The sequence below is a fragment of the Lissotriton helveticus genome, chromosome 4_1 (assembly GCF_964261635.1).
Source record: "Lissotriton helveticus chromosome 4_1, aLisHel1.1, whole genome shotgun sequence".
Lineage (NCBI taxonomy): Eukaryota > Metazoa > Chordata > Amphibia > Caudata > Salamandridae > Lissotriton > Lissotriton helveticus.
In genome coordinates, this window is record NC_136063.1 from 1338530961 (window position 1) to 1338603049 (window position 72089).

The window sequence follows — 72089 nt, forward strand, 5'->3', positions numbered from 1 at the left end:
AGAGGGTGGCAGTGATGAACCAGAGGGTGACAGTGATGAACCTGAGGGTGGCAGTGGTGAACCAGAGGGTGGTGTGATGAACCAGAGGGTGGCAGTGATGAACCAGAGGGTGACATTAATGAACTGGAGGGTGACAGTGGTGAACCAGAGGGTTGCAGTGGTGAACCAGAGGGTGGCAGTGATGAACCAGTGGGTGGCAGTGGTAAACCAGAGGGTGGCAGAGATGAACCAGAGGGTGACAGTGGTGAACTAGAGGGTGGCATTGGTGAACCAGAGGGTGGCAGTGATGAAACAGAGGGTGGCAGTGCTGAACCAGAGGGTGGCAGTGATGAACCAGAGGGTGGCAGTGGTAAACCAGAGGGTGGCAGTGATGAACCAGAGGGGGGAGTGATGAACCAGAGGATGGCGCTGCTAAACTGCCTGGAAGACCTGTGGGTGTGAGCCCCCACGCTTCGGAGCTGGCCAGGGGTTGGGAGCCCCTGCACTACTGAACTGCCTCGGGGCCCAGTGGGTGTGAGCCCCCGTGCTGCTGAACTGCCCCGGAGCCCTCTCAGTGTAAAAATCATTTGTGCTCAATTGCCTGGGAGCCCTCTGGGTGTGAGCACACATTGTGCTAAGTGCCCCCCTGCCCCAGTACATATATACCCATACCGCTCAGCACCATTATGCTCTTGTACCATGAAGTCTGGTGCCTGGATGATCCTGATCCATCTAGGTGGTACCACCGTCTTGTGCAGTCAAAATGTAAAGTCATAAGTTGCTACACAGCACCAATAAACACGTGTCCCCCCTGGCACCGGTATGCGCATGTACCAGGCGTGCAGCACCCGCATGCCACTGCACCCTACTGTCCAGCACCAGCATATGCCTGTACGGGGCAGTTTAGTATGAGATGGGACATTGTCCAGCAGCAGCAGCTGCATGCGCCTGAACCCACTGAGCAGGATCAGAATGGCTTTGTACCAACACGCTCAGCAGAGCTATCTTGGACATCTGAAGGATTCTGGGGTCCTGTGCCAAACGTATTTTTGCATCCATGAGTTTCCCGAGCGCCATCCTCGTGTAGCTCCTGTGACCAGGAGGCTGCTTTCTCCTCATCTGCTGCTCTGCTGCTCTGCTCGGTCTCTGACCCTTTATAAACAAGATACATGTGAACTCGCATAGAAGCCCCGCCCATTTGGCCCTGTCCACCCCACACTAGCGGTATGAAACGTCTTCCCGCCCGTCCCCACTATTATGGCCAGCTCACTCAAGGGATCTCGGCGCCTTGTGGCGCGCTGGCAAAGTTACAGGTACACGTGGTCACATATTTTTGCAAATGGCAATAAAAAACACGAGTTCGCTGGAAAATTCGTGAACTCGCAGATTTTGCCATTTCGCGCGAATTCGCAGACCGCGAATTCAGAAATTTCGCCCACACTTAGTTTTAACAAACGGCTTCCATATATGGGGTTGGCTATGCCATTGGGTACTCATTTATCAGCAATAACAAAACGACGAATTTGGGACCACGAGTTTGTTGATGTTTTAAAGTTATTACATAGGGAAGTGCAGGCAAGGGAAGGGTCGAAAGAGGAAGAGTGGGAATTGGCGAGGCGCCCAAGGGTTCCTCCTAGCATCGAAAATTGGTCATCGGCCTTCCTCATTTTTGCGAGTATATATGCTGAAAGATATCCTGACAGGGCAGTTGCTCTTTTTAAATATATGGACATAGTGAGGAAGGCCCAGATGCAATTTGGGGGGTATTCATGGCTTAATTATGACGAAGAGTTCAGAGCCAGGGTGAGCCTATGCAATGAGAAACCCTGGCGGGAGGTTGACACGGAGTTGTGGCTGCAATGGATGTCGTCAGCACATCCACCGGCGACAACCCACACGGCAAGTGGCCTGCCCATCACTTATCGGCTCTTTCTGCCGCGTCCTGCCCAACAAGGGGCAGGTGGAACAGGTAGAGGTCAAGCGGCTGGATGAGGAGCATGCTGGAACTTCAATCGGGGATTCTGTAATAGACCAGCGTGTCATTTCCAACGTGAATGTTCGCAATGTGGGGGACGACATGCCATTATCCAATGTTTTGCAGCGGGATCAGGGGCAGGCGGACAAAGAACACAAGAGCAGGGCTTTAGTGCCAGAGGACGGGGTGCGGCATTCCCTCTTATGGCAAAAAGCTCATAGCTCAGTTAAGTTGGAGGCATTGGCTACCTGGTTAGAAAGCTATCCTGACAGCCAAGCGGCAAGTAAATTGATTTGGGGATTTAAAGAAGGGTTCAAGATAAGTTACCAGGGTCCCCGAGTTAGGCGTTGGGCAGATAATCTCAGATCAGCTAAGGAATTACCACAGATTGTACGAGCAAAGTTGGTGGAAGAGGTAGCTTTCGGTAGAACAGTGGGCCCCTTTTTGCATTGTCCTTTGCCTAACTTGATTGTCTCTCCATTGGGGGTCATTCCAAAAAGGACACCTGGGGATTTCAGAATGATTCAACACTTGTCTTTGCCGGAAGGCAACTCAATCAATGATTTCATTTCTCAAAAGGATACGGCGGTGTCTTACATGTCTGTTGATGAGGCATTAGGAATGATACATTTCCTGGGCGAAGGCACAGAGTTGGCCAAATGTGATATAAAGTAGGCGTTTAGGCTTTTACCAATTCATCCGACGGACTTTGAACTTTTGGGCATGTTTTTCGAGGGAGCCTATTACGTAGATAGAGTGCTCCCCATGGGCTGTGCGGTGTCATGTGCACTATTTGAGACCTTCAGCACGTTTTTGCATTGGGGTTTTTCTCAAGTTAGCACGTCAGCTATGGCCTGTCATTATTTGGATGATTTTTTGTTCATGGGGCAAGCCAGGACACTGCAATGCCAGTGGGCATTGGTTATATTTCAGAAGCTGGCTCAGGAATTTGGTGTGCCGTTGGCGCCTGAAAAAACAGTGGGTCCCAGCTCTCAGAAAGTCTTTTTGGGCATTGGTATTGATACCAGCACGATGATGGCTCGCCTAGCACAGGATAAGTTGCAGGAGATAAATGATTGTGTTGTGGGGGCAATGGACAAGGTAAAACTGGAGCTATGCCAGGTGCAGCATTTATTTGGATATCTCAATTTTGTGTGTAGAGTCATTAGAGCTGGGCGCACATTTTGTAGATCATTAGACATGGCGATGTCTTGAGCTAGGTTGCCACATCATAGAGTGCACATTTCTAGGCAGGTAAAAGAGGACCTGAAGGTTTGGCTCACGTTCTTACAAGATTTCAATGGAGTCCCTTTACATTTCATAGAGGAACCACTGGTGTGGCAGGTGCAAATATATTCTGAAGCGGCTGGTTCCAATGGTTTTGGAGTCTTTTGGGAAGGCGCTGGTGTGCGGAAAGCTGGCCGGAGAACTGGTTGAAGCAAGGGCGGAGTATTGCTTTTCTCGAACTTTTTCCCTTTATTGTGGCACTGATAGTGTGGGGCAATGAATTTTGGAATAGGTCAGTTCTTTCTAACGTTGACAACATGACGGTGGTAAACTTGATCAATCATCAGAAAGCTAGGGATGTGAAAGTTTTAAGTTTGCTTCGTGCGTTCATGTTGTTAAGCTTGAGGTTTAACATTGTCTTTCAAGCAAAGCATATACCAGGAGTGAATAATTGTATCGCTGATGCACTTTCACGTTTTCATTGGCAGCAGAAATATGCAAGATATAATCCCTCTGATATTAGATTTTGTACTGTTCTTGGCTAACAAAGGTTTGTCCTACTCCACAATAGGGGGGAAACTGTTGGGGGTGTCTTTTTATGGTCAGTTATTTTGGGGTTTTGACCCGGTAGACAATATACTAGTTAAGAAAATGTTGAAGGGTTTAAGCAGGGAAAAGGCCATGGTGTTGCAGTCCCGTGCCCCTATCACTTTTCAACTCTTGCTAAGAATTTTACTTCAGTTGCCTGTTTTTTGTTACAGTGAAGCAGAAGTGGCTAGCTTCAGATTATGCATGATCTGGTTGTTTTTTTGAGTATTTCAGATCTCCGAAGTTTTGGGTTAGAGGGAAAAGGCGGGCCTTTGTTACGAGGAGGTTTTCTTGATGGGTAACACAATTAGGATCTGGTTAAGAAGGTCCAAAACGGATCAGTTGGGGAGAGGTGTTTGGGTTTTTCTTAACAGTAGTGGTATAAAAAATTGCTACCCAGTATTAGAGTGGGCTCACTTCAATTCAGTGTCCAATTCTAAAGAAGGTGCCATATTTGTGCATGGATCAGGTCATAAGATTACCATTTCCCAGTTGCTAACTGTTTTAAGGAAAGCATTGCTTTTGCTTGGGGAAAACCCTACAGCTTTTGCGACTCATTCCTTTAGAATTAGGGCAGCCACGGAGGCAGCAAGATTGGGGATGGGCTGGGAAGCTATTATGAGAATAGGAAGATGGAAATCCAGTTGCTGTGCTTGCTATGTGCGCAAATAATGCTAGTGAGCTGTTGTTTTGTTGCTAATTGTTTTTTCCTATTTAGGTGACATTCGCACTAATTGCCTTGGGAAAAAGCAGGTGTGGATAGTGGGACATTCTTTTGTCAAGTGGGCAGCCCTCTTTGCAGAGCAGCAGATTTATGGACGAGCCCTTGGCTTACCCAGTGCAAAACATGAATTGAGGTGGTGCGGCAAAGGGAGGAATGAGGTGGGACGATCTATTTCCGACCATTGACAAAATGAGGTATGACAGAAGGCCACCAGAACTTTTGGTAATACACCTCGGCGAGAACGATTTAGAGTCCCTTTCGGGTTTAAAATTGATTAAGCGAATGCAGCTAGATTTGGCAGTGATAAAGAAGAACTGGTTGGGCACCCGCATTGCATGGCCGAAATTTATTTACAGGCAGCAGTGGAGGCATGCACGAGATCAGTCGGCAATGGACAAAGCTTGCAGAAAGCTCAACAGGGTGATTAAAGTTTTTTGTTCAGCAATGGGTATCAGTTACATATCACATGAGAATATCACTAGCAAAGAAGGCCACTTATTCAGGAATGATGGTGTGCACCTCTCACAATTGGGCCTTGCCTACTATTTATTGGAGCTGCGTGATTTCTTAGCTAAGGAGCTTAATGTAAATCTATGGTGCAATTTGCAACACATATAACCACGCTCATATTTGTTTCAGAGGAAGGGTGGGAACCAGGAAAACTCGTTGGTTTTCCTGAGTGGCGATTTTTGGGGGTGGGTAAGTCTGGAGCGGGCTTTCCCATCCTTTTGGATACAAGCTGAAGGAAAGGTCATAAAACAAGGTTTTTGGAAAAAGGTACAAAATATATATATAAATTGATGGTTTTGGTCAGAAAGTTAAACATTTAAGTAAGAAGTGAATGGTTTTGTCCCACTCTACCAAATTGTGGATACATAATGGAAATAAAGAGTATTTCTAGTTTCAGAGAGTTTACCTGATCTAAATAAAGTGGCCTTTTTTGCTACAGTTATATTGTTTGTGGTCTGTTTATTTTGGGCGATGGGGGCCCCAGGGGGAGCGTAGTGTGAGCAGTCTCCCCGCTGGGTTTTTCGCCCAAATAGAACAGGTCCGGGGTAGTGATTGGCGGAAGGGGCTGGTAGCAGGCCCGCGCTGTCAACGTTCTAAACTGCGCATTAGGCACAAGATATATTGTGAGGAGCTTGGCAGGGAGGTGGGAGGTGTTTTTAATGTGGCAAAATCCCCCCTCCCATCCCCCCCCCCCAAAAAAGCTTGTATGCCACTATTAGACAGGTTACTCTGAGAGATAGGCCTGAGGGGCGATTTTTGGGGGTGGGTAAGTCTGGACCGGGCTTACCCATCCTTTTGGATACAAGCTGAATGAAAGGTAATAAAATAAGGTTTTTGTAAAAAGGTACAAAATATATATATATATATTGATGGTTTTGGTCAGAAAGTTCAACATTTAAGTAAGAAGTGAAAGGTTTTGGCCCACTTTACTAAATTATGTATACATAATGGAAATAAAGAGTATTACTAGTTTCAGAGAGTTTACCTGATCTAAATAAAGTGGCCTTTTTGCTACAATTATAATGTTTGTGGTCTGTTTCTTTTGGGCGATGTAAGTAAGAAGCTACAACTAACAGAATGCCTTTGGCTATCACACAAAAGTCCAAGACTGAAAACAGTGTACATATGGACCTGTAGAGAGGTGGCTACCTTAGTCATTAGATGTGAACTGCATGCGAGGGCTACCAAGGATACCATTCAAGTAGAAAACACTGCACAAATGTAGGATTGATAATGATACTAGATATCACTGTCAATTATCAATACACTGAGAAGAGTATGGTACATGGCTGTGCTTGCTAACGTTGTTAATTTCTGTAGACTGTCATGTGGCTAGGTTTGAAGCTAGAAAAAACACTGACATTTTACTTTTCTGCCTTTTTTTAAAGTTGCCTTTTTTCTCCACACTATGACTTTTGACACACATTTGCTTAGGTTACAGTGAGGGATTTGTTTCTGTAAATCCACATTATTTGCAAACCCACTTCATAAGTACACTATCAAGACACCTTGAACATTCGGTACAAGGCCTGAACATACATTGTACAAATGTTGTTGTCTATTAATTTGTCTATAAGGTGACGGTGCTATTACAGAGACAATAAACACTGTCAGCTTAGCTGAAGCCCTGGCACAGAAGCATGAATGCTAGATTTATAAATACACTCGTATTTCCACACTCTAAGTAGAGGAGCACTCTGTTGTCATTGCGAGGTCATCACTACCGTTAGCGTTTCAGCACAGCTGATTACTGTTTACCCTCTGCGAGGATGCATGTCCAACTTGTGACCTTGACGGGGGCCTACATACCTTGCCTTCAGGTCATGGCGATTTAGATCATCGAGTATAGAATTCTTTGCTGAACAACCGCCCTATGCAATAGGTTAAGAAACATATAGTAGGAGTATACCAATTACAGTACTCATCTGGCATCATATATACACTGTTTTAGTACAATGGTGGAATCATTCACTCTTTTCACTGTCCTTATATTGCTCATCACTTCAACTGCTTCTGTCTAATCATTGCAGCGCATACATATTATACAAGAATTGCAATGGTTTAATAGAAAATTTAAAATGCCCCTGTGTATTTCTTGTATATCTCTCTGATTGAGCACGAGTGACTGAGGAAAAGGTTCTAGATCTATTACCAGGATTCCTTGGGCGTCAGAGTTGTCACATTCTCAGGTTGCCCAAACCATTTGTTACCTTGCCAGGTATAGGGGTGCTTATGGTGGAACTGTGAGCTCGCAAGACTATAGTCCAACATATCCTAAGCAGCCGCGGCCCATGGAGGGAGTTCGGTGGGGCAGGGAGGCCGTGCGGGGGAGGGGCAGGGTGGACAGTTGTAAACAACGGAATATGGATAATTGCAGGTAAGTAAACATTTTAATAAATAAAACGAATTTCGTAGCGCACCATGCATTGCAAAATGCGATTCAGCACGCGCTACGAAATTCGTTTTATTTTTTAAATTGTTTACTTACATGCAATTGTCCATATTCCGGTGTTTACCACTGTCCACCTTACCCCTACCCCGCACCGCCTCCCTGCCCCACCAAACTCCCTCCACGGGCCGCGGCTGATCCTAAGGGGAAGCAAATCAGTCTGGCACCCTCCTAACGTTTATATTACTCAACAAATTAACAGTGTTTCTGTGAAGTAGAAGAAAACAAGCCTAAAATAACATATGAAAATAAACCAGAAAGCACCAAAACTGGAACCAAAACAGTAAAAACAGGCAATGCATAATAATAACATTTAGAAGTAAAATGAGCACAATAACAAAGCCCACACCCTGACGATCACATGCTGGCTGTCTTTGTTAAGCTATGCATAGCATTTACTAACCTAGTGAGTCCACACATTTTTAGGAACCTTCTCTGTTACAGGATTAATACTACTGCTAACATTATGTTTGCAATATAATTAACAATGGTCCTGTGGGACTTGTTTACACTATTAAAATATGTATCAAATCACAGGCACTGGAATTAATCCCAAATGCATAAAAAGTCATACGTTGATTCACGCAAAGAGTATATATCTCTTGAGCCTCCATTTTTGGTTTGCAATTACGTATTTCTTAAACCATATTTTTACAGGTGCAATAAACAAAAGAACATTAGTCCAGATGACGCAGTGGTTAGAGAAGTGAGAACAAATATACAGAAGTTTAATAAAACACTGTCCAAAATTCTTGTCTGAAATGTAATTTTAGATGATGTGGAGCCTATTATAAATTGCACAGGTTATTCCAGTATAATCATAGTTCTACCAAGGGGGGGAAGGAAATTGTAGACGTTTTGACCCAATAGTGACTTTGAAGATAAAATGTGGATATATTTATTTACTTGTCTATTTTAATCAAAATGTTGTATTATTCTGTTTCACATGATGTTATAAAATGAGTGGGTGACAACTGTAGAAATAATTGTAATTTGTAGTACCGGCAATATCTGGTTTAAGTGTAATGTGAAGTCTTTTCTCCAAGTTTAAGGTAGTATTCCATAACACTTGGGCTATTTCTTCCAAGTCTGATTTTATCTCTATTGTTTGATGAACAATTGAAATGGAGTGGCTTAACACCTGTATATCACATGAGAAAGGTCACAATCTGAGACACAATGACATTGTGACAGCCATGAATACATTATGAGAAAATACAATTTTATGTTGATGGCAGTTTCAGTCCTTGCTCAATATTCATATGCTGCAACTGACTTCCCTACACCTGCAACTAGACCTGCCTGAGCCAAGCTGCACTTTGCTGCAGTGAGTCCCTGGTCTTAAGATGCACCTCCCCAGATCCTAGACCATTGGTTGGCATCAGAATGTGCTCCTCTGTAAGAAGAGGTGAAAATCCTGAAGTTTGGGCTCTTCGTGACTGTGAATAGGCATGTTAGTGCCAAGACACTAGCAACTGTCAATGTGAAGGTTCATTGAAAACTGCTCTTCATGCTGGGGTAACCACTGTGATGACCTGCAAGTGAGAACCGCCCTTCACACTACATCAACGCGAAGCTACAGGAACGACCATCCACAACGCTCAACCGATTCTACCCGCTACAGTGATGAGCATCCATGACTCTCTATCTGCTCCTTGCAGCCTCCTCTACCAGAAACTGAACTCTTTGTGCTCGACGCAGAAGGTAACTCTTCAGCAGGACTAACCTGGTACCAGTATCCGACCCACACTTCATCGCAGTCGGCCTGAATGTGTGACTTTCACCCAATCTAGTGGGCCCAAAATGCAAGTGGTGCTTTTGTTTTTAGGTGCCATTTTCACAAACAAACCTGGCAATTGAATACCTCTGGTTCCACTGATTGTATTTTTGTTGTTCTGGGATTTTTCTTGTGTTGTGATTTCACTTTGGTACTGTCTGGGTGCTGCCTTATTGTTTTTTACATTGCCTATAACTTACCCCTGACTGCTTTTGTGCCAAACTACCAAGGGTTAAACATTGTAATTGTTGCTTGAGTAAGGCTTTCACCCCCTCAACTAATAGCACAATTTCTTACAGCACTGCCAAACAACTATTTACTATGGGCACATGCTGACATATCCACTGGTAGATTGTCTATGACACCTGGTTCTGAAATATTCTTTCCCTATCAAGGCTTTAAACTGTCTGGGGACACAAAGGATGGTAAAGGCCTGGTGTCAAATTCCTTTGTGTGTGTAGGAGGCAACGTCCTTTGAAATGTAAGTGGGGCTGGGTACAGCCTATTCCTGCATCCTGTCAGGATGGCCCATTCTGTCCACAGTTTAGCCTACTTTGTGTAACTGCCTGGACACAACATACAAACACCAGCAGCGGAGCCATTCACAGCATTGTCACCCAGTACATTGGCAAAAGTCAAAAATGATTGGGAGAAGAAGCTGCCAACTTTCTAAAAGTGGGATTTTAATAACTCTGACTTAAAATCTGACTTTGCCGTTAAAGAGGATTTTAAATTACAATTCATTCAAGTGTAAACAGTATATTTCTATCAACTCCCAATCTCAGGGGCCTATTACGATTGCGGTTTTTCCGCATCCTCCGGGCTGGCGGAAGCCACCGCCGGCCCGAAGGATGCGGAAAAACCGCAGCGGACCCACCAAAGACCCACCGCCACATTAGGATGGCTGATGGGTCCTGGTTTCCGGCCACAGCTTTTCTGCCGCGGTTGGCTTACAACCGCGGCAGAAAAGCTCTAATATGGTGGCGGTGTCTCTCAGACACTGCCAGCCATATTAGGATGGGCTTTAAAAAATGCTTTTCTGCGGTGGGTTTTCCGCCGCAGAAAAGCATGTGGAACTTCACTGCGGGGGCCCGTTGCGGGCCCCCTGGGTGAAGGGGGGTGGAGGGTGCACATGGGGGGTACCTATGGTACCCCCCTGCATTTGTATGCAGAAATCGGCAGGCACCGCACGGTGCCTACCGCTTTCTGCATACAAATGCAATGTATGCATTTTTACCATTGCGGCGGGTGCAGTTTGAAGCCGCACCCGACGCAATGGTAAAAATAGAGGATGTGACTGCCAGGGTGGCGGTCACATCCTAATTGGACAGGAGGGAACTCCGCAGGCCATGCGGAGGTTCCCTCCTCCTCTATGGTCGCGGACAGACTCAAGTCCGTCCGCGATCATAATGGGCCCCTAAGTTAGCACAAATGAAATAAGGAAACATAGTGATAGTCAATGGGAAAGATTGTCCTTACAGCAATGAAAATCAACTTTTAGGAGTGTTTCACTATCAAGACATGTAAAACAAAACCTCACATGTCCTACTTTTTAAACCATTCAGCTTGCCCTATGAGCATTTAGGGCCAACCTTCCAGTAACTTACAAGAACTGAAAAAAAGGTTTAGGCCTGGCAAAGGGATTATTTTGCCTGGTTGAAATGGCAGTTTAAAACCACAGTACAATCTGCCATGGCACGCATGAGACGGGTTTTAAAGTGCTACTTAAGTAGGTGGCACAATAAGTGCCTGGTCACACTAGCAGCATTTAATTTTACAGGCCCTAGGTACCTGTAGTACCTTAAACTAGAGACTTACAAGTAAATTAAATGTGCCAATCAGGTGTAGGCCTATTTTACCATGTTTAAGGAAAAGATAACAAGCACTTTAGCACTGGTTAGCAGTGGTAAAGTGCACAAATCCCTAAAAGCCAACAAAAACAAGTTTAGAAAAACAAGACGGGTGACGGCAACATGTTTGCGAAGACCTTGTAGAGAAGACCATGTTCATTAAGTACCAGAGAAAGATTCTATGTAGTGAGGATGTTTGTAAATTGTGGATGTTATTTTTCAGAAATTCGCTGTAAATTTTCAGGATTGGAGATTGTTGAATAATGTAGTAGTATCACAGTTAGAAGTGGTTTATCTCTCATTGGTATTGTAACCCTGGCTCTAAAGTTGTGTTTCACTACACATGCTTTCAAAAATGTCATTTATCAAACCACGCAAGGCCTCCTTGTGTTGCCCTGAGTGGCTTCATGAATCTCGAGTAAAGAAATGCAGCGCAATTTGCTGCGTTGCCTTACACTGCACCAGGGAGACATTCCATGGGTGTTGCATGGATTTTTCCATGCAATATCCATGGATTTTGGCTCATTACCAGATGTACCAGAAGCGGTCGACCTGGGAATGCGCCAAAAATCTACGCATCCCCAGGTGAGGAGTACCGAGGAGAATTATTTCATTTCTCCTCGTTTTTTCCACTTTCTATGTGTGCTGCAGAAGAGGAAAATCCTCAGGGGCACCTTCCTGCACAAAAACAATCCACCTCACAACGCAGGCACCCTTGTACCATGGTTCAAGGGTGCAAGGGTACCTGCTTTGGCTCTAGGCAGCCAAAACGGCGCCAGTGCTGGGGAAAAAGGAGGAATTCACCATATTCTTTTAAACACGGTGCATTCTTGCCCTTTCCTTGTCACGCAGTGCAGCGCAGCAAGGTGATTTGCTGCGCTGCGCTGCATTGCGTGACAAACTCATAATTATGCCCCAAAGTTTAAAAAATGGAATTGGTGGACAGGAAAGGATGGTATGCAGTTGAATGGAAAGGAAAACATGAGGGAACACAGCGAGGCAAGAGCAGAATTGAGTAAGAGTAATAAGTCCTAATCAAAATGGCTGCATGCATGCATCGTGTGTCATGCTGTTTCACGACATTTTTTTACAAGAAATATGTCTTCCCGCCATTTTTCTATACTAGATGGAGGGAGCTGTAATTACGCATAATTTTGAAAAATTCTCAAAATGTTGCACAACCCTTAAATAAAGAGAACATGAGTGTTTGTGATCTTTTCCTGGAGCATGAACTACGATGCTGTTTTGTTTATGTGGGGATAGAGAGTTATTCGATGCCGGGGGCGTGAGCGTCTTTGTGCTATATCAAACCTTTATCCTCAGACCATTATGACGTGATGACATCTCCGATTACGATATCTTCATATTTGACAATAAAGAGCACACATGGTATATTAACCATGTATGTGCCTGCAACAATATCACCTGCTACTTGAAAGACCAATAATGTAGTTAAGCACGAAATACTGAACTACGTTCCGGAGAATATACAAATGAAAACGGAGGGCTTGACATTCAGGGCAAAACAATCTTGGTGCCACTGCATCAATGCGTGTCAAAATAAATCACACCTGTGACACCAGTGAGACCACATATTCCCTGCACGGCTGCAAAAACCCAGATCTTCTTAGCAACAGCATTTGTGGCGAAATGCTGATAAAACATTAGCATATTTTCTAAGTGTAAATTCTTTGGAATACTATGCAGCTCATTCGGTTTGGTGTCTCCCCAAGGCCTCTCTAAGGATAAATATACGCATTTTTCAGGTGTCCACGGCCGCATTTAAATAGTCGAGAATAACGGTAATCACAAGTCAAATGTACTTAGGTACACATCCAATATAATGTAAAATATGCACCTCAGTGAATCTCCAGAATGAGGAAAAAGCCAAAAATAAGCGATGTCAGTAACAGTAGTTATCTAGCACTTATGCTGAACACGCAATTCTAAATTCACTCCAACAACATTAGGGAGATTTGGGGCAATTTTTTTAATGGGCAATAAATAGTGTGCGGCAGATTGGTGGACAGCTTAAAAGCTTGAGTACTTAATTTCTCTTCTTAATATTTCATTTTCCAAGCAATCTGGCTCTTGCATCTAGATGAAAAAATCGAAAATGAAAATGTCCAATACAAATTTGTCGGTTGTTTAATATATTTCATTTGAAAGGAGAATATATACTTTGCAGTGTTTTATACATTGTCCCAGTTGAAATCTTTATTGAAGTTCAGTTCTTATCAAGTCACTAAAATAATGCGACAGGATAGCTCAGATTTAGAGTGCGTTAGAAATTGGGCTTCTGGTTGTTAAAGGTATGCAGAAAAATATTCAGCAAAAGGAGGACGTAAGCAGGACATTTTTTGGGGGAAAGACCAATGACAGGTCTCACAGAGAGCAGGAAAGATTTAACATCACTGTGAAGAATTAGGTTGTTGTAAAAAAAATAAAAAATGGCAAGCCCTGCTCAAGCAACAGTTGCAGTCCATGTCAGGGTGAACCACTAAAGTCACTAAATTAACCTATGCCTAACACTCTGGTAGCTTGGCACAACAACTGTCAAGCCTAATTTGCAGGAAATGTGTATTCAATTTATGCAGATCACAAACAGTAATACAGTGAAAACCCAAAGCAAAAAAATCCCACACTAATTTAGAAAAATAGAGTAAAGTGGAAAACATTATTTGATGCTAAAATGACAAAAAAATCAGTAGAACCAGAGATATTACATGTTAAATATCTAGAGAAAAACTGTGACAAAATGCACAAAGCGCCAACTGCTGTTACCTGATCACGCTGGACCTGGACAAAGTCTTAAGTTCAGGCCAACTGTAATGGAGCATGGGTCAGGTCCTGGGGCCAAGTTGGTCCCTCTGAACAAAGTACTTTAAATCTTGGCTGCAGAGCATTGCGAGGACCAGCCTCTAGGATGCATCATGCAATGGCGATTCTGAGGAACTACTGACTGTGATGCAAGATCTTATGTCAGGAATGCTTTGCGCAATGGCAGTTCTGAAGTAGAGCTACCATGTGATGTGTCAAGATGTGCCGCGCTGCACCGCGCAGCACCACACTGCACTTCTCTGCGTCAGTTCTACTTGGACTAGACAGAGAACCATCAGGCCCAATGGAATGAGAACGCCCAGCAGGCAGAGTCCAGGTGCAAGGTTCAAGATAGAAGGAGCCTTTTCTGTTCCTGAGGCTCTGATCAGGAGACAAGTCAACAAGACTTTGGAGTCACTATGGGGGTCGTGGGTTCCAGATGCATGCCCAGTCCTTCTCACTCAGGAAGCAGGGCAACAGGGCAGCCATGTGACAGTCTTTCTTGTAGCATAGCAACACGGCAGTCCTTCTTCTGAGTCTTCCACAGTTCCAGATGAGTACTGAAGAGTGGCTCTGAGATTCCTATTTTCATACCAGGTGCCTTCTTTGGAGTTGGAGATGATTCTACAGATTCCCTTTGAAATGCTTGGAATTTCCTGCCTTCCTGCCCTTGGTCCAGCCTGACTTCATGAACAATGGACTTGTGCAAATTTCTTTGATTTAAGGCAGGGCACATCCTATTGACTTGCAAGTGGTGGTTTGCCAAGCTCTGATCCCCCTTGCTGCCAGTGATGGTCCATTCAGGCACACCTAATCCCTCTATTGTGTGGCTGTCTGTGAGGAATATACATAATACAACTGCCAAATACAACCAGTAGTGTGACCCAGAAACAGGCTGTAGGCACCAACTAGGGTAGGAAAATGCCAATTTCTTTAAAGTTTAATTTTCAAAATTGTAATTTATAATCCAGCTTTACCATTAAAGTGTGTTTAAAATGTTAATTTCACAAGTACCAAACATGGATTTCCTACCTTTTCCCAATCAAAGTTATTACTAAATGTAATAAGGCAACCCAATATGATTCTGGGGCAGAGGTATGCCTCCCAGTGGTGAAAAACAGATTTCATAGTTTTTTACTAAGATGATATGTAAAACTTAAAAGTATATGCCTAACCTTTTAATTACAATGCACTCTTCCGCATGGGGCTTTCTAAGGCCAACCGTAGGGGTGACTTATATGTAATAAATGGGGAGATTAAAACTTGGCTAGGGGGTATTTTGCCAGGTCAATTCATCAGTTTAAATTTGCCAACAGATTGCAATGACAGGCCTGAGACCTGTTGGGCCCGATTCACAAGTGTAAACTTAGCCTTTAGTCTAAGTTTACTACTTTTGTAATAAGAAAGGCACTTGCTAGTAGAATCTTTACAACTGCGGGGTTCTGAAATCTGGGAGGAGAAAGTGAGAAATACACAGCTGACACAAGTATATTCACCTACAATCAACTAATGACACCTGAAACTCATAATCTACACCGGAATCTCCGCACTCAGGGCAGAGAAAGTGAGAACTACATGTCTGACTAACTAGTAAGTACATTCACCTGCAACCAATGATTTATACTTTGAAAGTCATTAATGCAAACTAGTTAAAAGCAGCCCACAGCCAAGATTCCGTTCCATCCATCCTCATTTGACAACCTGACTGGTCCCTTTATCACATGCATACTCCTTGGCCTGCGAGCCTGCCTCCATGGAAACCTCCAACCATGATGTTGGCCGTCTTGAGGAGGAAGCAACATTTTATAGAGGAGTGGACTGAGACCATGGTCAGATATCTAGTCCAAAACTGCAAAAAGTTAAATGGGCTACCCCCTTATTTAACAAGTGCTACACAGAAGGCACCCTTATGACAGCAGTTTGCAAATATACTCACTGCATTTGGGAGGATGTCTGGCCCGTCTGTGTGTGTGGGTGACATCAAGAAAAAGTGTCAGGATGAGAGAAGGTGGGTGAAGGAAAAGTTCACTAGGATATAGGTGGCAAGAGCTCTTCCTGATGGACAAACACAAACCCTGTTATGTCTCACCCCACATGAGAAGGACATTCTCTCCACTATCCACCCCCACTTGCTGCATGGGCTGTCTGTTACACACAACTGTAATGTGGTGCCAGGTAATACATCAAGCACAAAGAACCAGTCAATATGTGAACATTTTTTCCCATTAGCAATTGTAACTATAAAAAGTACTCCATGTTTGTACTATAACTCATAGTGTGTTGTACTCTTATGTTTTTATTTTCTCAATTATACCACAAGTCCCTGAATCCTAAGTAAATCACATTCAAAGTTCCATTATCATCTTGAGTCAAAGTTGTTACTCCTCTACATGTGACTCATGAATTTTCACTTGTTTGTGTTTCCATCATACCTGCATTACATATTGTTATATATGTTCATATATGTATATAAGCACCAATCGTTGTATTGGTGTGTTATCTGCTATATTTATTTTCAACTCACAACCAGAGTGAATATTTCCACTAAGGCCAAAGTCCCTGCAACTGCATGAAGTCAACATCAACAGCAAGGTCAACCACACCCACCTGCAAGAACTGGTAATTAAGTATGCTAAGAGGAAGTGTGTTCCTTGTTTTAGGCTGGAAATGTACAATATTCACCCTGCGCACGAGAGAGACTGTCAGATTCTCATACACTCCTAAAGTTTCTTACTCACCTGTTATTAAATATACAAAACTGCTCACCGAACCACTGATACATTATCTCATATAGTCTCAATATTTTATAAAAATATTTCATACTATCTTTTTCCAAATTAAATGTAATTCACATTCCTGAACATTGAGTTCATTTATCAAATATCTTTCTTTTACTCTTATCAAATAAATACTACTCTCAGGAAATGTAAAACCTAAGCATAAAAATGGTACACCACTCTCAAACAAAGCAATCATTAGTGGCCTCCTCTTCAATGGTGCACCCTCTGATTGTGCTGAAGGCAGCAAATATAAACATATCTTTCATTTTTCTATTTTGTAACTCCACTTCTGAATGTTTAGTATATCTCAACCCTTTCATACACTTTTATAGAGAAGGTCAACATTGTAGTCTATTTGTGCATGTTTGTGAACTGATCGTGATCGTCACGAGGAATTTGTGAAACAAACAGGAGTTTAAAACCATATTTGGCTTGATATTTTTATGACTTTAAGACTACAGCACACTTTAGTAAAAAGCCCTCACTATAAAATGGAGTTCTTTGACAACAATCACTGTAAAGACCCTGAATGTCTTAAAATAGACAACTCTCTCCCTAACACCATTCCCCCAATCAGTGGCAGTTGGTGACATTCAAAGAGGGTGGGGCGCACAGTCAAGTTCACAAACACACACACACACATTTACAGTTATAAACACAGCCACACAGAAACACACAATCAATCACATAGCGAGTCAGGAAGGAAAAAAAATAAAACTTTTTCTTACCTTGCAGCACATATTCATGCTCTACAGTTCGTGGCTCCAACTCCTCTGAGCAGGGCACAGGAGCCTGCTATCCAACCCAGCTGTCTAAGACAGCTGGGTTGGAATGTTTGAACTGCGCATGTCTGTTAGGCCGTGACAAGATAGCTGGCCAAACTGACATGCGCACTTCAAAGTGAAGTGGCCACTCGTCCTTGCTGCCAATCAGCAGCAATGAAGCACTGACCCCACCTTGCTGTCTCCGTTCGGCTGAAAGCTGGAAAAGTAACATGGTATTAAAACCATTTTTTTATCATTTAATTTTTCCAGCTTTTTGCGAGCTGTGTGGGCGGTGGACACTCCTCTGTTCGTATGGAGGCACCGCTACTGTTCTCAATACTCTCTTACACTGTCTCCATAGCAACCCACTAGAACCAGTTGTTCAGAAGGGATGTATGACATTACAACGCATGCTTTTACCACGCATGCCTTTACAACGCGGTTTTTACAACGCAAACCTTTACAACGCATAGCCCTTTTGGGTGCTGGATAGTGAATAGTTTAATTTACTATTCCAACTCCAGTCCCCGTGGACACTAGGGAAGGTGTTGGATAGTAAATTAAACTTATTCCCTATCCTAGAGAGCCCCCCAGCGCAATGCGTTGTAATGGTTTGCATTGTAAAAGTTGCGTCGAAAGGCACTGCGTGGTAAAAGTTGCGTTGTAAAGGATATTTCCCGTTCAGAAGCTAACAGTATATTCTAGAAGAGGCACACTAGATAGAAAATAGCTGCAGCAGGTGCAGTTTACAGTATAGAACTAAACATATACCCAAGTCTGCATTACCCTTTTTTATCTTTCCTGTAGCCAATAAAAGAGCTATTTACTTATACTTTCATGACAGTACCTAATTTTATTCAACTCCTTATCCACAGCATCCAATCAAATATGTATTTTAAATCAACATCACGCCTCCATTTTAACTGCCTTTCGTTTTGAAAACTGCCTCATTCGGCTACAGACTTCTCCTGTCTGCTACTGCTGCTTCACTTCAAAGTAGTTGAAGTGTGTATTATGGGCCACAGCTATGTATCTTGGGCCAGAGAGACTGCTTGAAAAAGTGGTCCTGATAGGCACTTGGGTGCACTACTTGTATCCCAATAATCAAAAATAATGAATCACTTAGGTCGTTTTCCAGAGTCTCTTGGGAAATTATTTGATAAGGACCCTCAGCCCCACTGTCATGGCAGAGGTATAGCTTGGTTCTCCACTTATTTGGTTAAGTTGGATGAATCATCATAGGGTCTTGGCAACTGAGTGTCCCGTTCTCCAGGTGTTCATCATCCTCCACCAGGAGGGAGTCTGTCTGGTGTGCGACAGTCGTTCATGTGAAGAATGTTGGAGTAATAAAAAATATTAAAAATATCTTCTCTCCTGTGTAGTTTGTTTTTATTATGACAGGGCAGGGATAAGGGTAAAAAAGTGGTTGGTGCTTAATTGGATAATTGTAGATCCAAAACACCTGGTGAGTGGTTGGTTGGCATGTTTCAGCCTGTGTCGCCCAAATGGGTTGGATTGCTTTCTGCAGGACCAAAGGTTCCAGCTATCTCACATGTTGAGGGGCTGTGTATGTGCTATGTAAGTGGAGTGGATTCCCTCACCCTATTAGGGCAACATGTTGTTTTTAATGCCTGTTATGTACATGTGGTAATAAGCCTTTATTTGGTCTATTTCTCTGGAGGAAATGTCCAAGAGACGCTGGAAAATAACCTGTGTGAATAATTTGTTTTGAATATTGAAGTACTGGCTCAGGAAGCTGACTGAATCTCTGCTTCTCTCTCCCTCTTCCTGTTTTTTGGCATTACTTGTATTGGCAAGCGAGGGTTGAAGTGGCGTCAATAGCTGCCTTTGATTAAAAGCATTGTAGATTCTTAACCCCCTGACCTTATGATTGCGCATTGTGGTGGAAATTACCAAGTCACACTGACACAGGGGTAGGACTGAAAATCCTAACGGAGAATACTTTTACAGAAATGAATACACTGTTCCCTCACACTGTCTTGGTGTACTCCAGCATATGCAAAAGACATAAATGGAAGTTGTCACATCAATTCTGTCGACAAATTGCCAAAGCCGGGAAACTGTTTCTGCATTCCTCAGAGACCATAACATGGGCTTTATCTACAACAATAACCTGCGTTTTGACATGCATGGAATCTATAGAAGTGACGGAGTTACTTCACATCACAGACAAAGGCTACAGGGTGTTTCTCAACAACCTGAAACTCTGCATCTGGTCTATGTGTAGCTCTCATATACACGCAATGAACACAAAATGCTCTTTTCAGAGGTGCCATATTGCTGAAATATTTGTTTATTTTCTTTATAACTCACATTTTTTCCCTTTTTTGTGATATTTGCGACAACACCGCAATATTCACAAATATGTCACGAAAACACAAAACAAAAGCAGACTTTGATAGCCATCACAAGATTGAAAATTCAGAACTATAAAAAGGGAATTTTTGTGCATCACACTGGGCACTATCTAACTCTGAAAAAATTTATCACTCTCTGAGGGAGTCTGTGCAGGCGTGTATCAGAGTTTGAGTAGGTCTCTCATTGGCTGTGTAACTGTCACAAAAGCGCTGCCAGAAAGTGTATGAGAGTTTGACTTGCTCAATAGGAACATGAGAGAGTGTCTGAGTGCATCTATGAGTGAGTACATATGCACCTGAGAGGGTCTGTGAGAGGATGCATGAGTGTCTGAGTTGGTCTGTATGTAAGTGCAAGAGTGTCTAATTGTATCTATGAGTGGTTGTGTCATTGTCTAAGACAGTCACAGAGGGGGTGCATGAGTCTCGGAATAGGTCTGTATATATATACTAGTTTTCCAACTTCCCAACAAGGCTGCTGAGCTCATGATGGATGCTTCCATGTAGGTGGACTTGGGATCCGCTAGTTCCACAACTACTTGCACAATGGAACAATGGAGGTGCACTCACGGGGTGGTATTTAAATGGGTTTATTTTCGACAGAAGCGTTTAAGCATATTGCCTTCCTCACTGCAATAAGACCATATCAAGTCTGCACTGTGTTAGGGTCATTTAAACTATCCAATGTTCTAATTGGCTGAATCCGTGGCCAATAGGAGAGCAGCAGTCATCCCAGAGTGTCAATGACGCTTCAGCATTCACAATCTCTTAATGTGAATTATGGGCCTCAATGCCCAAACTGCACATTTTGCCCCGATGTTCCCTGGATGCCGAGCAACATCAACCACCCAGTCCTGCCACCACTCAATACCTCCCTGCATGGGTAGCCACGTTGCTGGGTAAGTCTGCGCATTTGCCACCCCTCGTCTGCCGCTGGATTTTGCAAATAGGCTCTCCACAGGTATCCGTCGAATGATGGCAGCACTGGCATGGTTGGTGATGTCATCAGTGAAGTCAATTGAGATGTCATGAGTGATGTCACTGACCATGTAATGAGTGATGCAACATGTGATGTCATAAGCAGTGCATTGCGATGTGCGAGTTATAGCTAGATCAGCTAACTAAAATTCTGAATTTCTCTGGTTTTGTATGAGTGAAATATCAGCCTAATTATAACATCCCTATAACCTTTGTTTTTTTCTGTGAATTTCTAAGGTTTTAAAAAAATTATATTTCCTACCTGTAACGTCCCTGTAACCTTCGTTTTTTTCAGTGAATTGCTAAGGTTTTTTAAATGCAAATTCCTAAATATCACGTCCCTATAATCTTTGTTTTCTTCAGTTTCAAAGGTTTTTTAAAATTCTATTTCTTAATTGTAGCGTCCATTTTTTATGTGAACCTCTAAGATTTTCTTTCTATAATTGGTATTATATTTATATTATATACTACGAATGTTTTGATTTTGTATGTGTTGCTCAGAAAGTACATTAATAACTGGTTTTATTTTTAAGACATTTGTGAGTTGGCAGTGCACAACATTGTTGTATTTACTGTGGAAAATCTGTGATCTGTAAATGTGTTTCATATACTGAAATATACACTTACAGACATTTTTTAAATAAAGTTAAAGTCTAAATATTTAGTAAAATAATGTTTTACATTTTCTTTCGATGATCAATTTAGGAGAAATCATATTTACAAAAAAAAGTCCTATTCGCGACAACCGACTTCATTGCAGTAAAGTCTGTAGTCGCAAAAAGAGTGTTTTGTACAAAGTGTAAAACATATATAGACATATTCTCCAGTATATTAGGCAGTAGAGCTGTATTAGTGTACTTTTCAAGCTCATATTCTTGCAGTGATGTTCCAGAATAATCATCTTCAAACACTATTGTAGTAGTAAATGCTTTCACTTGCTTAGAATGTTGCTCAGTTCGGAACTTCACTGCATGAGGATTCCATACCGAGAGTTAGGGGTTTTGTCAGTTGATCTTGGACCTTGTGGGAGCTCAGCCTGAGATGGCTCAGTGGAGCAAATAAACTACAAAGTTAATCTTACCTGGCTCCTGCATCTGCTTCTTTACATCTTTTTGGTGGCGATGAGTGCTGGACAATCTACACAGACCTGCTGCCTTTCCAGGGTGATCCCTCTGCTCCTATGCCAACTTCAGCGGTTTCTGTGTACTGACGCCAGCGGATGGATCTTCAGGAGTTTATTCTCCTAGCCGGTTAGACGTGGTGCCTTCTCAACCTTGCTGTGTGGAGCTGGCACACTGTGGGGAGGGCGTACAATTTGTGGAGGGTGTGCGCCATTGGTGGGACGGAAAGGGGGCACTGCGTTTCAATGCAAACCACAAGGAGGTGACGACAACATCACATCAGTGCGAAGAAGTGCTGATGCGGCACATCTTCATTCAAGTCTGGAATTCAAGTAGGACACTGCATTACAGTCCGAGTGTTCTTCTTCAACGTGACGACAGCGTAACAAAGCAAGTTCTCCTTTGTCTTCCTCGCTGTGGAATTCAGAGCTTGTGGTGCATTCAATTTACAGGGAAGCTGAGTAGCAGGGGATTTTTGACATCACGGAGCCTGCTCTCAGTGGAGCTTTTCATCAGTCTGCACGAAACAGCTGCCTCACGTTGTGCCTTAGAGGTAATGTGTGGTAGTACTGTTCAGGAAGAGATCTTTGAGTTTGGGTGGAACTTGTTTCTTTGCTGGTACAGTATATGCATTGACTTTAGGGTGCTAAGCTTATTCCGCCAAACTTTCTGCTGCTGGGTGTCAAATTTTGGCTATGCACATTGTGTTCTGAGGCGCCATATTTTTGTCACAATTTTGTTTTGTAAGGAAGGCGCTTGTCATACCTCCCCTAGCACTGTGCTGTCCTCTGTTAGGGCAGAAATCTACCAGTTTATTTTAGCTTGCCTTCATTTTGTGCACTCTCCTTACTGCCTCATCCCAGACCTTGAGTTGTGTCCTGAACAAGTATGCAAGCAGTTGCACCACCACCTCTATATTTGGAGACACCTGGTGACCCTCCCATTAAATGGAAACAGTGGTTTGATGGGTTTGAAACATTTTAAGGTGCTTTCGGGGATAATCACTTCAGGTCTGAGAGAAGGAAATATATTTTGCTTCATTCCTTAGGTTTTGAAGGCAGGGCCATTTTGAAACATTTGCCTCCACCTGTTGTTGAAGGAGAAGACATTTTTGATGAATATCAAGACACTGTGAAAAGACTTCAAGCCAGGTTTGATGTCCAACCAAGTTTGGTTGTGATGCGACACAAGATTTATCCATGAGTTCAGAATGCCGGTGAGGACATTGACACTTATATAACCTCTCTGAGAGTGTCAGTTTGGAAATTTTGCAAACCAATTGGTGAGAGTCCAATTTATTTTTCAATGTACTGACAGGATGATCAAACAGAAGCTTCGGTTGATGGGCAATCCAACATTGGAGGACATTAATAAAATGGGTTGGAGTATTGAAAAGTGTAAGGTGTCAGCTAAGGAACTAGAAACAAAAAACAGTGAGACAGTGTCCGCTTTCAAATTCAAGGACACTAAGGAGACTAAAGACAGCAAACCTATTGACAGCTTATGCCTTGGCTATGATGACAAGCAAAATTAATTTTGTTCCCAACAAAATGTTTGTTTCAGGTGTGGGTACAAAACACATCTGAAGGATGGTAAGTGCCTGGCTAAGTTTGTGACCTGAAGAATTTGTAATAGACCGGCTCACTATTGGTAGATTCTGGTGCTTGCATCTTCATGATCACGCAAGAACTTTATGAGAAAACTTGGCCCTCTAGACCTCTTTTACCCAATTGATCATAAAGCAGCCTCCTATGAGGGACGTGAAATAAATTTGTTTGGGTACATTTAAGACATTATGGAGTTTAGAGGTATGAAGGTTGCTGGGAAAGTGTACGTTGTCCATAAAGGATTAAATATTATGGGTTGGTTTCACTAGGGTTTATTTGTTATGGTACTCAGACCTAGGACCAGTGAGCAAGTTCTGGTTGTGAGGGATAATTTGGATCTTGAGGGAATTATCAACAAATGTCCCCATGTATTTTCAGGTGAGCTAGGGAAGGTTAAAGATTACCAGCATAGAATCATTGTGAAGGATGGTGCAAGACCCATTAAGCATACGCTTAGGAATGTCCCTTTTAGCATAAGGCAAGATTGGGAGAAATAGCTTAATTCTCTGTGCATGAAGGGAATAATTAAACCTGTTGACTGGTCCCTGTGGCTTTTTCCCATGGTGGTTGCCCGTAAACAGAATGGGAAGTTGAGGGTCTGTGTTGCTCTCCACTGCTTAAACAAGGAGATTTTGGTGGATTCCCACCCTCTCCCCAACATCAACAAACTTTTAGCAGGGTTGAATGATGCCAAGTTCTTTTCAAAGTTAGACTTAGCCTCTGTTTACCACCAGGTAGAGTTAGCTCCTGAGTCTTACTTACCTTGTTTCCCCTTTTGGTACTTACCAGTATGTCCATATGCTGTTTGGCCTTGCGTCAGCAGCATCTGTTTTTCAGCGTTTGATTAACAGCATGCTCAAGGGGATCAAGGGATTGTCTGTCTTTCAAGATGAAATGTTGGTATTTGCTCCAAATAGAGCTGCCCATACTAGCACACTTCAAGAGGTTCTTTCTAGGTTCCAATCCAATGGTGTGGTGCTGCGAAGAGACAAGAGTGTTTTGTGGACAAAGGAGGTTGAGTATTTGGGGCATTTGGTTACTGGCTGGGTATTCTTTCCAAGTCAAGCCTTGAGGATTCCATTTCTAAGTCAAAGGCTCCTTCTGACAAGGCTTGCCTCAAGTCCTTTTTAGAGCTTTGTGAATTTTATTTGCGTTTTGTTCAAGATTTTGCCACCAAGTTGAAGCCTCTGTCTCAAAAGCTTATGAAGTGGGTTGCATTTGAATGGAGTGCTGTATTCCAAGATGTGTTTGATTGGGAAAGGCAACAGCTAACTTCGCCCAAAGTGTTAAAGCACTATGATTCTGAACTTCAATGCACTTTGACTGTTGATGCAAGCATGTTGCGTTGGGGGCTGTGCAGAGCCAAACTAAAGGTGGGGAGATTAGGACCATTGATTTTGCTGCGAGAGTTTTGTCTCACACTGAAGAAAAGTATTCTGTCATCGAAAAAGAGTTGTTAGCATGTTGGTGGGCTGTGATGAAGATAACAAATGTTATTTGCGCCAGACAATTTTGTCTCCAAACGGATCACAATACTTTAACTTTCATTTTGAGTGGGAACAATGTTAAAAGTTTCACACCTGGAAGTGCTCATTTGCCCTCAAAATTGTTGCAGTTTGAATGCTTACTTGTGTACATTCCTGGGAGCAAGAATGGCTGTGCAGATTTTCCTTCACGGTCGTCTGATACCGTTGAGGATGAATCTGATGTGCACGAGGAAGACAAAGAAGAGTTCATTGTGGTGTCTGTTGACCTCCCACAGTTGTGTTTGATTTCTGGGAGTGAGTGGCATCAAGCACTTAATAGTGATAATTCCATGCAGACAGTCATGAGATATGTGGAGATGGGTTTAGCCAAGGAAGAGGAAACTTAGTTTAGAATTCAAAACTTATGTTCAAGTGGTGGATGACTTATCCATTGAGGATGGCTTGTTGATGAGGGCTGATAAGTTGGTTCTTCCTGTGTGTCTGAGAGCTACCATCATTTTGCACACTCATGAGGGGCATTTGGAAGCCACCATGACCAAAAAAAGGGTCGGACTATCCTTTTGGCGGCTTTGCATGGATAGGGAGGTTGATGAAATGGTCAAAGCATGTGTCATTTGCTCCAGATGTGATAAAACTGTAAAGTTGCACACTCCTCCTCTTTCTCCCTTTGAGTCGCTGTCTGCACCTTGGGCGAAGTGGACCCTTCTACGCGCTTGGCGCGTCTTCAAGGTTTGTGTTGGTCATGATGGACTGTTACTCTAAATAGCCTGAGGTCAGGTTTGTGGGGGAGGTGACCTCCAAGACTTTTGTTGAATTCTTGATGGATGTATTTTTGAAGAAGTGTTTTCCAGAAACTATTGTGACAGACAATGGTACACAATTTGTCTCCAGTGAGGTTAAAGTGTTTCATTAAACCAGTGGGATTAAACATCTCAAGAGTTCACTGTATCACCCCCAAACCAATGGTTTGGTAGTACGCATGAACAGGGTGTTGGGGGAATGTATACACAGAGCTCTTGCAAATAACTGTGTGGTAGCAAACTCAGTCAAGAGCATGCTTTGGCTCTATCACACTACCCCTCATTCGACCACTGGCATTTCAGACTTTGAGCTGTTATGAGGTCGTAGAAGCAAAACTAGTTTCTGTCCCAGTTGGATGAGTAAGTTGGTCAAAGGTGGGCAGTGGTCTGATGTCAGTGTGAGGACTTGTGTGAGTTTGACCCAAGAGAAACAGAATTACTTCGATTCCAGGAAGAATGTCCAAAAGATTAAGTTGGCTCTAGGTGATTCTGTTTGTGTGAAAAAACATGCCCATGTGAGGTAGGGTTGTAGAGTGTAATTGTGGTTCAGCGAAGCTTGCGAATGGCCAGTGGTGGAACAAGTGCTGGTTGGTTAAGTCTGGTGTTGTTGATGAAGGTTTTGGTGGTCGCAGTGTGGATGGTAAAAGGAGTCCTTCAGGGTTGGATCATTCTGGTTCGAGATGCAGTTATAGGGTGAGGAATCCTACTTTCTGTTATAGGGACTGATGTGTTCCTCTTTAACCTTCTTTTCCTTTACAGGGATTGTTGTGTATACTTTGTACTTGCCTTTTCTTATGGAATGTTTATCGTACTGTTTTATTGCTTGCTTTTATTCTCTTCTTTTGTTTTTTCTCTTTTATGTTTTATTTTCTTATGCTTTGTTTTTGTATTGTAAGGAAAGACCCATGCAGTAGTTAATGCTTTCACTTGCTTAGAATGTTGCTCAGTTCGGAACTTCACTGCGTGAGGATTCCGTACCGAGCGTTAGGGGTTTTGTCAGTTGATCTTGGAAGTCGTCTGAGCTCTGCCTGAGATTGCTTAGTAGATCGAATAAACTACGAAGTTAATCTGACCTGGCTCATGCATCTGCTTCATTACAACTATTTTCCTTTTCCGCAACGACAGTGGATGCCACAATGACGTTGGTGATGGCAACCCTGCATGTTTTTAAAAAACTCAGACACATGTATGTAGAGATATACATAGTATAGCAGTTCACTATTATAGTATTGAAAGTTCTGGTTTTCTTTCCATTTTAAAAGAAAACTATGGTAAACTTGAAATTTGAATTTCAACTTCACTGCAGTAACCACAAACATATGGGTCACTGCAAATATCACATGACCAGGAAGCAAGGAACACCATTGGATAATATACTTTTCAGCAAGATCAATAGGAAGTACACACCCACTCCTCCTTTATTAATCTTCTTTCATAGAACTTCTTTCTGAGCAGGTGGATGCATCTTGGTGTGCAACTGTTTTGAAAAATGTTTGCATCCAAAATGGCAACACAGGAAGGAGATGGGGAACAGCTGGAACAACAGCTGGACCAGGTAGTGGAGGGGATGGATACTAAAGATTTAAAAGAAAAGGAACCTCTACATAAGAGAGTCAGTGTAGTAAGGGATTTTATCAAAATCCCATCCGGGAAATCAAAAACTGCTGCCAAACTTGTGCAATGCACATTCTGCGACAAGACACTCTCTACAGGGATGATATAGAAATATTCATGTGGGACAACGTCCATGTTATATCATCTAAAAACCTATCATAAAAAGCATCTCCAACTGGCGATCAAGCAAAGGGAAGCTGGAGGACCGTCTGCTCCAGTGGCAGCAGCAACAATTCCCAGCCAGAAAGTCCCTTCAGAGGTGCAGACTACTGCAACAAATATGATGCCAGAGTTTTCAAGAATGACCACGTACCGCATGGACTATAGTGTTGGTATATGTGCTGGTGAACTGTGTCTTACAGCTATTTGCAATGCTGCAAAACAGCATACGTGCTAATTTATTTGCCCTTTCATGGTATGCAAAATTTTCAGTGCACATTTTTTCAATTCCTCCTGTTCCAGTTGCCATTTTTGTTATAAATAAAAATAAAAAAACTTTGCAAAAGTATTAAAACAGAAAAAATGCTCTTGTTGGAACAGCCTTCTACAGGTAAAAAAAGATAAAGTATGTATATATGTTGGAATGACTGATGTATGACTGATGTATGGTTGATTGAATGAGTGCATAACTGGTGCATGTATGAGTGCGGCAGTGCTGCCTGAGTGAATCTATGAGTGCATACGTAATACCTGAGTGATTAGATGAGTCCATGAGTAGTGCCTGGGTAATTGGTTGAGTGAAAAGGTATTGCCTGAGTGATTTGGTGAGTGTATGGATAGTTCTTGGGTGATTGATTGAGTACATGCATAGTGCCTGGGTGATTGGATGAGGACAAGGGTATTGCCTGAGTGCATTTGTAGTGCCTGGGTCATTGGATACGTGCATTAGTAGTGCCTGGATCATTGAATGAGTGCATGAGTAGTGACTGAGTGAATAGAGGAGTGCCTGGGTAGTGTCTCAGTGAATGGATGAGTGTAAGGGTAGTGCCTGAGTGAATGGATGAGTGCATGGATAAAAGCTGGTGAATGAATGAGTGTATGGGAAGTGTATGGGTGAATATATGATTGCATGGGTAGTGCCAGGTTTAATGGATGAGTAGAAGGGTAGTGCCTGGGTGATTGGATATGTGTATGAGTAGTGCCTGGGTGAATGGCTGAGTGCATGGATAATGCCTGAGTGAATGGATGAGTGCATTGGTAGTACCTGAGTGAATGGATGAGTGCAAGGGTAGTGCCTGTTACATTGGCTGAGTGCAAGTGTAGTGCCTTGGTGATTGGGTGAATGCATGGATAGTGCATGTGTGCTTGGGTGAATGCATGGATACTGCATGGATACTGCCTGCATGATTGGATGAGTGCATGGATAGTGCCTGGGTCATTGGATGAATCCATGAGTAGTGCCTGGGTGAATGATGAGTAAATGGGTAGTGATTCAGTGAATGGATGAGTGCATAGCTAGTGCCCAGGTGATTGCATAGTGCATGGATAGCGCCTGGTTGATTGGATGAGTGCTTGAATAGTGGCTGGGATATTATATGGATTTAAGTACAGTACTTGAGGGATTGGATGACTGCTTAGGTAGGTAGGGGCTGGATGGTTGGACAAGTGCAACTGTTGTGTCTGGGAGATGGGATGAGTACATGAGTAGTAACTCAATGAATCCATCAATAGATTAGGGATTTGACACACGTAAAATATCTCAACCTCCAACAACTGTGAAAAAATAGAAACAGACAAAAATGTATTAGAATTTCATTTCAAATATTAGGCAACCTAACAACATACAAAAGTTTTTTAACAAAACTTTAACTCAACATAGGCAAATGGTTTTCTGTTTATTCCTGTTTTCAGCTTTCATACTTGCTCACTTTCAACAGTGCATTCTATGAAGACTTATCATTAAACAGTGGTAAAACCAATCAATGTATTGCAAAAAACAACAAAAGTGTCCATAAAATCTTTACAACCATGTCACATTGTTCATTGCACTCACTGCAAGTTTTTTAATACTGGCTTGCTTATAGGTTACTACCTTAAAGAAAGAAAACATATGTTAAAACTGTGTTTGATATTGTTATATCTGGTACAAAATGACCAACAATTATGAAGCATCCCTGTTAGGCCTAATGATGTCTAAAATGTTTTTTGTCCATTTATGAAAAACATAACTCATAGTACTACGTAGAAGTTGCTGTAGCAGAAAAAAAGGGGACTTTTTTTAATGGTGAAGAGAATTTTCATATGCAACCTAATGCTTCTGGTATTATAGTACCTCCGTTTGCTTTTTCTATGTAATAACACAATGTAGTCCTCAAATGTTTTACAAATTAATTTCTTGTAGTTAAAAAGAGTCATTCATATCTAACAGCTTGCTGTAGACTTTACCCTCAATAGGCTGAATAATGTTTCTCTATATATATGTCAACTCAATACCACATTTTCTTATCCTAGATTCTCCTTGCAACTTCGGTTCTAGAAATAGCAGATATGAGTTTGGTAACTTTTTGGGTAGTGTTGATTTGAATGTCACTTGTATGTCATTGCACTCTGTCCGTCCTGTTTGGCATCTTAAATATATTGTGTAGTACCCAGAGGTTATATGAACTCCTTCATGAAATAAGATTGCTATAGTTGTGAAAGTTCTTTTTTGCTTTAAAGTTTGCAATTTCAGTTCCTAATTTGGTACCATCTACTCTGCATCATTTAGCATGACTATGATATATTTTCCATATCTCAGTAGAAACACCGTTGACCTGAGTTCTGATCTGCACTTTGAACAGGTCATATCTTGATGGGCGTTTGTAGTTAAATCTTCAAACGGCACAATTTTACAATCTGGTAATGTCAAGAAGAGGGATTGTTCTGAGATGATTTCAGTTCTAGACGTATATTCACAATCTTCACAGTTAGGGGTCAATTAAACCAAATAATTCATTGATATTCACATCTTCTTCATTTAATAGTCCTATCATTACCATTAGAAATTCTTGAACATCCTGCTAAAGATTTTAAGAGAACACTACTGATCCAGTATAGTCATCGGTGAGTTTTCTTATTCCAGTAACATAATGTATAATACCTTTATCACTTCTTAATTCTTTAAGTAAACTACACAGTTTTGATGGCATTCTTGTATCCACCTTTTCTTTAAAAGAATTTGTAAAATGAGGCAAATCATATAGTCCATTTAACACTACATTTGCATAAGAGTTCACTCCAGATTAATTGTCAAAGTGATATCATTGTATTTCCTCAATGTGCTTTAGTTTTCTTTCTTTCCTCCTTGTTGATTTTCTTTGTGTTTATATTTCTGTACAACTCTGATAGACTACTTTGATATTTTCCACTTTGTTTTTTTATAACTATTTTTTATTGCACATTATTTCATATCCAAATTTACTCCAACAAATTTGACAGTTAGTAGGAAAGATTATGATACAAAACAGAAAAACATCAGAATCTTCCCAATAGTAATGTGCATTTTATCATAATTTTTTTAACCTACCCTAGAACCTTCAACCAGCTGATGAGAGATCCCAATAACATATACGTATTTCATTCTTACGACTCGAAAAAAATCCATTAAAAAACCCTTCTCACAAATAAATATAAATCTTTAAATATCCAACAGCTACAAATGTCAATTTCTATATGTTTCTATAAAGTGCAGTGTGCCAAAACAGCAATCTATAAACTTTGCCTGTTTAATTATTCCCCTCTATCCACTCTGTTAGTGATGCCTAGATACTCAAGCCTTTCATTTGCGCTCTAGCCCACCTTCTTGTATAAACACCCTTGTCAAGTTTATGGACTGCTAAGAACCGGAAAAGCCAATGCTGAAATCCCCGTGGGTTAGAGTCCATCCAGGCCGAAGCAATGCACTGCCGTAAAACAGACATACCAATAAAGATCTGAGCTTACCCTGCTCTCCTCACCCCCTCATCTGCCATACCTAACAAAATCAGGCTTGGAGAGAGGGAGCATTCCAATCCTAAAGCTTCATTAAATGTGGTATCTAGTTTTGACTTCATAAGCATGACACATGAAGCAAAAATATGGACAAGATCAGCCCGATACAATACACAGCGAGGACAGTATGTCCCCTTACCCTTCCTCCATTTAGCAATTTTATGTGGGGAATAATAAAGGGAAAAACAGGTCTTATATTATTGTGCTTGCAATCTGGTAGGGATTAAAACGTTCTGCCCCATTCTGAATGACTGATGTAAAACTGTATCTGAAATACCAAAATGTATAATTCCATTTCATTGACCGTTGCTCCAAATCATCTTTCATCAATGAATTGAGAAGATTATAGATAGCCCGTATTGATAAATACCTATTCTCTACCAATTTGTCAACAATAACACTTTTGGAGAATCCAATTGGTCCACCCTCTTTTTAAATAAAAAAAAAACCCTGATATGAAGATATTTAAAGAAATCTCTTTAATCTAACCCGAACATCGTTCTAAGATCATTAAAGGAGACAAAGCCCACTGAAGAAAATGAAGACCCCAGTGTAGCCAAATTGGTCTACACCCATCATCTACTCAGTTGATCCCTGAAGATCTTAGGAAGATTTTAATTATTTGCTAATGGCATATAAAAATTAAACCTACCTATTCAAATTGACCTCCGGACTGGCTTCCATATTATGAAGCCCCATTTAGTGTCTTGAAAGAAACCTTCTTCTAGTAACTATCATTTAGATATTGTCACAAACATCACCACGCATCTTTCCCCAAAAAGAGTTCAAAGGAGGATGGAACATCTCCAATACACTTTTCCACCAGACGGAGGCAAGATGGTGCCCAAGTAGTTCCTCGCTTGGGATGCTCCTTCGGCCGGACCTTCAGCACCCCCAATATAGCCAATTCTATGCGAGAATGCAACTTGTGTTTTACCTAAAGGTTGTACTTGGGAAGGTAGACCACCATGGTTGGCTTCACGGAGGGGTCTCTTGAGCGGGCTGTGCCCGGCTGCCCCCATTGACTCTTCTGCCCACGGCGGCTCGCATCGGATCAGCTGCTGCCTTGGGTGGTTCTAATGCTCACGCTGGGGTTGTGGCACTGGCTTGTGCTGAGTCAGCAGCTGCTGCACTCAATGGTTTCTGTTGCTGTGTGGAACTGTCAACGCCGGCATACTGTGCTCAGATCGTCAGTTACACAGCAGGGCTTCTTACAACCAGTGGTGGCGGGACTATGTGGGAAATCTGCAAACCCGAGGAGCGTGCAGCCGCATTTGTCCACATCAGTGGAAGCTCTACAGCTCCCCCCCATGGCGCAAGATGCTCACAGAAAATCGAACCAGTGGCAAAAAGAGTGATGGTCATTGCGGCAAGGAGGAAAAGGTTTGATAAAACGAACACTGTAAAAAAAAAGCACCAAAAAAGAATCCCCATGAGGTAGAAGGCTGTCACCCTATGATTACTTAACTTTTTGTCACTACTGGTAAGAGTGTGCAGTCTAAGGATGGCCAGGAGAGGGGAGAAGGGGTGCAAGTGGCTGTCTGTGAGCCCGGATGTGGAAGCCAAGTCTGATCCATTTGTAAAATCCGGTATGGAACATGCCTTAGAAAACTCAGGTTCTTACCAGCTAGATCTCCATCCAGGCCTCTCAAATGGAGATAAAATAAATGAAGCCAGGAAGACAACAATTAAAGCTACGGTCCCTCATGTGGATAGGGTTTCCAGGGAAAAAGCAGTAAGCACCCCTCCAAATCAGGCTAGGCCAACCATGCGAATGGTTCATGATTCAGAAATGTTGGACGCAAATATATCTGCATCTAGCGAACAAAAGGGTACTAATTGGAGCAGCAGTGCTGGGCCGGAAGACCTAGGAGACCTTCAGTGGCAAAGGAAATCTCTCACCAAAAAAGGATGGAAGAAAGTAAAGGGCCTACGGGAAATCTCTGATGGTGGCTGTAGAAAAGAACTGAAGTGGGATTATTTGACCTCACAGATAACTGTCTAAGTGAGTCGAGGGGACAAATATGAAGGAGATCAGAAAGGCTCTGCGATGGCAAATATTGGGGAGACATTGGAGACTGAAAACTAGAGTGGCCCCTCCCTCTCAATGGTTCTGCAATGCATTAAGAACTTCAAGTGTGAGGTGAAATATGATAATCACAGAGCTTGGCTTGCTGGCAAAACATTACAGGGTGCTGTTAGGAAAGTGGGCAGAACCTGTGCTGATATTGCAGAAAGACTGGCTTTCGTGGAAGTACAGACTGAAAGCCTTGAAACAGAAGTTGTGTCCTTAAAAACACAGAGTGTAGCTCATGAGGGGATTGTCAAAGACATAATGTGGAAAATGGAATATCAGTAAAACAGGCAATGTGATAAAAATCTACATTTCCTGGGAATTCCTGAAGGGGTAGAGGGGAACAATGCCAGAAAATATATGGTTTCCCTACTTAGAGCTGCCTTTCCCGAACGTAACACTTGGGACTGGAAAGAGGAAATACAGAGGGCTCACAGGTTTCCTTTAATGTTGCCAACACGTTCACCTAGTACCCCTCAACAGCCACGGGCACTGGTGCTATATTTTGGAATGTTTTTGCTGCGACAGGCTATCTATGATCTAGCCCGCCCAACAGCAAAAAGCGAACATGACGCTGTGACTTTTTTCACTAGGCCTGATTTAGCCCATGCCACCGTTGCCCCATTTCAACAACTTGGTTTCGGCCCTTACCGACCGGAATAAGAGTTTCGAGATGTATGTTGAAAAAAGTGTCCAAATCGGTAAAAACCAGTCGGTAAAATGCCGATTCGGTATTTCACGAATCGGAAAATACCGAATTCTTATTTACCGAGTCGGTAAATAAGAAATGGGTATTTTCCGAAACGGAATATACCGAATTCTTATATACCGAATCGGTAAATAAGAAATGGTAAAAATGGCATATCGAGATGTAGGAAACCCAAAAAATACCGAATCCCATGTAAATCGGTATTTAAGAGCCTGTATTTACCACGGATTGAAAGCAGGTGGAAACCAGGTGCAGGATATAAAAGAAGGCCCCAAAATGCAACAGTGCAACCACAATGGCGGCTTTCTACATAATGACAAGGCGGCTACGGATACAGGCAGCACGAGAGAGGGTCTGGCTAAGGGAGGAGCAGGTGCATAGGCAGAGGATCACCCTCTTTCAACTGACTGAACCAGAGATCCTGCAAAGGTACAGACTATACCCCAGAACCATCCAGGACTTGATCAGGGACCTCCACCCATACCTGGAACACCCAACCCCAAGAGTACACACCATCCCACCCCATGTGCAGGTGCTGTGCTGCCTACACCTTCTTGCGTCTGGGAGCTACCAGAATGTGATTGCTGCAGTAGGTGGGGTGTCCCAGAGCTGCCTGTCACGTTTCTTCAGGAAATTCCTTGACGCCATGATGCAGAGGATGGGACACTACATTGAGTTCCCTGACACACCTGCTGAACTAGCAAAGACCAAAACCGATTTCTACCAATTTGCACACTTCCCGCACATCATAGGCTGTATCGATGGCACGCACATCCCACTATGCCCACCTGCAGCAACAGAACACATTTATAGAAACCGCAAGTCTACGCATTCAATCAATGTGCAGGTGATCTGCAACGCTGGCAACATCATTACCGACATTGTTGCCAAATTCCCAGGGAGTACCCTCGACTCCTACATCATACAGACGCCTTGTTGCTGGTGATTTTGGGGATGGATACCTGCTAGGTAAATAACTGTGAGACACCCTGATAGTCAATGCAGAAGGATCAATCATGAGTATATGACTAATCATTATTTCATTTTCCACCCAGGTGACAGTGCATATGCCCTGCGTTCATTTGTCCTCACCCCCTACCTGAATCCATCCACCAGGAGTGAAAGGCGTTACAACGTGGCACACAGAAGAACACGTTGCGCGGTGGAACGCACTTTTGGAACAATTAAAAGCAGATTTCGCTGCCTCCATAAGAGTGGAGGTGCACGGCAGTACACGCCAATGATCTGTTGCAAAATTATTGCGACCTATGCCATGCTTCACAATCTTACCTTTCTTTCTTGCAGCTCTGGCTGAGCTGTCAGCATCCCCAATCCCGTGTATGCATTCCGGCTCCATGGTGGATTCCACCAGCTGCTCCAGTTCAGTGAGGCTTGGTGCACGGCTCTTCCCTCCACCTGTGGCTGCGGATTCTTTCCTGTGGGTTGCAATCTTCTTTTTGGTGGTGATCCTCAGATCATACCACCTTTTTTGATGTCTTCAATTTCCCGATGTGTGACCCCTAGGGCATTTACTTTGCTCTGGATCGCCAGCCAGGTGTTTCTTTTCACAGACTCTGCTACTTGCAGGGACTGTCTCCCAAAAAGCTGGCTGTAATGCTGCACTACCTCCTCCACCAGCACCTGGAGCTCAGTTGTGCTGAATTTTAGCTTCCTTTTTCTATCACCTCCATCCTTCTGGCCTTCCTGGGACTCCATGGTGATGCTCTGCTGGGCTCAGTGCAGCCTGCTCCTCTGTCTCCTCTCCAGCTCTCCAAACAGTTTTGTAGCTCTGCACCTGCATGGGTGTGGCCACCTCCAGGTACTGGGGTGTGGTACTTGCATCTGATTGGTTGATTTCTCAATTGCTTTGTTGTGGGGTGTGGTGGGTGTCCCTGATTGGTTGACTGGCTCACATGTCTTCTATTCGAATTTTCGAGATCGGAATTTACCGATTCGGTAAATACCGATTCGGTAATCTCCGAATCGGTAATATCCGATTCGGTATCTCCCATTCATTCCTCTGGGCCTGGAGACCCATAGGGTTGAATGGGTGATACCGATTCGGATATTACTGATTCGAAGATTACCGATTCGGTATTTACGTGGAGAAGTGTGGCTCAATGGTTAGAGCGGCAGATCCTGATGCAGAGGTCTAGCCCGGGACCAGGGTTCAATTCCCCGCCTCAGCGGGTCTTGAGCTCAAAAATTCAACGGACCTGATAATTCTCGCCTCGGTGCCTATTCCAATCATGGAGTCCCACTCTGCAACTCTGGGCAATAGCTTGCTTAATCTCCACAACGGCCCCCACAACGCTAAGGATGCCTGGCCTCCACCTTGGGGGTGCCCAGGAGTGGGCACCTCACATGGAAAGCCAGGATGGGTTCCACAGCGGTATTCGTACAAGCGCCTTGAGACCCTTGCGGGTGAGTAGTGAGCTATACAAGTATCAATTTACAATCTTACAATTTTTATTGTTACCGAATCTGTATTTTATACCGATTTTTTAGCTACATACGGTTTTCCGATTCATAAATACAGATTCGGTATGAATCAGTATTTAAGAACCGGTAAAATGAACTTACCTACATCGGGCCCTAAGTGTGTTACGTAGGGATCATGGGTTAAGTGTCATATGGAATTGGCGAAAGCCTTTGGACCATGGAAATACTTTTTTCTCCAAACCACATGATGTTAATGCACGACTCGATTTTGTGCTTGTCTCCTATTTTATGTTACATGAGTGTTCAATTGAAAAAGCTCCGCGTATACTCTCGGACCATTACCCTTTAGTGGTTGAGATTAAGGGGGATTGTTTTAGGCCTAAAGAAAAGACCTGGAGTTTTGAGCAAACTTTTTTAATTAATGAAGAGTAATGCAACTATATGCGGAACTGAACCCCGTTTTTTTAAGGAGAATTTAGGGAGTGCAGGAATAGATATTGTGTGGGATACATTAAAAGCTGGAATACAACGGGAAACTCTTACATATTCTTTGAACCTTAATAAGAAACGCCGACAGCAAATATGCCACCTACAAGTGTGGTTTGTTCAAGCAGAGGAGGACTTGGTCAAGGTACTTCAACAAAGTGGGGATTTAGAGGAAGCTCAGGCAAAGGTCGCAGTCTCTAAGGTCTCTATTCTGGAAATCATAGCTAAAAGTGCTGCAAATAAACTTACCATTTGGAAAGAGAAATCATATGAATGCAGCGAGAAGATTGGGCACCATTTGGCGATGCGAGCCAGGCATAGGAGCGCACAAAATCTAATTTATGAGATACAGGATCCATCTAGGGGGCTAATTACAGACTCAGATAGCATCAGACAGGCAATTCATCAACACTATCAACACCTGTACCGGGAGGAGTTAAAAGGGAATCTTAGAGAGATTAAGGAATATTTGGGTTTAACCCCTGGAGAGCAATTTTCTTTAGAAGAGCAGCAACAGCTAGAGGATCCCCTACAATGGATATAGATTTTATGAGCTATAAATAGTCTCCCTAGTGGTAAAGCTTCTGGAATCGATAGTATCCCTGCTGAGTTTAATTAAAAAAATTCTCAACAACTTTAAGAGTTTATGACTCACTTTGTTGTTCATGTGTTTAAGGCGGTAGACCTCCGAGCTCCTGGTCCTCAGCTAAAATTGTGATGTTTCTTAAAAATATAAACCAGCAGCGCATCCTAGCTCGTATCGCCCAATACCCTTGATTAATGGAGATTGTAAAATATATTCTAAAATCCTGGCTTCACGCTTAGCGCCAATTATTTAAAACGTAGTCTCACCCCGTCAGCATGGATTGTTTCCAGGAAGGGGGACAATAGCTCATATAAGGAGGGTGATTTCAACTCTAGACACCACTACAATACTTGAGGACCTGATGGCATTAATCCTGCTTGATGCAGAGAAAACATTTGACAGGGTATCTTGGCAATTTTTATGGGAGGCCGTGTAAAGGGTGCGAATTAAAGAGGGCTTTTTGCAGGCAATAAAAATTCTGTATCACCAAACACTGGCCAGGGTCTTTGTGAGCGGGACACTGTCAGACCCTTATTTAATAACTAGAAGGACCCGACAAGGATGCCTGAGTTGCCCTATGCTGTTTGCTATATATATTGACCCTTTTCTACGTGGGCTGGAAAACAATAAGGCCATCTTACCTATTCAAACACATGGATGGGAAAGAAAGGTGTTGGCCTATGCTGACAATATTGCCCTTGTGACCATAGATCCTCTGACCGCCCTTAAGGAAGTAGAAGGGGAAGCAGAGAGTTTTGGGAACATCGCTGGCTACGCTCTTAATTACTATAAAATGCAAGTGGTAGTTAATGGCAATATAACTATACACGATGATGGAGTGGTTAGACATGCAACCTACCTGGGAATTAAGATTTCTGCAGATATAGACAATATAGTTAAGGAAAATGTAGAACCCCTTTTGATTAAGACTAAACAGGATTTGCTTAGATTGAAAAATCTTCAGCTATCTATTGTTAGAAGATGTGATATGGTTAAAATGCTGTATTCCCCAAAGATTCTATATCTTTTTCAGACTATTCCTTTAAAACTCTCAGCATATTGGCTTAAGAGAATGGAAGATTGTTCTCTAGGTTCATTTGGGGATATGCAAAACCGATTAGAGCTTTTATATTTCTTATACTGCCCAGAGACTGAGGGGGATGGGCTTTGCCTAATCTGAGACTGTATTAATGGGCTACCTCTCTATTGCTTAGTTTAGTTCTGTTTCAAGATATATTCCACTTTGGACACAGTATTGATTTTTGAACCACAGGATTCTGACCTAAATGAGGAGCATATTGAGCTGGTATCCGATTATACTCTGTTACAGAGGCCACATCAGCACTTACTTTGTTCTCCCCAAAATTAATCAGAAATAAACCCGACAATGTTCTAACTTGCGACAAAGCAACATATGACATTCCTTTTTTTCAGTATACTGCTACCAATATTAACAAGACCTGTATCTACCCTTAAACTTTGTGATTTGTGAATAGTTACTGCATACGCTAAAGACAGTGGGAACTGCTTTCGCTGGACATACAAGTCTTTCACAAGTAGGAAATGTACAATGCATCTACCAATCTGTATAACTTCAGCAATTTAATCAAATTTTATGGCTATGTATTCTACATCATTTCTGTATGGATGTTTAACACATTTTATAACTTTACTCATTGCACCATTAACTAGCCCTCCTACAACTATTAAATAACAACATAAGATTACACAACAATTTTTACAGATACGCAACTGTTTTTCTAATCCTACAGTTTTCGACACAGACATTTCTAGACTATCCAATTTCGATAGCAGTTTTTCAGTTCGCAGCACTGTAACTCATTGATATTCCATTGTATCATTTGCTCTAATTTCAACAATCTCTTCTTTTTCCAGTTGCAATAATTGTTCATTGAATCAACTGCACTCCTTAAGAGTTGGCATCAAACAAACAATAGACTTCTCTTCCTTAACAAAATTATACATTACTTCAGCAGCTGAAACATTACTTGGAAACAAATTGTTCACAAAATGGGTTTGGAATACTGTCTTTCCCACTTTTGTGAGGACTCCAACTCATATATCCTTTATTATATCTGCATAATGCATATCTGATGCTTGGTGCATATTTTGAATTACCTCTTCAAATTGAAAGATTTCCCAAATATTATCATTTCCAAAACTTCCTAGTTAATTTCTTGTTTCAGTGTGTAGCACTTTCTTGAATACAGGTTGTACTTTTACAGGACTTAGTTGTAGCTGGTCTCCAAAGACTATTACGTTTTTTCCTCTAAAAAGTACATTGAAGTCAGCATTTAGTATTTGCTGCATTCTTAAATGCATAAAAGCTAGTATTTGGTTTGACAACAGGCTGACTTCATCAATAATTAGTAGCTTTCAATTCTCTAATACTTGCATCCACATAATTTGTTGTATGGTAATTTGTTGTCATGTTCAACAGGCAGCATTAATAATTGAAGGCGGGTAACTCCTTTAAAATTATGAGCAGCTAAACCTGTTGGTGCAGTGACTACACATAACAAATTGGAATCTGTTGTCTTCTGTAGGTAACTTGTCAGTACTTTAATCAAGAAACGCTTTCCAGTTCCAGCTTGACCACTTATGTACAATAGAATGTTGCAGGGATTCTGCACAAACACAAAACTAAGCACAGGAATATGGGACCTTGGTATATAGTGACTGGGTCTTCCTACCACCTTAGTACCCACAAACCCAGGACCGACTAGCTATAGTGTCTCATTTGCTCTTCCACTCACTCCCAGAGAACAAATGATTAGACACACCAGAACACAATACTCCCAGATCCCTTAGGAATCGCAGTAACAAGACACACCCTTTCACTCACACTGTTGTACTCGTCTACAATAAGATCTGACAGAGACACAAAACCGTTTACAATATTTGTTTTAACTAACGAGCCCTAATATGCACTATACATGCCACAACAAGCAGTAAAATGCATAGCACAAATATAGTCAGTATAGCAGCTAGTCCATAGATCATGAAGGGAGAAGTCATCTTGGAAAGACAATGGAGAAAAGTCTATAATGCCTATCCTTCCTCCCCTTGCTAGAAAAAAGTATTATAATATAATGGAAGATCCATGGGCTTGGTCAGTAGATCCCATACCTTAGCCTGTAGATGGTAGATCTACATCATAGGTGCTGTCTCGCTCTTCTTTCTGGAAAGGTTCCTCTCCCTGTGTGTGTCACCTATTCGTATACCCTACTAAAAAACCCAAGTACGCTGTCCAAACAACAGCTGTATCAGTATGTTTTGTTTAAGGGCTAAGGTCTGGCCAGATTAAAATAACAAAGGGCATTGTTGTTCGAATATGCACATAATGTTCAGTTAAAATCCCAGGTACTAGTGGAGAGTGAACACAGCAATGAGTTTCCATGTGAAAGCAGGCATTGAAATGTTGCAAAAATAAAGACGTGAAATAACGTGCGCAAAAGCAGCAGGCAAGCTGCGACATGCTCATGCTAACTTAATGAGAAACCACAATTTCCCTATGGGCCAAGTTGTGGTAAATAAATAATTAATTACCGGTACTATTTTTCAGGATACTCATACAAATAGATAGCTCAATAAATAAGAGTCAAGATACGAGGTAGCTAGAGTTGACAGGCTTTAATCAAGCATAAAGGACTGGAACAGGACAGCCTGTACGGGGATGGGATGGCAGCTGCCTGGGGCAGGGGCAAAGGAGCGGTAACTTTTAATAACAGTGCACAAGTATATATAGTTAAAACATTTTCATGGCATTCAATACAATAGGCCTAGCAGTAGGCGGAGTTTGTAGCAGTCGCGAAAGATAAGGGCAGAAATGATGTAACAAGAAGGCGTGTACAGGGCGTATACATAGACATGTGATGTAAACGTAACAGAATATGTCATAAAAAGGGGCGGAAACATGGAGGGGGCTACCTAAGCAGCTGGGACCTTTAACCTAGTGGTGCGCGCAAACTGGCAATGACGTGTTACTAGGGAGAACTGGGGGGCTATGACTTCTGCGCTAGAAGAGGAGACGAAAGTCTGGAGTGTCAGAGCGACTTGTACCTAAAGCCTATCTGGTATCTCGTGTTTAGATAACATGTTGATAGAAACTAAAAGTTATCAGGGCAAAGGCTAACAGACACTAAGACTGGGGCATGCATTATTCTACATGTAGTGTGTGTGCGAGGAATATTCTATGAATATTAATACAGTATTTCTATTACATGGAGACATAAAGGCTAGACCATGACGGAAACTATTGATGCGATTCAGTAGCTTAGGAATGCAGAGAAGGAGGGCTGGACTGATAACTAGAATCATAACATACTCTGGGCAGACTGAGAGGCAGAGCCAGGCCGAGCCGGGCACTGCGAGGCATGAAAGTAAGCTAAGGGTCAGGGATACAGGTGGGGGCTGTATCGCTCCTCGGAGAGGGTTCAGGAAACAGGAGCTGAATCTGAGTCCGGGCCCTTTTGAGGCCTAGAAACGGGGACAATTCAATGAATTAACGTGCACACTGTAAAACGTGGCAACGTAGCTTTACATAGGCCTGATATTCGTTGTATTCACGAAGACTGGAAACTGGCATACTAGAGATGGACACAACTATAGTTGCGTCTTTAATCGATCAGAAAGGGAATACATGTATATCGATCATGCACATATGGCATAACATGGGGAACACGTAGGCACACAGAACATGGCAAAATTTACTTTTCCACATTCCCTCCTTGTGCCCTACGTTTCCATCAGGAAACATCAATATTCATGATACCATCTATTATTTCATATAGCATCATTTGCTCGTCTCGAATTGTCTTGGAACGGGACTTAGGACTAGGAATACAAGAGGTAGCACAATTGCCGCAAATCGCAGGGCCACATTGTATACAGAGGCAGCAACTGAATATGATCGCTACTGCAATACCTAGAAATGACAATACTTTCCATCCCCAGGCAGATATGATACTCCAGAGCCAACCGGACCATGTCCAGGTGCCTGGATTCTGGTGTAACTGATGGGCAATTTTATGAAGTCTGGTTATAGCTGAATAAACAGACGGCGCGTTATTAGGAATGAAAATGCAGCAACTAGATCCGATGACTCTACATGCTCCTCCTCTATCGGCCAGTATGACGTCAAGAACGAGACGATTTTGGAGCACGACAAATCTCATAGCAGATTGCTCTTCGGTTAAGTTACCTAGAGCAGAAGTAGTCTCATTCACTACTGCTTCAAGGGTTCTGGTTAATCTACGTATTAGCTTACTATTCTGGACAGGTCCTATAAAGAAGAAGAAACCTTTATTAAAATCTTGATATTGTTCTAGAGTAGTTTCAGTTTGATCGACAATTGGGGACTCAATCTCCCTTCTATGTCTGACGTGTACTAGATGTGTGTTTCTGTGATAATCAGATGGGGCTAGGAAAACTGGTGGCAGTAGGAAGGCAATGTAACATGTTCCATCCCAATCGAGGGGCAGACGAACATATGCGGTCTGACCACAAACAAAATAAGAATGACGTGAAGCTTTGAAAATAGATTTCCCACTGTCACTATACTCGACAGTAGTAGTACAATCACTATGTCCTACATGTGCGGAACCATTATTTCTGACACATAATTCGCCTTTGACTGGTAGTACTGAAATAGCAGGTAAGTCTGGAGTAGTATCAGACTGAACATTCAGGACCATAAAATTCGAAGAATAATTACCTAAATTATAAACTTCATTTTCTAGATCTAACCCTGTTCTATGGGAGAGACCTTGCTTGTCTGGAAAACATGTTCTATTCAGGAGGGACATATCATTGGAAGATGACGTTAACATGGACCATGCTCCACACGAACCATTATGTGAAAACGGATAAGGAAAGAGTGGCAGAACTCCCTTCGGTGTCTGGAAAGGGGGGAGTCGACCACACACCCAACAATTAGTAGCATTGCTGGTCTGGTGTGAATAGTGTAACATTCTAATGAACGTGTTATTGCGCATAGCAAGACGATAGGATAACTCGTGAGGAGGCAGATCACTAAATGTGTGCTCTACTGTAGTATTAGAAAACTTATTTACATGCGGAATTGGAAAACATAAATGAAATGCATAACTTGTGCAGGTAACCATCAAACTTAGAAACAATAGAAAACTTAGAAAAACGATACATCGGATAGAGTTTTGACTAACTCTCTCACTATGGGGGTCTATCTCATACATGTCAGATACCTGTCTAACCGTTTCACCCGAGGGGGACTTAGACAATTAAACTGGCTGACTTATTTTACTAGACCGTAGTTTGGATTTATACTCCTGCTGCGGAGTTTTCTCTAACAGAGGAATTTTTAGTTCTGGATTTGAATGAATGTCTGATTTAGAGTCTGGTTTCAGGTAGTCCTTTGAAATGGAAATGTCTGTAGAAATGTCATTAAAAGTCTTGTTTCTGAGTCCGTGAAATTTCTTGACATGAGACAGATGGACCCAACCCTTACGGCCCTCCAACTTCACGGCCGTACGGGTGGTCAGAAAGACTAGTTTCGGTTCTTTCCAGCGAGGCTCCAGCGGACTTGAACGATCAAAGTTCCGTATTAAAACCAAATCCCCAGGAAGGACCTCATGCGGTTTTACTTCAGTATTGTCTGGAAATGCAGCGGCAACCTGTGAACGACAAGAGTGTAGGGCAGACATCAAGGAAGCTAGGTAATCTGTCAACATATTACTGGAAACATCTGTAATACTGCGGGGTCTAGGTGTACCCCACATGTTTGGGGGGCGGCCGAATACGACCTCATAAGGGGACAGACCTGATCTGGAGTGTGCGACCATGCGCATAAAGAACAAAGCAACTGGCAGGGCTACTAGCCAGTCTACACCTTTCTCTTTACATGTCTTAGCAATACGGATTTTCAGGGTCTGATTATGTCTCTCTACGAGACCGGCTGCTTCAGGATGGCGCACACAATGGAACTTCCACTGGTACCCTAACAAAAGGGAAACATGCTTCATTAGCTCAGATGAGAATGGCTGGCCGTTATCAGAATACACGACCCTAGGGAGTCCATAACGGGGGAAGAATTCACGAACCAACTGCCTGGCAGTGGTCGCTGCTGTGTAATCTGGAACTGGATATGCTTCTGTCCACCTGGACAAAGCGCATACAACTACAAGAACATACTTGAAACCTCGACATCGCTCCATCTGAATATAATCCATCTGGAGGACTTCAAAAGGGTGGTCAGGAGGCTGGAATCCACCTTGTTCCACCGGGACACTTTTACCTGGATTGAATTGACAACATATCATACAAGTACGGACTTTCTGCTTGGCTGCAGCTCGTAAGTGCTTGTTAAACCAAAGGTTCTGGATACTGTCTAACATAGCTTTTTCTCCTAGATGTGCTGGACTATGTGCGGTATTGATAATGACTTGAACCATAGAGTCGGGGAGAAACCATGTGGCTTTTCCCTTCGTCACCCATCCCTGATCTGTCTGGACCCCTCCTTGTTCGGACCATTTCTTAATTTCTTCAGGAGTAGCATGTAACTGTATGTCTATGACATCTTGTGTAGGGTCCTTAACTGTCATACAAGTAGTCTGTTCTGGAGTGGATGTCTGTGTCTTGTTAACTGGAATGTCTGGTGTCTGAGCTGTAAGCTTGGCTGTTCGATCTGCTAGATCATTACCTTGGGAAATGATGTCAGTAACTTTCGTATGTGCTTTGCACTTCATGATAGCGATAGCTGTCGGTAAATGTATTGCATCTAACAGAGCTTGAATGAGGAGACCATGCTGAATCTTGGTTCCATGAGAAGTCATGAAACCTCTCTCCTGCCAGAGCACTCCGAAGTCGTGTACAACTCCGAATGCGTAACGTGAATCTGTATATATGTTTACTTTCAGGTTCTTGGCACGTATGCAGGCTTGGGTCAGAGCAACTAGCTCTGCTGCTTGAGCAGACAGGGTGTCAATACGGTGTGTTTCAATAACTTCAGTGTCAGTAGTCACTGCATACGCGGCTACTAGTTCTCCTGTACTAGTTCTCATACATGAACCATCCACATAAAGTGTCAGGTCGGGATTAGGTAATGCAATGTCTGTCAGGTCTTGTCTTGGCTTAGTCATGGTGTTAACAACTTCCACACAGTCATGTGTGGCAGGATTTGAAGTAACTGACGGTAACAGAGTAGCAGGATTTAAAACGTTGCAGCGTCTGATTTCTATGTGTGGCTGGAACAGTGTCAGTTCATAACCTGTTAAACGTGCAATGGTCAAGTGTTGAGTCTGTGTTCGGTTTAAAAGAACTTCCACGGAGTGTGGAACTTGTACTGTCAGGGAATGTCCTAATACTATGGAATCACTTTGTCTGATAGCTAGAGTTGTGGCTGCAACTGACTTGAGGCACGCAGGCAAAGCCTGGGCTACTGGATCTAATGTGCTCGAAAAATAAGCACAAGGCTTGTATTGTCCTGCTTGATCTTGTGTGAGAACAGATAATGCAGTACCATTACGTTCTGTGACAAAACGTGTAAAAGGCTTACTGTAGTTCGGTGTAGCTAGAACAGGTGCTTGGCATAAGGCTTTCTTTAACTCATTAAAACTAAGTGTATGTTCAGATGTCCAAGGGAGAACAGTCGATACGGCTGCCTCCTGTGTCGTTAACTGTATCAATGGCTTAGCTAGAAATGCATACTGAGGAATCCATTGTCTGCAGTAAGAAGTAAGGCCGATAAAAGCACGTACCTCCTTCTGTGTCTTGGGCTGTGGAAGACTCGCTATTAACTGGATACGGTCTGGTGTCAACTGCCTACCCCACTTGGACAGTAAGTGGCCTAAGTAGATCACTTGCTGGACACAGAACTGGAGCTTCGAAGGGGACACCTTGTGCCCCATCTCGGCTAGGAAATACAGAACTGTAAGTGACGCTCGCTCGCAAGCTCGCTCAGAACGGGCTGTGATCAGTAGATCATCGACATACTGGAGCAAGGCAGTGTCAGCTGGCATGTGAATGTTGTCTAGTTGTCGTTTAAGTGCTTGACTGTAAATGCTAGGACTTTCTGTGAAACCTTGAGGAGCTCGTGTGAATTTATAGCTCCTTCCATTTAAACAAAAACCGAAAAGGTACTGGCTGTCTGGATGAATTGGAACACTGAAAAATGCATTCTTGAGGTCTATTACTGTAAAAAATATAGCTTCAGAATCAATAGCTGTCAATAGAGATGAAATATCTGGGACTACTGGATACTGGGGTATGATACATTTATTGAGTTCTCGAAGGTCAATCACTAATCGATATACTGGAGGTGCATTTGGATCAGTACGTTTCATGACTGGAATGATAGGAGAATTGCATACATTGGAGTCAGTTTCTACAACCACTCCTTGAGCAATGAGCTCGTCAATAATTTTGGATAAGGCTGCTACAGCCTCAGGTGGCAATCTGTACTGTCTGATTCGTGGCAAGACTATACCTTGCTTGAGAGTCACACGATGGGGTGTGATTTGCATGAAACCTACATCAGTTGGACCTTGCGCCCATAAATGCTGCGGTACATTTGACAATCTTGGATCAAAATCTCGTAATACATAGTGACCTTTAAAGTCACGCAAAAACATACGTATTCCTTCTGGGGAACAGCAAATAACTGCACCTAATTCTTTTAATGTCTTAATACCTAACACATTTTCTGGACATGACTTTGTAAGTAACAGATCAGTAGTTCGGGACAATGGACCAACTTCTAGAGTAACTGGCTTTGATATCTCGTTTACAATAGGCTTTCCTGAAAATCCAAGGGAAACATTTCTAGAGCCTGAGAGCGGAGCCCCTGGAACCTCGTCATGACTGATAGTAGTCCTACTTGCCCCTGTATCAATCAAAAACTTTCTGTCTTTCCCTAATACTTGACTATGAACATAGGGACTCTCTTGATCTACAGGTATCTCGATGAGAGGCAAGCCTACCTCCCTCTCTAGGCTGTTTCATGAATACGGTTGATACTCTGGATACTCTGTCTGGGCATACTGGTACATCTGCTGTGTAACCTGCTGTGTTGCAGCGATAGGCTGCGGTGCTGGAACTGTCTGTTGTGCATTCTGTGGTGACTGAGAAGTCTGTGAAACTTGTTCTTGTCTAGGCGGACGTGGTCTTTCTTTAGTCTTACCAGTGGCTATGTTGTGTTTCAGAACTGCACATTCGTTTATGAAATGACCTGGCTGTTTACAATAGTTGCATGTCCCTTTAACGGGAGCTGCAGGATGACTGGCTTGATTCGGACCCCTCTTCTGACTGTCTTGTGGAACAGATTGTGCAACTAGTACTTTCATTTTCGTGTCTTTCATACGTCTCCTTTCGTGTTCTTGCTCTTCCCTGATTCTGTTCTGGTGATACTGGAGCATCTGTAACATCTGGGACGGGGTACTAGCTTGCCAGGTACTTTCGACTTTCAAAACTCGATTTTTAACTTGTGGACTTGAATTCTCGACTAGTTTAGTAACAAAAAGATGAGGGTATGACTCGCTACCTGTCTTCAAACCACTGTTAATAATAAAACACTTCTCGAATCTAGAATAAAAATCACTAGTATCTTCATCCTGTTTCTGTTTGCATGCTGAGATTGCATCCCAATCTTCCTTTTTCGTGGCTAGTAATCTTGGCAAAACCTGAATCAATAACTCTGGCAATTCTTTACATTTGTCCCCAAGACCGGTACCTGGTACTCGTATTTTATCTTCAGCTTCTAGAGCTGTCCAATCAATCTTTTTCTCTCCCACCTCCCATTCTTTTTCCTTGAGTTTTTCATATACCCCTGCGGGCAACAGGACCTTTAACATTTTAATAATATCTGGATACGTGTATTCTCCCATACGGAGCATGTCTTTTAATTCTCGATGGAACCCTGCTGGATCTTTGTCGTGACAGGGAATTAATTTCTTCATCTCTAAGAGTTCCATCTTTGTGACAGGGGTGTAAACAAATACTCGTTGCATTTCACCATCCGGTGTCCTAACTGGGTGTACTTCTCGTAACGGATGCTGTCTATCTATGCAAAATGGTTTACTTTCTGGGGGTGAGACGTGAACAAAATGCGGGTTCAGAAACGTTCTATATTTGTGGCGCTGTTCTAAAATGACACTAATTAAATCGGTACCTAAACCTTTCCATTTATACTGGAGTAACTCGTTCAGGATATCATGTAACGGACCTGGATCAGAATGTTGACCCTCATACAGTGTAATGAGGTACTGGATCATATACATACCCACCAGTCGCTGCTCGGCTGGGGGCAGTTTCAGAAACATTTGTGCCACTATTTCGTCTGGAAAAGTGGTAGAATCAGTAATCCATCGGACTGCTGATCGGGCTAGTTCTTGTTCATGCATGGTACTAAGTTCACTATAACCGATACATGATTTCAAAATGTGATCGGTAGCTTGAAATACTTGTTCCAGAGAACCTTGTTCTGGTGCTGGATGATGAATGACTTTCTTGTGTTCTAGGCGTAAATGTCGGTCTGGAAATCTAGATTTACCTACATACGCTATTCTGGCGGTATTCTCGTCTTCTACTTCTTCGGTATAAGAGTCGTTTTCTTTCTCGCTTACTTGTGCTGTTTTACGTTGCACGTGTAACCTTATTATTTCCTTGCGAATTTTCTTGTACATACTCTCTATACTACTGAGGGTCTTGTGTCTACCCTCGGCTATATTCTTTAGTCGGACAATCTTGTTCCCTTATTAAACAATTAATTAGAAACTTTAATAGCATGAGCTGGGTCTCAGCTTTCCTTAGAGACATGATTTCGCCAATACTTTCTGGATCATCCCCTGTACGGATGAAACGATACATTCTGTCTAGATCTTCTTTCATATTCGGTAGGGTGTCCAAATACTCGGTCACCCGTCTTACACGCAATGAATATATAACCATATTATCATCGCCTGGGACTGGATCATAACGGCATTCGGTAAGAGCTCGTCTGATATCTGCAACGGACTGATATTTGGGCGTACGCTGTAACGCACGTTCATGTAACTCGACTAACGTTACACGTTTGTGTGGCGGCGGGATACCCGGAGGACCTCCCCCCGCGGCCCCTAAACTGGAATCGTCGACTGATACTCTTCGTGCTGGCAGAGTGACCGATGTAGCGGGAACTTGTACTATGGGCTGGACCGGGGGTACCGTAACAGGTGCTGTAACAGGTGCCCCGGTGGCTGGAAGAACAGGAATTACATTATTTACTGGAGCTGGCGGAGCAGGATTCGCATATTCTTGGACTGTGTCGTCCAAATAGGACGAGAGAAAAATATCAGCTGCGGTCGGTTTGTGACGTAGCTTAATCGGAACTAATGGCGGCGGAAAATTACATGGTGCTTCCGGGGTTGCTTTTGGCAAGCCCTCGGCAAGAAGAGGATACATACCCTTAATGAGGGCATTTCTCTGTCTGTCTGACTGTTCGGCTTTAACTCGTTCACCTACTTCGATCAATTCCCTTTCTTGGGCTCTTTCAGAGGATTCTCTACTTAATTCTGACTTTCTGATTTCTTTTTCTGTTCTTTTATGAGATTCTTTGCGCCATAACTCGATGGCATCTTTCTGGGACTGTCTGGCTTTCTTTTTCCATAATGCTTCTTCTATTCGCATGATGCACTCGGCATCCCACGTACCTGATACGGGCCATCTATACTTTTCCTCTAAGTCCTTGGTGTACTCCACCCATAAGTCTAGATATAATATGGCACTTATGCCATGCTTATGATACATAAAATGACCTGGACTGTCCCTAGGCGGGACAGGAACTGCTTCTTCGAGCAGACCTTTTCTAGTTCTTAGCTGACGTAATTTTGAGAACAGAGGCATGACTAGACTGGAGTCTGGACACAATACAATACACAATGAACACAATAATAACTGCAATACGAATCATTCATACCACGACGTTGAAAACACATGAAATAACATTTAGAATAACAGTTCGGACAAGATACTACCTGAAATACTGAGAACAGAACACTTGAATTTCTCGAGAACAGAACTTACTAGAACAGACTAGATGCACTGCTGAAACAGTACGAAACTTACCGGTCCCATAAAGAGACACGTCAGGACCCGCATCCACCTAAGTGGACACTTTGTGTTGGATCTGTGTACCCAAACCCACGGACCAAAGACAAATTAATTGACCCTGTCTAGATACTACCCCAGCAACGGTACTCACCGGGCAGCAAGAACGGAAGGCCTCGGACTGGACTGGACTGCTACGACGACGGACGGACGAACTTCGGACTTCAGTTACAGGTGGGCCTCCGGATACCTCGGACCTTGGACTCTCGGCTTGGGCTCTGGTCGGGACTCGCCGCGTTCCTCCACCGCCTCGTCTGGATGCTGGACCGCAACCTCCGTCTCCTCCGTGGACCTGAGGGATACTTAAAGCAGAAATATCTGCCGGTGCGCAGGATGGTTCCGTCACGGCTGCAGAGGGTCAGGGGGCTTGCGTGGCTTCTCCGGCGCGTGGGGAAAGGGCAAGTCCCTATTCGGGCGCCATTATGTGGTAAATAAATAATTAATTACCGGTACTATTTTTCAGGATACTCATACAAATAGATAGCTCAATAAATAAGAGTCAAGATACGAGGTAGCTAGAGTTGACAGGCTTTAATCAAGCATAAAGGACTGGAACAGGACAGCCTGTACGGGGATGGGATGGCAGCTGCCTGGGGCAGGGACAAAGGAGCGGTAACTTTTAATAACAGTGCACAAGTATATATAGTTAAAACATTTTCATGGCATTCAATACAATAGGCGTAGCCGTAGGCGGAGTTTGTAGCAGTCGCGAAAGATAAGGGCAGAAATGATGTAACAAGAAGGCGTGTACAGGGCGTATACATAGACATGTGATGTAAACGTAACAGAATATGTCATAAAAAGGGGCGGAAACATGGAGGGGGCTACCTAAGCAGCTGGGACCTTTAACCTAGTGGTGCGCGCAAACTGGCAATGACGTGTTACTAGGGAGAACTGGGGGGCTATGACTTCTGCGCTAGAAGAGGAGACGAAAGTCTGGAGTGTCAGAGCGACTTGTACCTAAAGCCTATCTGGTATCTCGTGTTTAGAGAACATGTTGATAGAAACTAAAAGTTATCAGGGCAAAGGCTAACAGACACTAAGACTGGGGCATGCATTATTCTACATGTAGTGTGTGTGCGAGGAATATTCTATGAATATTAATACAGTATTTCTCTTACATGGAGACATAAAGGCTAGACCATGACGGAAACTATTGATGCGATTCAGTAGCTTAGGAATGCAGAGAAGGAGGGCTGGACTGATAACTAGAATCATAACATACTCTGGGCAGACTGAGAGGCAGAGCCAGGCCGAGCCGGGCACTGCGAGGCATGAAAGTAAGCTAAGGGTCAGGGATACAGGTGGGGGCTGTATCGCTCCTCGGAGAGGGTTCAGGAAACAGGAGCTGAATCTGAGTCCGGGCCCTTTTGAGGCCTAGAAACGGGGACAATTCAATGAATTAACGTGCACACTGTAAAACGTGGCAACGTAGCTTTACATAGGCCTGATATTCGTTGTATTCACGAAGACTGGAAACTGGCATACTAGAGATGGACACAACTATAATTGCGTCTTTAATCGATCAGAAAGGGAATACATGTATATCGATCATGCACATATGGCATAACATGGGGAACACGTAGGCACACAGAACATGGCAAAATTTACTTTTCCACAAAGTGAGAAGAACTGGTTTATATGTATAACATTCAAACATTTTATCATCATGGAGAAAACCATGTTCTACTTCACCCTTCACCTCTTCAAAAATGTCTTTCTGATCTGCATTCAATTTCTGTATTAGTAGTTCTATATCAACAGTGTCCCGTCTTACTTGCTGCATTGCATTCTCCATTTTATCCATAGCTAATGTAGCTTCATTTTCAATGATTATCTGCCCAAGAGGATCTTGACTTCCATGTGCTGAACTTTGACTGCTCTGAGAACTCTCTCTTGCTATCTCAGCAACAATTGCTTCTTCTTGTTCAATCTCTTCACTCAACATTTGAAGATACACTGGAAACATACAGCACTTAATGCTGCCTTTCATGGCATTGAATGAGTCTTCATAACAGTAAAATTCACCAAGTCGCTCACTTTCAGTTTGCCTTGGCTTAAACAACTGTAACAAGGCTAAATAGAAAAACTCTCTTTAGTCTGGACTTTGGCAAATTAGCTTTCAATGGTTGATTACATTTCCTTTGCTATGTTTCACCAAACATCCTTCATATCCTGTAACAGCAAATTTATCTTCAACAATGTTTTCACTGACATTACTTCTGAAATTATAATATTGAAGTATTTCATAGAGACATATCCTTTCCAGATGAGGTCTTCCTCTTGGATAGTAGATATCCTAAATGTTACTCTTCAGAATAACTGTAATGTGTGGCTCAAACTCAGCAAGATATTGAATTTCAGGAAAAGACTTCAGTAAACTGTTATGAGTATTAGCAAGGCATAAACTCACCCAGAGATCTCCTCTAGATTTAGAAACAAAACGTGCAACCGGGCTACATATTCATAGAAGTATGTTTTTCTGTAAGAAAGCATTTTAAAAATCAAACTTTACAATTTCTTCATAACACTCTTTTCTGCTGAAATCTTCTCCTTCATCTGTTTCATCTGACTTTTCTCTGACTTTGTTTGTATAAGATGCATGTACCGACCAACAGCAATTGAGTTGTCTGCAACAAACTGTACATCCATGTTTGCATTCCACATCTTCAGAATTGCAAGGTTGTAGTCAATAATGTACCTGGAGGCTTCTTAGGTTGTATGTATTTTTCGGTGAGTTCCTTGTAAGTGTATGTCTGACACTGATATGTTGTCACTACTCTCATTTGGGATGGAGCTAGTTACATACTGCTGAATAAAAGAAAACACAGACTTATCACTGTCAGTTCCAAACTTTGGGGCATCTTTTACCCACAACAGTATGTGAATATAGGGAGCACCTCTGGCTTGATACTCTTCATGCCAAAAGAAGTCAATCACTTCACATACAGGAGGTTTTGTTTTGTTCAATTTGAAAGCCATCATTGCTTGAAATATGTGATTAAAATATCTGCAAACATTTGCAAGGTCTAATGAGCACATTTCTCCTGGCATCTTTAAATGAATGTCTTTTATATTTGAATTTGCCTCCTGCAAGAATTCTAGCAGGTCATCCCATGCATATTCAACATAACTAAGTATCAGAAACCAAATAGGTCCTCCTAGGTTCCTCAACATGCACTTCAGTTCAGCATGACACCAATACCAATATTCATTAGTCCCAAGTGCTCATCTTTTCCAATCTCCAAAAATTCTATTGCTTATATATTTTGCAAATGGTAAAGGAAAATGGCCGCCGGACATGAGCTCTAGGGAAGAGCTCTGGGGTTAGGGATATCCAAATATGGAGTAAATCCCTGAATAACCCTAGGGGCGACCTAGAATTCACTGAAGTTGTCGCCGAAGATACAGAGGAGCGAAGAATAGAGGGATCGGAGCTGGGAAGAGCGGAACACAGCATACCTGGTCAGCGATCGACGAGGCTGACCCAGCTCATCGGACTCCACGGACGGCGGACCTCGGAGTGCAAGCCCCACTGTGTGGATGATCGGAGCTGGGAGCGGACCCGCGACGAGCCATCTGAGGTCACCCTTGGCTGCTCGGGGCTGGGGCTGAGAAAGAGGAGTTTTCCTCAACTGCGCCTTCTTCTTCTGTGTCGGGGCTTCGGAGACTGCACCTCCGGTGACGGCAGGCAGGTCCGGTCACTGCAATTAGAGATGGAGCCTCGGCAAGCGACAGACGAGGTACGATCACCCTACCTCGCCGCACGGCCCCCCCGCCCTGATTGTACACAGGGGAGAAAGAGATCGAGTTGGAAGGAGAGGAACGGAGAGGAAAGGGAGAAGCGGCACGCCTGACCTTAAAATGGCGGCCGCTTAAGACATTTCACCGTGTATGGGCACGATCCCCTAGGCACTACATATAGGGATTGGCAAGGGGTCTATCCTGACATGACCATGGGGAATGTAGAAGCATACCCTGACCACAAGTAAAGAAGGGGAAAGAAATTTCGGGCTAATTCACAATGCCTGCAATGAACATCAACTCAGGGGCATAGACATTGAGAGGGGACTGCCGACATACCAAATAAGGGAACAGAGCCTGCTGAGGATTCGGATAAGTGAAAGGAAAAAGGGACCAACTACAGGAGTGGAAAGGAAGGAAGTGCACTCCCCCCAGTACAACAGGGAAAGAAACGGCGGACATCTTGTAAGGGAAAGGAAAAAGGGACCAACTACAGGAGTGGAAAGTAAGGAAGTGCAATCTCCCCAGAACAACAGGGAAAGAATCGGCTGACATCTTGTAATGGCTAAATCAACATGAGTCCTCTCTTACTTATCGTAACTTAACTCAACTTAATAAGGGATAGCTAAACTAATTCTTACGGCTTGGTAACGCAGCCATAAGGATATATTAGAGGACAGCAGAGGAAATATACTTACCACGAAATATTGGTACCTGAACTATTTCTAATACTCTGACTACCACTGCACAATTGCAAGCGATCAATTCAGAACTAATCACCTGAAGATTTACAACGGGAAAGGAATATGGATAATAGATACCGGGCGATGGCTAACTCCAAAGCACGGAGTATAAATTATCCTCCTTCGCTATCCAAAAATGCTGCCAAAAAGTTTAAACATAACACACTGAGAAAGAACCCAGACATACTGTTCGCAGACCCATACTTTGATGGAGTCAATGGGACCATAATGAATGACTTGATTTTCTACACAAATAAAACAGCGAAATGGCGCAATGCCCTCACAGAAATGTTGTTCATAAAAACTATGAGAAACATCCCTCATGGCACAAAAATAATGTCCTCCCCGTCAATAAGATGCAATGCAGAATTATGCATCACGCTATATAAAACGGGAATAGTGCTGATACAAGCACCTAATAGGGACCTGGAAGAGTTTGAAAAGTCCTTCCTAACAATAAAAGAAACTCTCGAGAGACCAAGACACCAACTACCCTTGTCCTCACATGAAATCACTCTCGACAACACTGATACTACAACTAGAGACTCCAACCGAACCGGTGACCATAACAATCAAACTTCCAGCTCAGGAGACATAACTGAAAGGGAGATGGCAACCCCAGAGAACGAGCCAGAAAGGGAGATGGCAACCCCAGAGAACGAGCCAGAAAGAACAGAGAGATCTTCCAATCTGGCAAATGAAGAGCAGATCCAGGCCCAAAGGATACAGCTGAGGCCGCCACCAGTCAGTGCGAATCTACTTGAAGAGAATACCTCAGCTCCTAGCGAGTCACTAAATGACTCGTTACCTCTCCCGAATCGCATACCAGAGTGTGATAGATCCCCACCCACAAATTCAATACTTGCATTACACAACATAAATTCAATACTTGCATTACACAACACAAATAACACACACGACATCCCAAACAGATTCGGAAGCGACAACCCAACCAAGGAAACAAAGGATAGAACTGTGAAAATGAGAACAGAACAACTACGGAGTAGAGCAAAATGCACAACCCGAAGTGGCAGGGCAATCCTCCCTAAGAAAACACCGCGAAGCCAAAAAGAAATTAAGAAGCTCCAGAAAATAGTAGGCAACCTGGCACAAGGCTCGATGATAATTTCGCAGGCATTCGAAAAAATGTGGGAGTTGACGGCAAGCACACACTCCAAGGTCTCTGATATCCAGAATCTAGTACTCGCCGCACAAAAAAGGAATGACGAGATGGCCCTGTCCCTAAAAAATAGGCCCAATTGACCAGACAGGATAAACCCTTTGTCAAATGAAGAAACTCAGGCCTTACTCCGAACTTATGAACAACCGGCCCAGGGGAGGGAGGAGAGAATCAGAACAGTACCAATTGATTCCAACAGAACATCCAGAAAGAACGACAGGAAAGCAATTCACCTCAACCTACAACATATTCAGTTATCAGCAAATGAATCCGATAATGGGAACATCCTTAACCCTGATAATCCCTTGAAATGCCTTCTACTCAATTGTCGTTCGGCATCCAAACATGCATCAGACATAGCAGCACTCATCATCAATAACAAAATCGACCTGGCAATCCTTACGGAAACGTGGCTAAAGGAATCATCCTCCCCCGCCATTGATCTCTTAGTACCACCTCATTATAACATTGTGAGATTAGATAGGCCTAGGAAAACAGGAGGAGGTATAGCATGTATTCATCGATCAGAGATAGAGGTCAACATGATTCAAGCCGACCCTATAGAATCTTGTGAATACCTCTGTCTGAAAATAAGATCATCAAATAATCAAAAATGCAACTTGCATGCATTCTACCATCCACCAGGAGATAACATAAAGTTCTCAGAGCAACTAATAGAGATCATAACTGCCAACTCCAACCCGGATGCCAACAACATATTCCTGGGTGACTTTAATCTACACTGGGACGACGGCAATGACAAACTGGTTAATTCGTTAAAAGAGTTCCTCGCTGAAATAAACCTCATACAAGCATGCACCCAACCTACCCACGTGCAAGGAGCGACCTTAGATTGGATCATCTCCAGAAACAAAGAGACATTGATCTGCACCATAGATCCATGCGACTGGTCTGACCATCACGCCATAACATTTGTGATTCCCACGGTGAAAAAGGGTAGAACCGTACAACCCCCCAAGTCCACAAAACTGATCAGAGAAATAAAAGAGGCGAATATTGAGCTATTGGTCGAGAGCTGCGAGAGAGACTTAAAGCCACCTAACAGCTTGCAGGATGTAAATGAGCTGACTGAGCACTACATAACCTCAATAGGAAATATCGTCAATGACACCATGCCTCTAAAAATGAAAAAAGTTACCGACAAGCCAAAGAATCCGTGGTTTAGTGGATCACTGAATGAGGACAGGCGCAAACTGAGAACAGCCGAAAGAAAATGGAGACAACACCCTTCCTCACCTGAGCTGAAAGCCCTCAGAAAAATCAGAAACGAATATAACAAAAAGGTAATCAATTCCAAAAAAGAATTTATAAGAGCAGAACTAGACAATGCCAAAAATAGACCACGAAAACTCTTCGAGATACTAAAACAGCAATCAGATAAACTAACCAAATCAACCCAAGAAAACTCAAAAACTCCCTTAAGCTGTGAGGAATTCTCCACATTCTTCTCTGAGAAAACAAAATCGCTAGAGGTAGAGCTCTCTAACGCCGCGGTTATCCTCCAGACCCAAACCTTGCCGAGGAGCGAGGCCGATGTGACAACAGAGAGTAATATAACAAAGAATGAAGCAAACTGGGACACATTTGAATTATACGACCAGATCAAGATCGCCAAAATACTGTCAGAAATCAGACCAAACAACCACTATCAAGACCCTTTACCTGCAAAATGTGTAAGAGAAATCAGCCACATTGTGGTTCCAATTTGGACCAAAATTATAAATGCGTCACTTACACAAGGGATCCTCCCTGATTGCCTAAAAACAGGACAAGTAGTGCCAATAATCAAAAAACCGACAGCGGACGCATCAGATCCGAATAACTATCGACCAGTAACCAACATCCCTTTACTGGCCAAACTAATTGAGAAATGCGTGCAGAGCCAATTGAAGCAACACATCACCAAGTTCTCCCTACTAGACGAATGCCAATCAGGGTTCAGAGCAGGGCACAGCACATAAACAGCGATCCTGCATATCGTTGATGACGCGTTACAAGCCCTAGACCAAAATCAAGCATGCCTATTGAGTCTCCTAGACCTGTCATCTGCTTTTGACACGGTAAACCATGAAACACTACTGTCCAGGCTACAAGACAGGATGGGATTGGCCGGTAATGTGCTGAGATGGTTCAATTCGTTCCTAAGCAACAGAACCCAACGATTCCGGGTTAACCAAGCAATTTCAACCCCTTGTCCGAATGCAACTGGGGTCCCGCAAGGCTCAACACTATCACCAGATCTATTCAACTTGTATGTCGAACCTCTTACAGACATTCTTCGGAAATCAACGATATCCTACCACATGTATGCTGACGACACGCAAATATACTTAAAGATCGCCTCCCTTGATGACATAGATCTAATGAATAAGACACTAAAGATGGCTATGCAATGGTTAACGACGAATCATCTGAAATTAAATGCCCAGAGAACAGAATTCATGCTAATTGCACCTCCAAGGAGCCACCCGGAAGTAAAGGAATGGACCAAATTGGTGACTGCGCTTAACTGCACACCAACCCTAGTCAACTCAGCTAAATCATTGGGAATCATATTAGATGAGAACCTCGACATGAAAGCCCACATTAACTCAATGGCGAAAAGTGCCCGCTTCCATCTGAGCTATCTAAGAAAATTAAAACCATTCATCTCAGAGGCAGACTTAAAATTGGCTATACAGTCCCTAGTCATATCTAGGATCGAATATGGTTGCTCTACATTAACTGGTCTACCTAAAACATCTGCAGCACCGCTAAAAGCCTGTCTCAACGCTGCGGCAAGACTTATTACTGGATCGAGGAAATTTGATCATATATCTCCTCATCTGAAAGCACTAAACTGGCTACCTTATGAGGCCAGAATTCAAATGAAGACAGCATGTATCACTCACAAAGCGGTGCACTATAACACGCCAGGATACCTAAGCAAGAAATTAAAGCTATCGGGAGGAAACAGACCAACGAGAAGCGCCAAGGAGCCGCTGTTGAGGCCGGCCTTTTTTCGAAAGAAAAAGACATATGATCGAGCCTTCACTGGAGCTGCCCCCAGAGTGTGGAACTCACTCCCTCCAAGCATTAGGAAGATCCAAAATATTGCAACATTCAAACGGGAATTGAAAAGCCATATGATGAGTAAATACCTGGCATAGGGAAGCCGACTGATCGCTGGTATGAACTACTACTTCAGCTGAAGAGTGGTCCCTCTTCATGAATACTAACATTATCAAGAAACTGACTCCACTCACTAGCCTCGGCTGTACCCTGATCGATACCACAGTCCTGTGTGAACCAATTGCTGTTCTCAGAGCCAAACTATATAACCTCTACCTCACCTTATCTATTGAGATGGATGGTGTTATAAGCTAGGCCTTTCTCACCTTTATTACTAATTGCACATGTGTTTGGAATATACTTATTTATTTAGGCATCCTTTATAGACACAGCTTCTTCTACCTATATCGGTTGGCTGTTAGAATTGATATCTGACTGTCAATGTGTAACCTACCTCGATGTAATGTGATGTAGTGTGCTGAGATGGTTTAAGCCTTTCCTATGCAACAGAACTCAACGAGTCCAGGGTAACTAAGCAATCTGAACCCCGTGTCCTCATGCAATTGGGGTCTCGCAAGGCCCACCGTATCTACTGATATGGATTGTGTTATAAACTAGGCCTTTCTCACCTTTTATTACTAATTGCACATGTGTTTGGAATATATTTATTTAGGCACCCCTTATAGCCATAGCGCCCTTTACCTTATATCTGTTTGTTTTTTAGAATGTGCTATTGACTGTCAATGTGTAACCTACCGCGATGTTAAGCGCTCTGATACCCACGGGTCTTGTTCGCGCTATACAAAACTCTATAATAAATAAATAAATAAAATAAATAAAAATAAACCAAATAGGTCCTCCTAGGTTCCTCAACATGCACTTCAGTTCAGCATGACACCAATACCAATATTCATTAGTCCCAAGTGCTCATCTTTTCCAATCTCCAAAAATTCTATTGCTTATATATTTTGCAAATGATGCAGGCATTTGCACAGGCTGCTCGTCATACCTGCCACCTACTGCAGTAGGAAAAAGATGTGAGAAACAGTGAGCTAATCTTTTTTCTTACATACTTAATTGAGCTCCTTATGCTTCCTTCAATCGAAAAAGCTCAATTGCATCACCAATAACCTCTTTAGAATGCAAAGGGCAATGCTCTAATGTTCATTACTTTCTTCTGTTCAGGATTGATCCACCTTCTCAATCTGACCTGTTGATAAAAATGTCTGATCCTCCAAATGTCTGATATCTTGCAGGCTTACCACATTTCTATAGTAAGCATTGTTTTGTACCAGATATAAAGTTGTTTTTTAACTTTGGTAACATCTTCTAACTCCTGCCATATAGCGAGTCCTCGCTCTAAATCTCTATCTACCCCTCCCGTTTTGATGTTTTTCTAAAGGCAAATACCCTACTCTACCTTTTAGACTTTTCTGCAGCTCTGTTGGGGGTAACTTGCCTGTCTTTGGCTGCATACTTACCATAGCCTTAAATGGATGTATAGTTTGGATAAGAATGAACTGAAATAAGTGTAGTGCAAACTTTTGCCAGTTATCATCATTCTCTTTTTCACTTTTTAAATATAAGTCAACAGTCCTAATTTGATTTTTTTAGTGAGTGCATCAACAACTTATACAAACATACTCTGGTTTTTCAGCACATACTGTCTTACATTTTGTCATTTTTTCTTCAAAACTATCAACTTTAGTACCTATGCCCTGTTCTGCAACTCTTCCTGTTATCAACTCTACAGTTTCCCTACAGTCCTGTTCTGGACCAAATAAACAAAACTGCACATCATCACAAACCTTTTCTACCTCAGCCACAGTACCAAGCAAAAGTGCCCTATTCATTACTCCTAAACATAAAGCGTGAGTTTTCACATAATACAGCCTCCTAACTAAAGTTTGCCTTGTTGAGTGGTGTACAACTAACATCCTAAACTGATAAAAGGTGCTTTGACACACTCTCTTTAATGGACAAGCTAGTGAGTGTCTCTACAAATGTGTATGCTTTCTCAGCATGCAAATATCCAAACCTTCTAAAGGACCTTGTTTTGTGTTTTAAACTTCACCTTGGAAATGTACTTAGGAATTTCCCTAATATATCAATGGATTGACGTCTAATACTAAAACACTACTACAATTCCATTTGTATACAGGGGCCTGATTACGCATCTCTTGAACCTCTTCTGTGATAACTTCTTCTACAATTATAGGTAGCATAACCTCTTTTGCTATATTTATTTTATAGCACTTATAAGGCGTGCAGCTACCCACAAAGGGTTTCCCGGCGCCAAGATAGCAGAGCCCAAAACACAACAGGAGAGGAGACAGTCAGCAGCCAACTATTTGTCAAACAGCCAAGTTTTAATACTTTTTCTGAATCTCAGATGATTTTCTTCTTTGCGTATGTGGGGGGGGAGTGTGTTCCAGAGGGTGGGCCCTAGGTAGGAAAAGGATCTCCCACCCACTCTGGCCAGTTTGTACCTGGGAACAGCAAAATTCGCTGCTGTACAAGAGGGAGGTTGCGGTTGGGAAAATAGGGCTTGGCAAGATCTTGTAAGTACCTGGGGGCAGTGCCAGCTTTGATTTTAAACAGATAGTTCAGGGCTTTGAATCGAATCCGATTTTCCACCCTTAGCCAGTGCAGATCCCTAAGATGTTTTGTGATCCTAGCAGATCTAGGGATTCTGCATAGCAGTCTAGCAGCAGAGTTTTGTACAAGCTGCAGGCGTCTTATCACTGCTTTTTTGGAGCCCAGGTAGAGGATGTTCCCGTAGTCAAGCCGAGATGTAACTAAGGCATTGACTACGGTCTTCTGGGTAATAGGCGGTAACATCCAGACAATTTTGCGTAGCCATCTAAGAATGGTGATGCACATGCCTGCCACTTTGTTGGCTTGCTGCGTCATAGATAGTCCATCATCTATGATAACCCCAAGGTTTCTAACCTGGGTGGCTGGTGGCGGGAGCCTACCCAACGACGTCGGCCAATGGGGATCACTCCAGAGGTCCTTGCTTTTCCCTAAGAGGAGGATCTCCGTTTTCTCCCCATTAAGTTTTAATTGGTTATCCGACATCCAGTTAAATACTTCGTGAAGGCCTGTTTTGAGTGCAGATGGGGCAGACGGATCAGATTTGGAAAGTGAGAAAAGGATTTGCGAGTCGTCTGCATAGGTCATTAAAGCAAGACCATAACTCTCTGCAAGGTCAGCAAGTGGACGGAGGTACAAGTTGAAAAATAGAGGACTCAAGATTGAACCCTGTGGCACACCGTGGGGGGAGTAGAGCACATCAGAACATGCCAAGGAAGAGGAGATCTGAAAGGTACGAAGGGATAGGTAAGACCTAATCCAATTCAGTGCCGTGCCACCGACACCATTCTCCTCCAGCCTGACAAGCAGTCTGGAGTGAGAAATGGTGTCAAACGCCGCACTAAGGTCCAACAGAACCAATGCGATCGTTTGGCCATCGTCCATTAGCTCCCTGATCTTTTCTGTAACCCCAAGAAGGGCAGTTTCTGTGGAATATCCAGTCCTAAAACCGGACTGGGAAGAGTGAAGCAGATCATTATTTTCCACGTAGGTTGAGAGGGCACTATGGATGTGCTTCTCCAAAATTTTAGAGAAAGCAGGAAGTAACGATATTGGACGATAATTGGCCAGTATCGTGGGGTCGGCCGCCGGCTTTTTAAGCAGTGGACTAACCATAGCGTATTTCCATAGCGCTGGAACTGTAGCCTGTTCTATGGAGGAGTTAAGTGTCTCAGCTATGATGGTCAAAGCAGAGTCCTCCAACTGGCAGATGATGCTAATAGGAATAGGGTCTCTTGGGGAACCCGACTTAATGGATTTTGACAATTCCTTCAATTTATCCAGGGTAATGGGAGGCCAAGTTTCAAGGCGGTAGTCTCCTCTGGGGGCTTGGGTGATGTCGTCCTGCTTATATGTATCGGTACAATTTTGGTTGATGTTGGAGATGATAGTCTCAATCTTTCCAACGTAAAAAGACGCCAGATCCTGGCACTGCTGAGTGTTAAGAGGGTTCACCTCAGCTCTCGATTTCTCCCCAGCCAGATCTTTTACGGTATTAAAAAGAGTCTGGGATTTATTTACAGCCGTGTTGATGGAAGTTGTAACATAACACGCTTTGGCTTTCATGCAGGCCGAGTGGTAAATGTTTCTGGCCCTGCGATAAACCTCTTTTTGGTTCGACTCATAATTCTTGCCCCACTGCCTCTCCAGAGCCTTGCATGTGGATTTTTCCTTCCTGAGGGCCTCAGTATACCAGGGGGCAGGGGGGCGGTGCACTTTCCCTTTACAACGAGAAAGAGGCAAGCAGGCATCAACTGCGTTTTTAAGCCATTTATGTGTAGCGTCTGCTATACTTTCCATATCCCCAACTAAGCATGGGGGATCGTTCCTCAGTACGTTATGTAGCTCCTCCCTGTTAAGGGGTTTCCAGTTCCTCCTGAAAGTTTCGGAGGGAGTCACGGAAAGCAGTGTAGAGTGTTTAAGTGAGATGCCAAAACGTGTGAGGAAATGGTCCGACCAGCAGATGGGAATGGTATTCAACCATGTAAGTTCTCTCATATTAGAAATGATGGGATCTAACAAATGGCCAGCTTTATGGGTGGGGCCCTGGTTGCGCAGCGTCATGTCTAAGGCCGCGAAGTCATCAATGAGATTTATACAAGCAGTATTGTTATCGTCTTCTAAGTGAAGATTTAGGTCCCCTAGTACTGTGAAATTTTGGGCATTAAGATGGTATGGTAGAATGTAGTTAACCAAATTTTCTGACCATAAATAATTATTCCCTGGCGGGCGGTAGATCAATAGGCCAGAGAAAGTAAAATTGGGGCTAAGGGTAATCTTAAACGATGCCGCCTCACAGCTAGGAATGCCTGCAGGTTCGAGGTTGCACACATGATCTCTATTATAAACAATTGCAGTCCCCCCGCCTACTTGTCCTACTCGGTCCTTTCTTACAATAGCGTAACTCGAGGGGAGGGCAGTTGCAACATCTGGACCTGCACAATCGTGGAGCCACGTCTCCGTCAGAAAAACCGCACTGGGCTTTTCCTCCATTAGAAGATGGAAGATATCTAGTTTGTGTTGTAGTAATGATCTACAGTTTACCGTATAAAATGTAAAATCACAGGGGCCCTTTCGCTGGGAATAGGCTTTGTTATTAGTACCGTGTTTAGCTTCGGGATAGGGCTGATAGTTAGTCAGAGAGACTGCCATTCTACATTTCATAACCTCATCTGCTTTCATCAATAGCATGGACTAGTCTGATATCTTGGAGATAGCTTTCTTCATTAAAGAATGGCTATGTACGAGAAGTATGTATTTATTCTCCACTAAAAACTGTACAAAAATGACTTTTTTTCACTAATCTTTTCTTCTGGTTTTGTCTCCTCATGCACAACACTATTTTGTCAAGAATCTGCATTCTATTTAGAATCAAAATGAAAAGTTTCTCTTCAAAGCAAAGGCATTATCAACTAATCTCTCAACTCGTTTTTTATGCTTCAGTGCATCTCTCCTTTTTCTATACTTTTCAAATTTCTCAGTAGATTTACAACCACTCTACTATAAAACATTCTGTCTCTGATTTCCTTAAACTGCTTCTGTCTTGGTTAAGCTGCGCCCATTTAAAAAAAGAAATCTTTTCTATTCTCGCAATGTACACTTTCTCCACTCTTATTGTTTCTCATAGTCAAAATTTCATTTTCTTTATTTTGTTATCTTTGCAAATGTCCACATATATTTTTAATAAATTACTTTGTCCTATTATCAGTAGCTCTTTTCTCTTTCACCACTTTTTCTGCATTTTGCCTCATATGTAACTCATTTCTGCAAACATACTTCAGTTGCTTCTGTTGCTTTTTCATCCGGACTCTTGTAGGCATTGTAACTGTGTGTAGTTATGTAGGTAGTGTTCTGTAAAAAACAATCAAAGTTAAATCTTTACCCTAGCCAATCTACCAACTACTTTACTACTGACTTACACATAATACAAAAAAAGTTTTCATGTTATATTGGCGTTTTTTATCTACAGATGAACCTGGATATATTACTACATACACTTACTTCAAAATAACAAACCCAGAATAATACACACACTTCATTTATTAGTTACCTTTTGGCATTTTAGCACCCTGTCGTGCAAAGCACCTACAGCACATCTCACTTCTCACTTATACATAGTGAAAGAACAGTTTATCCTTTCTGTAGTACATTTTAAATGAATATCAAGGCAAGGAAGAGTATTTACAAGCCCCATGCACTCTCCGGAGCATCACTTTTTTTGACACACTGGCACCGTGATGTGGTGCTCTATATTTGCAAAGCCATGTAGAGCCACTCTGCGTAGATTTTCATGGCCTTATAAATACGGGCACTTTTTAGGCACCACTTTGCGTGAAAGAAGCATACCATGGGTGCTGCTGTGGGTGTTCCAATGCAACACCCTTGGATTCGGCCACATACCCAAATTTACAACAATTTGTAAACCTGGGAATGTGTCAGAATACTACACCTCACCAAGGAAGATGTAGGGAGTTTCAACAAGGATAAATACTTTCTTTCTCCTCCTTTTTTCCTGGTCCTATGTGTGCTGCATTCTGCAGCACACATACAAAGAATAAAATACCTCTTGTGATTGTTGTTCTACAGAACGATGTCCCTTCCTGCACAAAAAAAATCATCCCCGCTACTTAGCACCCCTGCATTTTGGTGCAAGGGTGCCTACGTGGGCGCATGGCAGCCAGTTGTGCGCCAGCACAGGGAAGAGCATGGAGATCCAGCATATTGTTGTAAATATGACGCATCCCTGTGCTCTGAAAGTAATGCAGCATGGTGCAGGCAAATGGCTTGTAGCTCCGCAATGCATTTCTTACTTGTACATTTTGCCCCAAGTGTACAAGTACATACAGTGTCTCAACACTGTACATAGGAAAATACAACATAAGAGCTATTGGACGCCTCTCTACCAATGTGTTAGTGGTGTATTTAGTATCACAGTACTGTTTTTCTTAAATGTATCAGATTACATTTTTCAGAAATGGTGCATATAAGAATTTGCATGTTAATAAGCATGGGCGGATTTTGCGGATCCACGATCCGCGGATTTGCGGATTTGCGGATCGTGGATCCGCAAAATCGGCGGATTTTGCGTATTTGCGGATCCGCAGATTTGGGGCGGGGCTTCCATGCGAGTGCACATGCCTCTTGTGTGTTTAAAAGGTACACATGATGAAGAGACTGACCCTCCTGGTCACAGGAACAGCAAAGGGATTGCGCTCCTGAAAGTCAAGGATGCAAAGGCCTCTGTCCAGCATCACAGCTGATTTTCGACGGTAGATTTGGGAAGAAGGCACACCTGCCCAGCCTCGATGATGAGCACGATTGTTTTTTGGGCTGATGAATGAGTCACTGCATTTGAGCTCCAACTAGTTCCAGTGACCATGTGTGTGTTAATATGCAATCGCCCCGAAGGGCGCAGGGGTCCCTTAGATGAGCTGTCCATCATAGTGGGTCAATGGCGGGAAGACGGTGCACACCGCGAGTGTGTGGGCGGGGCTTCCATGCAAGAATATACCTCACTAAGGGCTAGATGTAGGTAAACTACATTTACCGATTCTAGAACGCCGAATTTTACCGATTCGGTATTTTAGAATCAGTAAATGCTATGTAGGTCATTACTCGGTAAGTATTACCGAATCGGTGCAATTCAGTAGGCTAATGGGAATAAATGGGAATTAAGTGTAGACCGTTTGGTATGCGTTACAACGTTCAATACCAAAGTAACGCCATCAAAAAAACGATTATTAAACATTGGCACCTGGTCATGGATGAATTAGGCAATATGCCTCCCCCGCTACATGCCTTCAGGAAGGGTAAAAATGTCAGAGACTATGTGGTGAAATCATTACTACCTTTACCATGCACCACGGGACAGACTACACTCTGGGGACTACCGCCAGTCACGGGTCACCACAAGTGTGGCCTTTGTAAAGCCTACCATATGACAACCGACATGAATGATTTTACACACAATGGCCAGACATACAAACTCCAGGACCAAAGCAATTGCAATTCTACAGGAGTGATTTATGCCATTGTCTGCCCGTGTGGTTTCATGTATGTAGGGCAGACCACACAGAAAAGTAAGTGCCGCATCCTCCGGCACTGCAGCCGGATACGTTGTAAGGTGCAGGTGGCTCCCCTGGTTGGGCACTTCTCCTCTTTCGAACACAGGGCAGAAAGCTTTACATGGTGGGTTATAGAAAGAGTCAGACCCAACCCCAGGGTTGGTAACTTCTCCAGTATCCTGAGTAAACAGGAGTGCAGATGGATACACTCTCTTGACACGATCTCACGTGGCTTGAATGAGTCTGTGGAAATTAGCAGACAGGCCGTTTCACTAAGTAATGGTTGATCCCTACTCCAGACAACATGCTAGATCCTTGAGACACTAGGCCCTAGTGTCTCCACATTTGACCAACTATGTTCATGTTTGGCCCATATGTTTTATTTCAGGAAGCCACATCACCTTAGATTGAGCCCCTGTTTCATTCCACGCAATATGGGTTCTTGTCATGTTGATTGATCAAACCTCTATGTTTTTAATTATTTCCATTCTAATGTCACTGTATATATAATGTCACTATGTTTTTAAGCGGTTCCTTGCTATGTACACTGTACATAGCCCATTTCACAATATTGTATATATTTCCCAATAATGTTTAACTTCCTGCAATGTAAAATACTCTTTGCCTTTAATTGTTGGTCTATCTCACAACTATTATGTAGGCCATCGCCGCACCTTTCTCCTACAATTACTGTCACCGGTTGCCCTCCACGGCCCCGGTAGTCTTTCCTTCCTGGATGTTTCCAAACCAGCGAGCACGTCCGCACATACATGCGGAAGCCGGCTATTTTTACAGAGGTCTCTCTAGCGGCGCCCGTCAGTATGCAGTTGCCTGTGACGTAAGCGCACGCAGTCCTGAACTCCTTAAGGTAAATGAACAGGGATCCTGACCCCCTCCTTTTAACAACCCCCCTTTTTAAAGCCTTCGTAAACATGCTGGAGAGTGACAAATTTTTTGTCTCTCTGTGCGTTTTTCCAGCTGCAGATCCATTCATTATTAACCAAGCTGGAATGATGGTCTCTCCAAAGGAGCATTTAACTTATTGAATCAGAGGTATGACCCCTTGGTTTCTATCCTACAATTGTACTTACCATTTAGCTTGGCTCCTTTTAACTTTCACCCCCACTGATTGTATCTTCTGGATTTTTCCAGATACCTTGCAATCACCGATTGGGATTGCCATCCGGCACACACCTCATGGTGTGCTGATTATTTCACGCTCATTGAGACCACATACTGACGACATAAGGGTAAGCACAGGCCCTTAACTGGAGCCCAATTCCTTGGTTCCTATGTATAGTGCACAAACCTGACCGCAACCCCTTATTATTTTATAGGTGACCAAGCCCCTATTGCTGAAGGTTGTTCGCCCCCACTCCACCCCTTGTCCTGATGAAGACCCGCATGGCCGAGGCCTACAACTACCCCTGAGCCCTAAGTCGGGTCGAAACGTCGACGCCCACCTTCTTGCTACAGCCTAGACCATCTTCCCTTTTTTGTTTGTACCCCATATCGTGTCCAACCTTCAAATTGAACTTGAATTGACACCATATATTGTCGTGGCTAGGCTAGCTAGGCAGGTGATTGACAACCTGTCGCGCTGTGTCAAAATATGTAAAATATTCTTTTCCCAATTTTCCTTTTACTTTCCTATTCACCAAATCACACTAAGCACTATTTATCTACGCACGTCTCCCCCTCTAGGACAACCTTTCTTGTCCAAAAATTACAATTTAACTGTGTATGTTTCACCATCTAAAAAATAAAACAAATTGTATGGTGAACTCGGTCAGTTTTTTGGTTTGGTGCACCCCTTTCCCATTGAATGTTAAAAAAAGGTTTTAAGTATTGTGAACATTTATAAATTCTATTCTTTTTCTTTTGGCGTTCACCAACTTATTTGTACAACCGGATAGGATTGATTAATGATTTGTATCTATTCTAAATAAGGTCTAGGACCATTGTATTTTGCATAACCTTTTTATGGGCAGATCGTGGCGGAAGGAAGAAGAATATACTATTTTACTATCTGTGAACATGAGGTTCTGAGAGGAGGGGCTATTTAAATTTAAAATAGAAAGATTCAGGATCAGAATTATCAAAATCTGTAAAGTATGTAAACTTTTTCTTTAGACTTTTTGAACTGCCTTTCAAAAGTATAGGTCAATGCTCCCACTGAGTGTAATTTACAACAGGATGTAATCTACTAGTCTTGTGTATGAAATGATGTCCATAATGTTGATAACAGAGGAGGTCAGCAGAATTCATAAACACGTCTTCATCATTAAAAGCAGCATAATATTTCAAATCTGAGAACAAAGCTTGAATCGCATGCACATCCCAATCATCAGAACGAATGCCTTGTGCAATCACATCACTGATAGAGACTCTAAAAATGTACAGTATGCTAATCAGCTCTGTCGGTTTCTTTAATCCAGATTTAAACAATGGACAATTTGGTTGGGTTTCTTGTGGAGGTGATAGATGAGTCAAATGAATATCTGCCACAGAGTAAAAGAGTATCCGGCAAATCCTGCAAAGAGTCATTTGTGGGATATGTAAATTCAGCATCTGCAGTGTTGGATGAAAAAGGAGGAATAGTAGAATGATCAACAACAGTGTCTATCTTGATGACAGTGTTGTTTGCCAAACTGGATAATGTTATATTCTCTTGAGTTCTTGAAATTATTGGACACGAAACAGCAGGTGTCACACTACTCAGAATCAGACAGATGTTTTAACTTGACATTGTCCACTGAGATGTATCTGTTGTCTTTGCAACCTGGAAGAGGAGGTAAAATTCCTGTCTGAGTACCCTTCAGGCCAAGCACTGGAACCGGTGCACGATAAGACGAACCACATTTTTTTACCACCTTTTCTCGGACCAGATCTTCAAATTTAGGAAGCCAGTCGACCACAGGATTCTGGAGTGCTGCATCAGTTGCTGAAGACTAGTGTTACGAAGCAGGGCTGGCACAGGTCTCTTGTAGGTTCTGTAACATAGCAGAATGGTTATCTACGTCAAATATTGTGGCAGCTGCCCCAACGTCTAGACCATCAAGGTCTGGCACAAACATTTTAATATCAAAGAGCATTTTGAATGGGGTCTGCCCACCCAGAGATCTACTAGGGAGATTATTAAGTGCACTTTGGACACCATTCAAATGGGCTAACCAGTTCTTGCCAGTACCTAAGACTCTAGCTGTCAAGGATTGCTTTAAGTCACGGTTCATTCGCTCCACAATTGAATTGCCCTCAGGCCTGTATGGAGATGAAAATTGCACCAGCACCCCCAAAGACCTCATAGCATCCTTGTATGCCTTAGAGGCGAACGCTGGACCTTGGTCGGAATGAAAGGTGCCAGAGACAAAAATCCCTACAAAGACACGCAAATCCCTGATGACAGTTCGAGCGTCAGCACTGCGTTGTGGCCTCACCCAAAGGAATCTGGTGCGCCAATCAACTACAACTAAAATATATTGATATGCAGTATCTGATGAAAAGGGACCACAGTGATCAAGATACACACAAGCAAAAGGCCAATTAGCAATGCTAAGCGGTCTTTGTGGTGGACGTGTTACTACAGTAGGCTTGATTTGCTGACAGATGTCACAAGAAAGCACATAACTGCGGGTCTGTTTATATAAGCTACACCACCAATACTGTTGCTGCAAAATAGAAACAGTTGCAGATTCTCCAGCATGTGCTGAAGCCATGCCTTTGTGTGCGGCTTTGATTAAAGTGTGTTTGCAGTCTGCGTTGGGAATCAGCCGATCTCCAACGTCTGGTATTCTAGCAAAGGGAACTTGTTTGAGAGTTAACTCATAAGAATATTTCGAAGGGAAACCTTGCTGGTAATTAAGGCCCTCCTTTGTCGCAGCTATCACTGCCAAAATGTGATTATCAATCTTAGTCATGGATCTAGTAATGGCTGCTACGGAATACGTGGCTACTGCAGATTTGGCTGCTTCATCAGCCAAACTATTCCCAACAGCTTGTGCCCCGACACGCTATTGGCCAAGAGTATGTATAACATGTGTGAGTTGCAAACGTTATCTATGATCTGCCACTCAAGCCCAAAGCATTTTATGCTTAATTGTGCTGCCTTTAGAATCTTGATAATCATTTTGAGACCAGAAGAATAAGTTGTCATTGAAAGACTGAACACTTGATAATAAGAATCGCAGACAATAGGAGTCGAAACGTTTGGGTCAGCAAACTTGAGAGCAAGAACTAAGGCACGCAGCTCAGCCAATTGTGCAGTACAGTCTCCCATCACCTGAGTGTGCAGTATGGAAGATTTGAATTCTCCATTCACCATTGTGCCTGCAACAATAGCACATGCTGCTGAGTAAGCATG